Here is a 72,089-nt window from a genome sequence, read left to right on the forward strand (position 1 = left end):
AGAAGAAAAGTCAACATCAACCCAGTGTCAGACATATTGACTAACAATACCTGCAAGATACACTAATCAATGGTGCCACAAAATTCATGGGAATAACTAACTAAAATCTGATTTGACTGAAGACCTACTCAATGAAATGGAATCCCTAGCAGAAACTGCTGGATGACCAAAACTAGATAGTCCAGGAACCTAGGATAAAACAAAGCATACTGTTCTAAAAAACAAACAAACATAGTAATAAAAAAAACTCCCAGTGACATTATGCCATACTCTTAGATCAGTGCCTTGATCAGGCATCATCAGCAGAGCTTCCTCATATAGCAGACGGGAACAAAAACAGATGCCAACAGACATACTATGCAGGATCAGAGGCCTTGAAAGACATAGCCCTAAATGAGATGTCTCCATTAAATCCTCAAGGCTCAGAGAACCCATAAGATGCAGTAAAGGTGTAAGAGCCAGAGAGCATGAAGGATACCAAGAAACAAGGCTCTTTACATCAATGTGATGGAAGCACACAGGAACTCAGAGACTGAGGCAGCATGCATATGGCCTGCACAGGTCTGCCTCAGTTGATTTCTAACAATTGAAAGAAGCAGATATATGCCCCCATCTCTGCCTAGAAGCTATCTCCAGTTAACCATTTGGAAACGAAAATTTGGTATCCTGTAAGGGAACTTCACTGGGGAAACAATCTACTATTAAGGGCGAGCTGTGTGCCCAGCAGAAGATGGCCAACAGAAAATGAACTGCACATCTTTGGAGGTCTCTTGCCTCATAATGCTCTGTCAGGACTCTTTCTTTTTAAAATTATCATTTTTAATTTTTATATTGAATTTGTTTTATTTATATATTTTTATTTTCACTTTTTACTCTACAGGTCCTTTGTGCTTTTATAGGCTTCCTGAGTGTACAGAAGAGTGAATCTCTGTTTCTTGTGCCTTCTCTTGAACTCTTTTCCTCCTGTTTTTTTGTTTGTTTGTTTGCTTTGCTTTGTTTTTTCCAATCTAATGTGCTAGATTTGAGTTTGTATTATTTTATGTTATTAACCCATAGTAGAAGCCTGTTTGTTTTCTAATGAGAGACAGAAAGAGGGTGGAGCTGGATGGGAAAGGAGGTAGGGGGAAGCTGTCAGGAATAGAGGGAGGAGAATACTAAATCAAGATACATTTCTTGAGGAAAAAATCTATTTATCATAAAAAGTAGATATGTAATTAGATTATGTTTTATTATTTGGAGTATTTGTTCTTAATTGCTATTATGGCTCAAAGAGAGCCCAGGACCAGGTGGGCTTAATTACTGCTATAATATCTTTATTACCTGAACTTTTAGTTGTTTTAATTAGATCAGTTCATTTAATAGAGATATCTGTTAAGGTGTGTACTTGAACTTCTGGTTGACTTTTAAACCCAAAACCACAAGACACAATAACCACATCATAATTATTTTAAAACAGTGGTTAGAACTGGAAAGAGGGCTTAGTGGGCAAGAGTGTATTCTGTGCAAAAATGAAAACCGGAGTTTCAGTTCTCAGCATCTACATAATAGTTGGGTATGGCCATGCATTTCCTTCGGTTTGTTTTGTCCAGTTTTGCGTGGAGACAGGAAATCCCTGAAGCTTACTGGGTAGCTAGCCTAGATGAATCAGTTAGTTTCAGATTCAATGCCAGACCCTGTCTCTAGAGAATGAGGTGGATAAATATAGAGGAGGAAACCTTTGACCATTGTACCCACGAGAGTGGGCACATGCCAGATACACCCTCCCCTACCCATACAATCTTCTCAAATTAGGTGATAATGAAACTTATAAAAAGTCATATGGAGTTAGTAAACAAAATGATTGGTGTAAAGCAACTACTTCAACAATTGATGTAAATGATGGATAGAAGTTACCTTAATTAGTGCTTTCCTTGCATTGACTCTCATGCAGTTCTCCAGTAGACACTAGAAATGATGTTGTGAAAAACACAAAGATTTTGTGACTCATCCAAATGGAGAAAAATATCTGTTGATGTCTGCTGATATTTTAAGATATTTTCACAAATGCAATGCAATTTTATTTCCATATCTGAAGGCACGTTTATAAAATATCAGAACTCTGTGGGTGGTGATAGTGGTTGTTTCCTGATTATGCACACCCCATGACAAGGTCTCCTTTATCTGAGACTGCCTATGGATTTACTATGTAGCTGTTATGATGTGAAACTTAACATTACCCAGCCTCAAACTCACAAGACTGCAGGGTTATGCCATCATGCCCACTTTATATAGTGCTGTGATCACACCCAGGTTTCACACATGTCAAGTCAGTCTGTCAACAACTGAACAATAGTCCCAGCTCCTTGAGAATACAGAATTTGGCATACATCTACATAGATATATACAAATAGAAAGCATGAGTGCTTGCTAAGGTTTTTATGTGTAGAATTATCACAAAAGAATAATACAGTAATTATCAATGTAAAATCATTTTAACAATTGTGGCTATATTGTTTTGGTTTATAAAGTATGATTTAGTGTAGAATCACAGTTTGGAATTGTTAATCATGCTTTAATTCTAAGTTTTTCCCCAGACACATAGTTCATAGCTGAAGGATCTGGGGCTTAGAGGTGTTTAAATGTGTGTTCAAATTACTGTAATAAGTGAGAACAGACATTAGCCTACAGGAGGCCTCTCCTCTGAGGTAGAAATATGCTCTCAATAGACTCCTGTTGTCTCAGAGTTTCACGTGACTGCTCTCACTACTGGATAACATAGGCCACAGATCTAGGACTCTCTATACTGTCTTTGTTAGTACATTTTTAGAATTAATCTTCTCAGGGATTTCAGTAAAAGATCGTCTTTACACATAAACATAGCACTTTATATCATGAATGTGGCGTATTAGACTGTTAATTATTATGTACAATGTTAAACAAATATACATGGGCAATATAAATTTTATGGTTTCAATTTTGGAAAGTGTTGGTAAATATGTTGAAAGCTAATGGTATAAAGGTGATTAATAAAGGCTGTATTAGCTGCTTTTTGGTTATTGTCTAATTACATTGTGCATTTTCTGTTTCTTCCTCAAATAGGGATTTTCTGTCATTGCTCTGAAAACTCTTAAGTGAGCCAATAAAAATTGTAAAGCATTGTCATCACCCTGAAAATATGGATTTATATTATTGTTCATATAACTTTAACTCTATCATGGGTCACTTTGTAGGGAATGCTCAGAAATTGCAGATTTACTAATTGCATCTTCTTATAACATGGCTGTTACAATATGGGTAGTGAGTGTGCCTTGAACTGCTCACTTGTTGAAAATCTTTTCTTCAGATGTGGGAGCCAATCACTGGGAGTTGGTGGGGGGTGATCATGGTAGGTTGTGAGGGCTCTGACTAAACTAAGGGAATGATTCATGGATGGATTCCAAATTTGATGTGGTGTTTAGTGGTGGTGGAAGTGACATCAGGAGAAATCCAGTTTCTGATCTTTGCCTTGGAAGGATCCCTTGGCGCTGGTCTCTTTCCGTCTCACTCGGTCTCCTGATTGCTCTCAGGTAGGTAACTCTGCTCCTCCACGCAGCACATCTTTCCTTCACTATGTCCGCAGAGACAAAGGTGGTATAGTGCACCCAGCCAGTACAGATTGGAGCCTCACAAGCTCTGCACCTGGTACACCATCCTTTTTAAAGCCCTTTCTCTCATGTATTTGCCAGTGATAAAACAAAACAAAAAGCTCACTCACACAGTGTCGATTTTTTAAATGCAAGGCATACTTTCTAAAACATTGATGGAGAGCAATTGAATAATAATCCACGCATGTTCTGCCTTGCTTTGAGAGTGCAGGAGAACCTTGGCTTTGAGGAAGCTCGTTTTCCTATATGTTGAAAGGCATCTAACATATATTTGCCATAGTCAATGCAATCTTCACAGCAAGTTTATGATATAGTAGCTTAAACTGATGGGATAATGAGCTGTTGACAGACATGTTTTCTAAATTGACGCCTGAGGATGGCGCAGCCAAAGGACTTGGCATGAACCAGCGGGGAAATGTGGATAGAGCTCACAGCTCTGCACTGCAATGCAGCTAAAAATGCATAAAATTGAATTTTTTAATAGGAACTGTGAAGTCATATCTTACGAACTCTGAAAATGAAATGAATTTAACCATTAGAAAGACTATCTATTTTCCCTCCATTTGTATAAAGATGGGTCCTGCCTCTATTGGCAAGTCTCAAATAAACCAGTGTCATTTTAAATACTCATTGGTGTACCTTCTTGCATTGAGTCACTGAGTCCTCAGATATTAAAACAGATCAACCACAAAAGAAGAGAAAAATGTATAGTAAGTAACTAGGAATAGGAACATGTTTTAAATTTTTTTATTTAAATTAGAAACATGAATGCTTCACTTGTCAATCCCAGCTCCCTCTCCCACCCCTCCTCCCTAGTCCCTCCATAAGCCCCCCCCCAACCCCCCCACCCAATCCCCACATCATTCCCCAGGGAGGGGAGACCCTCTTTGGGGGGAATCTCCAAAGTCTTTTATTTCATCCAGGGCAGGACCTAGGCCATTCACCATGTGTCCAGGCTGAGAGAGCATCCCTCTATTTGGAAGGGGCTCCCAAAGATCATTCATAAACCATGATAAATACTGATCTACTACTCAAGGCCCCAGTGAGACTACATTCATAGAGTCTGGATCAGCCCCTTGTTGGCCTCTCTGGCATCAGTCTGGGATTCAAGAGCTCCCCCCTTATCCGGTCAGCTGTCTTTGTGGGTTTCACCACCACGGTCATGACCCCTTTGCTCATCACTCCTCCATCTCTGTCATTGGTTCCAGGAGTTCAGTTCAATGTTTAGCTGTGGGTATCTGTCCCTGCTTCCATCAGTCACTGGATGAAGGTTCTAGGATGGCATATAAGCTAGTCATTAACCTTACCATCAAGGAGGGGCAATTAATGTAGTCTCTCCACTATTGCTTAGTTTGCCAGTTGGTGTTACCCTCATAGGTCTCTGGAGATCTCACTAGTGTCAGCTCTCTCCTCAAACCTATAATGACTCAACCTCTTATCCTGCTCTCCTCTATTGTTACCTCGGATCAAATTTGAGTAGGAACATTTTTAACTTCATATTACATTTCAGGATTTATATGTTGAAATCATTTTCTATATTTGTTACATGATTTTTCTTTTGTACATACACAAGAATGTGAGCAAGTATAGACTCCTTCACTATACTTCTAAAGAGAAAATATTTCTTCAGAGAACCAAAATATTTTGGTATCTTTTTATCTTCATATTTATTTTCATTTTTAGCTTGAGGTTGAATAGTGATGAGATTTTTCTAGTTTATAGATAAAACACTCCTGCTTAAGTTTCATTATGTTTTCCAAAGAGAGTATTTTTAATCAAACTTTTGCCCACATGCACTCCATAAGTATGGAATTGATAAGGGAGTAAATTAAAAACAAATTAAGAAAAGTAATGGAAAGACTGAATTTTCTATATGTATTTGAAAAGTTACAGTGTTTCATTAACAAGAAGATAAGAAATAGAAAATACAAAGATTGAAAACATATCAGAGATATGTAAAACTCAAAATTTAAAAAAACTTATTGTTGAAATTTTAATATAAAGCAAGACAGACTTAAAATGAAACCTTTATATGATACAGTGAAGATAACAGGGACTGTTCAAATGGACACTATCTCACAGAGCTATACTAGCCAAAGATACATTGGCACTTACCAGTGTGACTTCAATTCATTCTGACTTAATTTGTCAGGAGTAGGCCCTGAGCAATCTTATTCTTTAAGAGTTAACCAAGTAACTTATTTTCCTATAGTTGTAAATCATCACACAATTTCTAGCCAATAAGAAAAACATAGAACATAAAAAGTAACACAGTGTAAATTGTCTAAAAATTAGCTTTACAGAGAATGGGCATGGCTTTTAAGCTCAGAGTGTGAAGTTCTCTTGAAAGAGCTTCTAAGGAAAGCCTGGGAAGCAACACAATATATTATTAAATGCAACAACTTGACATTATGCCGAGAGGCCAATTTCTGTGCAAACTAGTCTGTATCTTCAATGTGATTACAATGACACACTTAGCAATTTTGGAAGAAATTATCAAACTCATTCTATGATGTACACTGAAGAATACTGTCCCTTGTTTGATAAATCATTTCTACTCCCTAAAAGAAAAAAAAGGGAAGTGGCAGGGAAGAGGGTCTAAAAGGAAAGCAAGCTTTATCTACTAGACACACTGAAGAGTCTCAGCAATGAAAAGTGCATGTAACTACTGGAGGAACAAAGCAAAACAATATACTGACAGAAATACACATAGCACAGAAAAATATGAGCCAGTGAAAACACTAGAAAATATGAATGGATATGATCTTGTTCTACAAATAGTGCTCCAACATTGTTCTGATAACTGTCATCATTGACTAGTTGCGTCCTTTGATCAATTGTCATGGGCCATGTGGTAAATGGGCAAAGTTTATCCAGCCTGAAGGAAAGTTTGAAAATGGAATGTTGACAGGGCTCAGTGTCGGTTCAGCACTTCACAGTGTTCACTGTTCTTCCAGAAAACCTGTGTTCCCAGAACCCACAACTGGTGCTCACAACTCCCTGTGAGTCTAGCTTCTGAGGAACCGACACCTTTTCTGGTCTCCATGGATACCCTCCCATACACAGACACGTATACATAAATAAAAATAAATAAAAAAATTAACACTGATACTTTTAACCATTTATATGTTTTCCTTACTTGGTATATTCACTCTAACGTTCCACAGCTTTTTGATTGAAATTAATATTTTTTTATATTTGACAAGTTCAACATGTATACAACAAATTGCAATTATTTTTATTCCCTTTCTCTCTGTCAGATTCTTGCTTCTTCTACCCAGAGACCCTTCTTTCTAACAAGCCTCTTCCTACTGTGATGCCTTGTGTGTGCTAGACCTTGGTATAAAAGCCCATGTTTATAAAATCACTCATTTTCCAGAGGAAGGAGCCAGGTGTTTGCTTTGGTTTCCTTTCAAAGGAAACTTCAGACCTTCAACCTAACACGTAAGTCACCCTGGGTGTTCATGCTACAATGTGGCACATTGAGGTAAGCATTTACCTTTGACCTTGACTCTTCTTGGCTGATCTTTTCAGGCACCTAGAAAAAGGGGCACACATTTTGCTTAATGATTTTTCCTCCATTTTCATATAAATCAGCTGCCATTCTTTTTCCAGGTCTGCTGATTTCCATGTTAGCATTATCAAGATCTTTAGCTTGTGCTGTACATACATGTTTTCTACCAGTGACATCCTGAGCAACACTGTGGGAAATTAAAAAAAAAGAATCCTACTAGTCTGTTTCAGATTCCAGGATGTCTGGCAGCTTTTAATGAAAACGCTTCTGAAGTCCTCATTTGTCTCGGGGCAGCACATTAGAAGTGTGGTCTAAATTAAATCCGTAATTTTTCTAAGGTGATGGTATGATTCATGAACAGAGATTAAAAGTCTTATTTGCTAAATTAAAAACTAGTTTTCATTGGGAATGACTGTGTAAGTCACAATCTGTAATAAAGAACTATTCGAAGGTTGCCATAATTGGCAAGAAGTGAGAAGTAGACATGGGATGAAATTCATGAGACATCCTGGTAAATAAAACTTTTAATTGGTAAAAAAATTAAAATCCATTTTATAGTGAATGAAACTACATATTTTCAGCCACTTATAAAGCTCGGCTCTTTAACTTAGGAAACAGTCAAGTTGAATGGTCTTTTCTACTTACTTTATCTTGGTTGTGTGTGTGTGTGTGTGTGTGTGTGTGTGTGTGTCTGTGTCTGTGTCTGTGTGTTTGAGTATGTACCACATATGCATCCAGGCCTGTAGAGGTCAGAGGTGGCATTAAAGGCAATTGTGAACCATGGATATGGGTTCTAGGAACTGAAGTTGGGTCCTCCGGGAGAGCAGCAAGTAACCTTAACCACTGAGAGCTTTCTCTCCACCCCTATTTTTTCTTTTAACTAAAAGACTTAGCCAATTTTTGTGCAAATTGAGGTATGCTTTAAAACAATATTTCATCTCAAAACGTCTTCTGACTGTTTCCTAACCTCCTCTGGAGCCCAGGTGGCACTGTAAATTTAATATACTGAAACTCGAGCTTCTTCACAGAACAAAACAGTCCAGGATGTGTCAGCTGACCCAGCAAGCACATCGTTCTTAGAGGTAAAAAATTTGCTCTGTAACTATAATCATATTAAGACACCCTTCCTTTCAAGAGTTCCTGTGGGCCACATTATAGTGCGCACACCTTGGCTGAGACCAGGTCACTTCTTCTGGAATCTCTGCAGCCTGGATGTTAGTACGACTTGGTCCTGCTTCTCTTCATCTTTGATAGGTGTCTGGGAGGAAGCTGGGACTGTACTTTCTCTTCTAGTGAGTTAAATAGCTGAAGTGTCATTAGTGAAGTACTGTACTCTGATGGATATCCTTGCATAGATGAGGTATTTGGTCATGTTAGGGAAATATTGGCTTTGTCTGTCTGTAACATGGTAAGAAACTCTAATGTCATGCCTCTGAAGCATATCCACATCTCAAAAATTGCCCAAGAGGAAAGGAATCTCAAGACAGTGATAGGCTGCCACTAAACCCAGGCTTAGTCTCAGGGATGAAGGACTCATATGAAAAATGTGTGAAAATCTTCAAAGGTAGGAGACGCCTCAGCTGCCTGAGCTTTCAGCCTCCACTTCACTGAGTCTTTGCTGAAGACAATTTCAGTTTTTCTGGTAGCACCAGATTGGTCTTGGTGTAGCGAATGACAGACAGACACTGTATTCCAGGTCCATATTCATATTCGGAGAACTGTGTCATCGCTAAAATTGAGAAGTTGAGGTTAAGTTACAGTCCCTTTTATAGGAGCATCCAAGACTGTACCACAGGATCCCACACAAACACAAAAGAACCTGTTCAATGCAGAGACATGTCACACTGTATCTACCAATAATTTCAAGTGGAAACGTGAGACTTTCTGGCACAAAATTTTCTCAGCACATATGTGACATCACTGCTATATGGTTATAGGAGGCTTTGGTTTGACTTCTATGAGTAACCTATGATTCTTCCTTCAATTTTGCCTGATATCAGAACACGGAGCTTCACAGGGTTGTAAGATGTGCCATCCTAAGATCCTGACTGATTTCTTGTAAAATGGCTCTAAATTTCTATAAATACAGCATAAAAATATATTGCAAGCCTTGCATTCAATTTTAAAATAACCTACAACTTTCTTTTATTGACAGGAACCTTGAATCTAAAGAAGTTCAATGTTAATGATAATTATGTTTCCTTTGTCCAAGTCTATTGGTAGGCCATTACAGTAATTAAAACAATACTCACCACTATGCAGAAAAATAGAGTCTATTTTATGCTTCTTCAACTCTGGAAGAGTGTGAAGAAGAAGTTCTGAGCAGCCATAACACTTCCTATGGTGTATACCATGCACTGCCAGCTGTCATTCTCAGGTGACTAGTCTAATTTCATTAATCCATTTGTTTGTAGTACGTTGTGGTTATAGAAGAGAAATATGTTCATACTCTGCAAGCTGCTTTTTAAAATGTCCATGATTGTTAAATCTGAAGCAATTTAACATAGCCCAGCTGTTAGTACCACTGTTACATAAACATACCAAGATATCTTGTTACATTTTTCTAGCTACAGGAAGAAAAATCGCATTTTGTTTCTAGAGTCTGCAGCTATAAATTATAAGAAAATGTTTAATCTGAAGAACAAAATGATCTCCATGGATCTGAGTTATTTCTCTCTGAAAAGCTGCTTTCACAAGAACCATTAAGTGGATCTGAGGGTGTAGAAGCACCCCTTGGCAATCACAAAATGAGAATCAACCTCCAAGAACTTGTGTTTTTGCAAACAGAAGTATTGAGGGCTTTGTCAAGGCAGGAGTGTTTCCATCAAAGTGCTCAGGTCTGTAAAATAGGTGACTATGGCCACTGTTCTGTCAATAGAGCACTGCACCTCCATCAATCAATTGCCCCCCAGGTCTTTTGGAGTTTCTATGTATTATAAATAACCTACATGACTTTCTGACACCATTAACTTTTTCCTCATTTGCCATCTCTGAGAAGTCAGAATACACTAAAAATAATACGAGATAGAGATGATAAGTGAGAGGAAGCTTAAACTGTAAAGCAAATTTAGAGGAAGTATCCATCTAATAGCAACCACAGATACTTTAAAGCATGGTTATTCTGACGCAATTCGGTTTCAAGCCTATTTCCTGTCTAGCTTAGTGATCCAGACAAAGCTTTGGGATGGAAATTGATAAGTTGTATTTTGCTTCAGTAGTTGCTCACAATATATTAATATTTATCCATGATTTTAAGTATGAAGATGTTTGCCATAATATGATACTCTGATAAAATTGTACAATATAAGCTATCATGCCCATTTTACAAATATATGGACTAAGTTACAGTTTATACAGTGCTATAAACATCATCAAGTTTTTTAAAAAGATGATTCATTTATGTATGATATCACACACACACACACACATGTGAGCATTTCATCTGCATATATGCACACCAGAAGAAGGCATTAGATTCCATGGTACTACAGTTACAGATGGTTGTGTGGTATTGTGCAAGTGCTGGGAAATGAACTCAGAACCTCTGGAAGATCAGTCAGTGTTTTTAATAGCTGAATTATCTCTCTAGCATTATTACCAAGCTTTTAAACAGTTGATTTAGGATTTCTGATGCCATTCTTCTATGACAAACTCCTGACTGCCTTACACTTTACATTTTAACATTTCCTTGATCTTATAGTTATGTAACTTTCATTCATATGAGGCTAAGATTCCATAGGAAAACTTTTGCAAACTTTCTATTTTGCCCACTTTTAACACAATTGTCAAATAGGTTTAATTATAGTTTCTAAAACTTGGAGCACAAGAACATAAACTAAGTGGCCCTGGTGATGATACACTTCCCAGCTTGACAAACCATGGATGAGCAGAGGGTCCTGTTCTAGACTGAAACGAACCATGGCCAGGAAACAACGTTGGGACTAATAGCTTAAATGTGAGTAGGCGGCAGGTAGGGGATGGGGTTGAGGAGGGCATGATAATATTTTAAGGGTGATATGTGGAGTGTGAGACTTAAAGCTCAGGACATCCTGGAACTTCATGTGGTCTAAACACCAGTGAGGGATTATGGGACATCCTTTTTCTTTCTTCAGTCAAAGCTGGAAAAGAGTCTCATATCACATATATACATTTTCAAATAGTTTCTGAAGTTAAAGAAATGATGTCTTACAAAGGCAGAATCTGGCATTTCTTTTATTTAAGTCAAAGCCTTTCATTAAGCAGCACACAGTCATTATTCTCCATAATGAAGCACCTAAAATATCTAATTTACTGGGAACTTGCTTTTAACAGTGTAGTTGGTTCATGCTTCATGTCCATGTTGCATAGCACTGGGGATGGATATAAAAATGTGTCATTAAGAATACTAATGCAATATGAGTATTCATTATCTGATCTCTTCATTAGAGAATATTCATTGATAAGAGGACAAAGGTTCTTAAAATAGAAGAACTTTTTTGTCTTGTTGTTGTTTGCCTTATTGTTTAAAATGATGTCTCCTCATCAGGTAACGTATTCTTTGCAGACTAATTTTGAAGTACATTTAGTAACATATGTCTTTTTAAATCTAATATGACAGAATTTACTTTATGTATAGAATAAATTTCAGTATACATTTAAGTTTTTCTTATATGTTTTTCATAAGAAAGTAGAGCAAATGAGTTCCCAAAATGTACTAAGGATCCTTTTTAAGATGTCTGCAACTTCGGCTTGACAGAGGGCTTAGCAGTTAGGAGGACTTGCTGCTCTCACTGTAGACTGAAGTCTCATTCCCAGCTCCCACATTGTTACTCACCAATGTCTACAGCTGTAGTCCAGGGGATCTGATGCCCTCTTCTGGCCTCCTTGAAAGTTAGGTATACATGTGTTAGACAGACATACATGCAACCAAGACACTTATACACACATAAATAATGCCAGCAACTGCATTTAGGACTTCAGCTTATGATGCTGCTGCTTGCATTTAAGGCTTTTTGATGCAGACAAATCATATCATTTTTAGACACCTGTTAATATGTTTTGGGGGGAAGGAAGGGCCAGATGGTGGTAGCTGGTATGCTGCGATATGGAATGAACTTGCAAGAGAGGTTAAATAAACTATCTGTATGAACTCTTCTCTTTGCTATATTGCCACTCCCTGTCAGAAAACACTGAGTATCTCTGATTAATATTGTGTGATATCATTATCATGCTAAAAATATTGTGTGTATTGTATACTATGTAATATATTCTGCAATACATCACATGCAAAAATACACTATACATTTATGTAAACATATAATATATACATTTACATTGCAGTTATTCTAATCTTCCTCTCCTGAGAGATACATTAAATACATATATTGCTATCAACACAAACATGCACCACATATGTATGTGCATGAGTATCTAAATTGTAGGCAATTCTCACCTTAAACACTAATAGAGAACTACGGAAATGACTATGTAAAGTGAAACTGTGAAAAATAAGATTATAATCAAGGGGAAAATTAGAAGTATAATCTATGAAATGTTTACTCAGAAGGTCAAACACTCAATATGAGTATATGAGAAAAGAGGGAAAACACCTGAACAATCAGTAACTATGAAATTATTAAAACACTTTGTAAGCGTTTCAGGATGGGACAAGTATTCTGGCACTCGGGAGTCACAGAATACTGAGTGGTACACAGCTCAGATGGAAAGGTATCCTGGAGCTTGGGAGCCAAAGACTACCACAGGTTGTAGTAAGCTTAGCAGTTTACAGCCTTGCCTCAGAGAAAGGCTTCCTTCTGCTCTGGCAGGACAGGGTCTTCCAGCTGGGGATGTTTGCACAGTGTAGCAGTTTTGCTCGACAGGGGGTTTCCTCGGGTTTCTAGGGCAAAGTTGCTCTAGTTCAGTTCTGTTCCAGGAGAGTAGAGAGCAGAGCCGAAGAGTGGAGAGCAGAGTGTAACAACTTGGCTCTGCCAAGAGAAGATTTCCCCTGCTCTCTCTGCTCTCTCTGCTCTGCCCAGGATCGCCTCTTCTCCCTTGCCGCAACAAAAGAAGATCTTCACCCAAAGCTTACCAAAGGGGTTTATTGGAAGGAAGCAGCTGGACATGCCAAGCTGACAAACACAGGGTTTATATAGGGATTCTTGGGGGCAGGGGAAGTTTTTCCAGGGTAGGGATTGGTCCAATTTCAGTGCTGAGCTCAGATTGGCTAGAGCTCCTACCCAAGGATTGTTAGTTTTCTGCACAGGATTAGAATCAGATTTGGCTCTGGTTTCAGGGCCAAATTGTGTTTCTTTCTCTGGTCCTTTTTAGCCTTTTGGCTCCAATTTTAGTGACAGAGTGCATTTCTTTCACTGACTCAGAATCCAGGGACAAAGTGTGTTTCTTTGGCACTGGTTTCAGGGTCAGGGTATATTTCTTTGGTTCTGGTTGCAGGGCCAAAGTGTGACTCTTTGGTTCTTCTCAGGGTGTGTTTCTTGGACTGATCTCTTTTCCCTATATACTTGTTTTTAAAATTTATTTTGCTTTATGGTTACATATGTTTGCTAGTCTGTGTCTATGTTTGAAGGTGTCTAGAAAGGCCAGGGGATGATGATGTAAGATCTCCTGGAAATACAGTTATGATTAGTTGTGAGCTGCCAAGTATAAGTTGTAGGAACTGAACTCTAGTCCTCTAGAAGAGCTGTGGGTACTTTTAAGACCAACCCATGTCTCTAGTGCCAATTGTAACATTTCTAAGTATGGAAATGCTCCTAAAATTTTATTCTTTATATGCCCAGAATGATAAAAATCTGAGTTATCTTTAGATGTGAATTATTTATTTCAGTGACATTACTTCTTATGTGACAGTGATGCTCTTTGTGTGACAGCTACTCTCCTTGTTTATGCCAATAAATTGACAAATTCACCTTCATCAAATTTCTCTAGCTGCATATCTTATTTCATTCAGATGGAGGTCATATCATCATTCCTTGTTTGCTTCTTGAGACAGAGACTTGCGTAGTGGCCCAGATTGGCCTGGAACTTATTATGTAGCCTAGTCTGGTTTTGAACTCAGGCACTCTTCATGCCTCTGACTTCTGAGTGCTGGAATTACAGCCATACATATAGCACCACATCTGACTAATTCTATTTTTGTTTGTTCAAATTTTACTTGCAGCTTTATCACTTTTCACATGTTTGTTTTGCTTTGATCTTTCTTAATGTGCTGATTTTCTCTTTATTGTAAAATGTCACTTGAGTTTTCACCGAAAGGCAATAGGTAATGAAGCCGTTGTGCTATCTTTGAACAGTCCCAGCAACCACTCCATGGTGACCAACCATGAGCAGACAGTGAAAGTGTCACAAATGGGTCCATGACCATGATGTGCCACCACCTACTATTCACATAGTGATATGCAGATGAGAGTAAGCAGTGAAGTTGATTCCTTGTAAAAATTCTTATAGTATGACAGTTGTAACTGAAATTTGTTACCACAAGAAATTTGTGAAGAATGAAATTCTTATAAATTATTGGTTTATCATCATTATTGTGACAATAATGCCATGATGTCAAATACTTAAAATTAATAAAAATTGAAGTAAATTATCTTCGGCTGGATTGCTTATGAATTAATCTTGCTTGCTTCTTTGTGTCACTTGGAGAGTCCAGACTATTAAATGCAATACATATTTAACCAAGGCATGGCATTAAAAAACAGGCAGATTTACATGCTTAAAGATATCTAGACTACATAAAGTCTTGAGCTTAAATTTTTGGTTAGGAGGGAATAAAACATATTAGTTGAAATTGTTATGTATGAGAATAATGAATAAAAATAGATTGCAGGTATGATTTAGTTAGGGTTTCTGTTGTTTTGAAGAAAAACCATCACCACAAAAACTCTGACAAAGGAAAACATTTAAATGAGATTGGTTTACAGTTCAGAGGTTCAGTCCATTGTCATCTGACAGAGAATTGAACAAGGAACCTAGAGTTCTACATCTGGACTTGGAGGCAGCAGGAAGAAAGAGTAACACTGGTCCTCACTTGAGCTTCTGAGACCTCAAAGTCTGTGCCTAGTGACTCTCTCCCTCCAACAAGACCACACCTACTCCAACAAGGCCACTCCTCATAATAGTGCCAATCTGTTTGAGCCTATGGATGCCATCTTTTTTAAACCACCACCAGATGTTACAGGAAGATTTGTTTGGAAACTATATTGTTTGTTATTAGTAGTGTATTAAATTACTTTTCTGAAATAATCACTGAGACAATGATATTAATACTGGAAACAGCATTACAGATGCTCAGGAGCTAAGAACTGTCATCAAAGATAAAGGGAGAGAAAAGCAGTAATTTATAAACAACCATGGCCTCAGGTTTTGCTGACTCTTAGAAACCTGGAAAGCTGTTATCATGAGATGCCAGAGTGTTTCAATTCTTTGAACCAGATAAAAACAATTAGAAGTTTATGTAAAGAAGTTACACAGTTCATCGTCCTTGCCTATTCATCAATGCTGCTGACTTACAGACTAACATTAAGAAGAAAAATTAGCTGGAAACATCTACCCACCCCTTTCAGCTTATTCCTTTAATGTGCATAGCACTTTGTGAGCAATATGAGCATTCCTTTCACTAAAGATATGAAGGTAATGCTGGTTGAAAATATGTATTTGAAGAACTTGAATTGTAAAACACATATTTCTTTCTATTGTTGCTTTATTCTCTGATATTTTAAACATTTAGACTTGTACTCAAATTCACTTATTTTCACTTTGGATAGATGATCTCTCATAGTTAAATAAACAAATTGAGTATTTCCACCTTCCCACATTACAGCTTTGGAGAACAAAAAGCATGTTGTACATATTCCTATCTTATTTTAGTCTGTTTGTCATCAGCAGTCATGTGTTTCTAATATTCTGAGCCTTGTAAATGTCACTGTGCCTCTTATATTTGTCTCATAGAGTATTCTTGCCAACTTCAGTCTGTAGAGGGAAGCCCTCAAAATGCCCATTTGGGTGGGCACAGTTAAAACACAGAGAACTTCTAATTGTATAAAACAAACCAGGAAAGAAAGATTTAAAAGATAGAATGAATAGTTAGAAATACCAGAATGACATTTAAAATAAAAGATACTTTTGAGGCCTTGAGAGTCACAATACATTATTTTCTAGATCAAATATTAAATCACCATGCACTGTCACTGTTCCTAGCCTGAGTGATGATGCTTTAACAAGTAGAGTGTATTCAGATATACTCAGCTTGGCATGAATGTGTCTGCCATGTCACATGGCAGAAAGGTAAGATTCTTCTGCCAACGAAATAATGAAGCACCATGAGAACATGTCTGGGGACATATGGTGCAGCAGATTGAAGGAGAAGAGGCCCGAGGTTCTATTCTGACTCTGCCTTCCATTCACCTGAGTGACAGAGGGTGAATAAGAGCAACATAATAGGCTTCAGATCCTTAGTCCTTTAGATGATAAAATTTCCATCCAATAGTTTTGCCATGAAAATCAAAGACAGAACATTAAGTTAAACCATATAAATATCTGTAGTATTATACAAGCTATACTGAGGCTACAGCATCATTAAAACCCAGATTAAATTCATCACTTTTACATTGGAAAGCATAAAATATATCATAGTCAGTCTTTCAAACTGTCCCAAATACGGGTTTTTTCCCTGACAAAGTCAAAATGAAAGAGGTTTTTAATAGGCTGGGCATTGTAGTATATGTCTGCTGTCCTAACTACTTTGAAGGCTGAGGTGAGAAGTTCATTTGAAGCCAAGATTACAAAGGTCTGATTTTGGACACGTTTGAGAAATTGCAGAGGAACCTACTCATGGGCTTTTATGAATTTTTCTCCCAGAGTTCTATTATTTTCACAAGAAAATATTATTTAGCTAAGAAAATGGCGATTCTGTTTGTGTCAGGCAGATGGAAAAAGAATCCACCTAGAGATTAGCTATTCTTCTTTTGAATAGTCAGATCCATGGAGAAACATCTTAAGTAGAACTCAAACTACATTGGTTTTTATAGAGCATAATTGACCTCATGAAAGGGAAATATCTAAGTGTGACTTGATATTTTACTCAGAGGTATGATGTTATATGTACATGTGAGAGAAAATAGCCATCCCGTCTTGTTTTAGTAAAGGAAATATTGCAGTGAGCTTTTATTGTTCAAGTTCCAGGCACCAAGACTCACTAAGAGTATGACCCAACCATAGGACTAAGAACACCTCATTTCACCCACATAAAGACATCCACCTATCGATAAGAAGTGCAAGACATACAAAAAGACAAAGACAGATTGATGGCATAGAGTGGGCATTAAAGCTTCCTTCAGATGTGGTAATAATGGTGGAATTACAGTTTGTACATGTAAAATATGATTAATAAGATGAGCTCTAGTGGATAAAGTCGATGGCATGCAAGGAGAGATGGGAAATGTAAGGAAGGCTTCTAAGAACTGCAATGAAAAAATAATAAGGATCACACAGCAGGAATGAAAATTATTCTAAGGTGCTCCTAAGCAGACTGGAATATATTACAATAGAAAACACCAAGGAAGTAAAAAGACAAGCAATATTATAAATGAGAAATGTAGGTGACTAAAAAGTGGTGACATTTGCAAAAGGAGTTTAATGAAGAGAAAACTAGGAATAAGGCAGAGAAGATATCCTGAGTAATGATGCTATAGAATTTCTTCAAAATTAATGTCAGATACTAAACAACAGATCCACGAAGCTCAAAGAACACTAAGTAGGAAAAATGCCAAAATATGTCATCTGGGCATACTATATTCAAACTACAATACACCAAAAAAAGAGGAGGAAGTCCTGGTAAGGGCCAGAGGATGTAAAAATAACTTTCTATAGGTAAGCAAAGACAATGTTTATTTTCCATGTTGGATAAACTATGAGGCACAAAGAAACTAAAAAGCCTTGTCTAAAGAATTATGAAGAACAAAACACCAAGCTAAAATTCTTGATTCTTCAATAGTGAAGGTGAAATAAAGACTTCTGAGAAACAAAAATTGAGCAATGTATTGTCAACAGATCTGTATTGCAATATGTGTTAAAAGGAATCCTGTACAGCTAGGGAAGGTTGCATTGGTCAGAAATCCACATCTACATTAGCAAAGGAAGAGTATCACACTGAAAGAACTGGGGTTGTGTGGAAATTTTTATTTTAAGATTCTTAATTTAAAACAGCATTTGTCTAAAAATAGGAACACCATCAGTTTATTCAATAATGTTTGATGAGAAGAGGAAGTCAGGACTGTCTTATTATTGTTAAATGTTCTCACCCACCATGTGCAAAAATAATATGCAGACCTGGATTAGTAGTAACTGTACACACCAAAACCTAGGACAACTATTAGTTTTAAGAGGACAGAAGTATGATTGCTATACTAGAAAGGAGAAGTAGACATGTGTGAAACACTTATTTAAAAAGAGAAAGAACAAAAGACAGTGGAAGATAAAAATAAAAAGAACAGGAACAACAAATAGAAATCATGAAGCAGATATTAATTAATCTATGCTGTTTATCACCTTGAATGTCAAACATGTGGCTTGATATGGTACCACTTGCCTGTAATGATCCCAGCTGCTCAGAAGATAGAGTAGGCAGAGTATGAGTTTGAGGCTAGTTTGAACTATGTATTAAGGCTTTATGTAAATAAATAAATTTGTGACTGTCAGTGGTCTAAATACATCAGTTAGAAAGCAGAGCTTTTCAAAGCATATCAAATAATTCTTTATAACTTATAAGAAACTTCTTAAAGTATAAAAATAAATAGATAGGTAAGGGTTTACCATACTTAAATTAATAAAGCTAAAAATATAACATGGAGATTTTAATCATCATACTTCACAGCAAACATCATTGTCAGGTACAAAGGGGAGCATATTCATAAAGTCGCCAGTTCTCCAAAAAGATACAACAAAATTAGACATGCATACATCTAAAAACAAAGTATCCAATATTTGAGGCAAAAATTTCAGGGGATGATAGATATAGAGCTATGCTTGGTGTGATCACTGAGAGGAAAGTAAAGGGATACTATTAAAAAATAAACTCCATGCCCATAAATTAGATAACTTAAACCAATTGAAAAGAATTCATGAATGTGTAATCAGCCAAACTCACACATGAATGAAAGGACTAGCTGAGCAGGCCTGTGCCAGTTAGGTAAGCTGAATCAATCATTAATGATCTTAAAAAATGGAAAACACGGAGTTCAAGTAGATTTGCTGGTGAATTCCACCAAAAATCTAAGAAACACATCATGCCAATTTTCAATCATTTCTCTCAGAAGAAAGAAGGGAAATATTTTATAACTGATTCAATAAGAACAGCATTACACTAATACTAACCCCACAAAAGGTCTCAGAAAACAGTGTCACTCATGAACATAAATGCAAACATGTTAAACGGTCATTAGGTCAAATTTTTAATTTGTAAAAATAGTTATGCCATATGCCAAGTGGGTCTTTTCTAGATATGAAAGATTGCTTTGATATTTGAAAATTAATTAATAGGGTATAACATTAGGAAGCTCTAAGGTAAGTTAGAAAAATTATGATTATGTCAATGGATGCAGGAAAAGCACTTTCAAAATTCCAGTATCTATCTATGACAAAATTCCCTGTAAATTAGATGTGAAGTCATTGACTTCAGCTTGATAAGGAATATCTACAAAAAGCCTCATTGTGCTTAATAATGAGAAAGTAGTTGTCTCCTCAAAAAGAATCAGCATAGGCAGAGATAGTATTTCTTGACATGTCTCTTCCTATGAGAAGTCCTATATCATTCAAATAACACATGGGAATATAATACAGTCTGACTGCCACATCAAGCAACAATAACTCCTTGCAGGTTAGAAAGATAGTTCAATCAATAGAGTCCTTGCTACTCAAGCACAAGGACTTCTATGAAAGAGTCATGCATCATGGCTCATGCTAATAATACCAGAACTGGGAAGATGGAGACAGATGTATCCCTGGGTCTCATGGTCAGTCGTCTTTGCCTAGTTCATGATCTCCAGGCACAAGTGAGAGACTGCTAGGTCTTAAAAAACAAACGAAAAACAAAACCAAACAAACAGTAAACAGATTGGGTGGCTCCTGAAGAATGACGACCAAGTTTGAGCTATGCCCCCACACATTTATACACACACAATTACGTGTGTCTTTATTCTCAGATCATCTATGTTTAAAATCTAAAGTAAAATAAATACCAATAAATTGCTTATATAACACGACATCAATGATTAAGGTTAGAAGACAAGTCTGGTACTTTGTATTTACTAGAAATGAAGAAGTAGAATTTGAGGGTGAAGACACAACAAACACTGTCTCATATTAGTCTTCCAAAAGAAAATATTTACATATAAATCCAAAATTAGAAGATGTTAATAAAGAAAATCAAAGCACTAATTGAAAAATACCTTCCTCTCAACATTATCAAATCGATTCAGGGTAATCCTACTCAGAATTCCAGTAAGATATGCTGTGGAGACTGGGAAATTTGCTATAAAGTTTATAAAGAAAGATAAAAGAGCTGGTGGAGACATCATTATATTAAAGAGAGAAGTTGGAGCAGACACATTCTGACTGCGAGACTTATTAAGCTACAGTAATCAAAACACAACAGTGTTGGAGAAGGGACAGGTCAAGATTTGAGCAGAAAAGAGGTCCCAAAATAGATATCACTAGAGTCAAATGATACTTGCAAATGAAAAAAGGTAAGGTCTTATGATTAAAAAGACAGCTTTGCAGCAAATGGTGCTAGGACATAAAGAACATGCCATCTCTGTCTCTGTCTCTCTCTCACACACATACACTTGGATATTTTCTACATATTGCAGTCATACATTAAACATTCCTTTGGGTTCCCATACGTGTTGGGACTGTAATGAGAAGCATTAACGACTTCCAATAAAACACCTGAGTGATGATTGTGTGCCATCAGTTGAGGACTCTTTTCAGTTGAAAAAGGGGAGTTAAAATATAAGTCAAATATTGTACAGATAATACTGTTAATTTTATGAATTCTAAAGCACCTAATATAGGGGCTGGAGAGATGGCTTAATGACAAAGAGCTCATGCTGCAGCTGTGAGGATCCAACACCCTAGACAGACAGCTCACAACTACCTGTGACTCCAGCTCCAGGGAATCCTATGCCTCTTAGTTTCTGTGGGCACTGACACAAATGTGCATGTGTCCCCACGCAGATGCACACATATACATGTAATTAAAAATAATAAGAGAAGAATGTGCTGAGAGTCATGAGTGAGAGGTAAGTATACATTATTGTCGACTATGATAAAACAGCGTATGTATAATGTTTGGAAACTGGACAAAAACAACAGTTATAATTGAAACAGAGGAATGCAGTGCAGACTGGGAGGCAAGCACTGGCAGAAAATAATAAAAGCCAAGTTGGGTCAGCCTGGCATGCGTTTCCCATGGTGGGAAGATGGAAAAAGTCCAGTACTGCAGCCTATTTCAATAGGTCAAGTCTCAACATTTAACTTTCTGCATGGCAGCTAATACAGATAAGTAAAAGCTCCGGCATTCCAAAATTAGATTCCAGATTTCTGTAGCTCTTCATTGTCTCCAGATCTGTGCTTATTAAACATTATTTTGTGGATTAATTTCCATCAAAATTTAATATTTGTTCATTAATTAGTATTAACCATCTTGCCATCATTTGTGATTCTGAGTTTGGATGGTAACAGAGAAAAGATATTTATAGACAAGCATGGGGTTTGTAAATGATTTTGCACAGCAGCAGCTCCTCATGCCCATGAGTAGCAAGGATGACCTCTGTTGCCTAGCAACACACTTAATCACAGACAACCTGAGAGTCAACAGAATTGGAGGAGTCAGAAGTTGAAAATAGAAAGTTCAATCATTATTTCTCTAGATGGAGATTTATGCTGGTTTTCTACAAATTGTGAAAATACAGCCCTTGCAAGTGTATTTTTCATGTTTATTACCCAGTAGAAGTAGTGTATCACTAAACTTGGGTGCACCAATCACATCTGTTCACAGGCAGGGGCTCCTACGGCAACCTGATTCTGTGGTGCAGGCTCTGGCAAATGGTCATGAATAAATCTTCAGGTATTGTACCATGCAGTTCTATCATGTTTGAAGCATTCTGGTCACCTGTAGCTGAAAGCCTTTGTTCCTGCTGCCTTTTAATCCTATCAGTTAGATGGCTTAGCCATACAAAGTATCTGGTGCTTAAAATGCAGGGCAGAGGATAAGTAGCCATCCTCTTTACTACACATTTGATTTGTTTTTCCTTTGGCAGTTGACAAGCTTGGAAGCAAAGGACACAGATCTCAAGTCATGTAACTCATTGTCTTTCATAAAATTTCCAATAAAGTAGTTACTGTATTAACAATGGTCCTCCACATCATTGTCTTCTCTTCAGGTTCTGTTTGCTCTTGATTCTGTTTTAAATGTGTGTGTGTACAGAGCATATAATCTCTATATATGTGTTTATAGAGCATATAACCACATGTTTGCTATGTGGCATACATTCTGGATCTTCTATGTGGTGTGTCTATTTCATTATTATATAGTATAAAACGTGTTCTTATAAAAGACAGGTGAGATTTGACCTACAGTCCTGCAAATCAACAACTACACAGAGTTATTATACTTAGAAGAAAGCCTGTAACCCTGTTAAGGGTAGGGTTTCACTAAAAACCCATGGTTGTCTTGATATTGGTTTAAAATCTAGCCACAAATCCTCTTTCTCTCTTACTCACTCTCTTTATTCCTTCTTCAGCTCCCTCTCTCTCCTCTCGTGTGTGTGTGTGTGTGTGTGTGTGTGTGTGTATGTGTGTGTGTGTGTGTATGTGTATGTGTGTGCGTGTGTGTCCCAGAGGACAGGTGTCATCTTCAGGAAAGTCATCCATCTTTATTGAGATAGAGACTCTCATTGGCCAGGATCTCATCAATTAAAGCTAGGCTGGCTAGGGAGTGTGAGCCCAGGGATCCTAAGCATACTGCCATGCATTTTTATGTAAATTCTGGAGCTCCTTATTTATTCAAGGACTCACAGTCTCAAAAACGAGGTGCTAATTGCACCTCTTTTTTTTTAAAAATAGAAACCCAGTCTCAGTTATTTTGTGAAAGCAATGGAAAATAGACTAACATGATGTTTATTTTTCATGTATACACAGGGATTAATAACATCATATATATTTCATGTCTGACCAGGGAATGATACTGATAAACTATAATAAATTTAAAATGATTATTTTAAAGATATCGCAAAATCAAGATAGTTGCACAAGTCAAATTCCAATATTTTCCCGGAGTCAGATTATACTGTAATAATGTCTTATATTTTGGTCAAAAATGATCTAGTTGTCTTACTTATTGTTTCAAGACTGTAAAGATTATTTGTGTTGGTGATGACTTTGTGAAGCCTTGGGATTATGAAATCTCTGGGTCTCACCATCAAAACTCAAATCTATCTCACCTATGTCTCAGACTTTTTCATTTCTCATACTTTTCCATAATTCATAGAAGACAGGGAACTTATGTTTACCACAAATCTATAAAACTTTACACAGAATGCAAAGGTTTGACTTTTACCACTTCACGGTTACAGACAGGAAATTCTTTGAGTATAATTAGAATTATTTTAACCTACAGTGCACATCTTATGCTCATATGTTCATTGTATCTTAACTGATAAATGTCTTTTAGTCCTGTGAAATAGTCCTAAAGTTATCCGAGTACATAGAAAATTATTAAACAATTATTCTTTGTGTGTGTTGTTCATGAATGTGTGTGCACACATGTGATTGTGGGTGCATGTTCACACACATGTGTGTGTGTGTGTGTGTGTGTGTGTGTGTGTGTGTGTGTGTGTAGGTTAATGTCAGGTGCCTTCTATTGCTTGTCACCTTATTTTGTCATATTGGCTTTCTCATCAATTTAGCAAGACTGTCTGAGCAGCATCCCTGGAATTTTAGGTAGGTGCGGGATCTAAAGTTTGGTCTTCAGATTTGGGCAACAAACACTTCATTGACTGAGCTACCTTCCCACTTCCAACATTTATTCTTTTCTTGATTTGTTATTTTGATTTTTAAGAAAGATTTTCTCTATATAAAGCTCTGACCTGGACTCATTTTGTAGATCAGGTTGACCCTGAACTCACAGAGATCCAACTGTTTCAGCCTCCCGAGTACTGGGATTAAAGGCAAGAGCCACCTCTGTCTGGCTTCCAGCATTTATTCTTATATGACTATTCCTTGCATAGTAACCTCTGGTGAGCAGGAACTAATAATTATTCTTGTTAATCTTCTAGCCCACGGCATATTTATAGGTAATGCTACAGATAGGGTCTATTTAACTAACATTGCTTTCTGTGTTCTTAAGCATTAATATGATTTGTCACATAAGGATATGATTTTTTATCCTTGAGAACAAATACCTCATACCTGAAGAAAGACTGAAATGGACACTGAATATCACCAAGACAATACTCCCCTCTGCTGCTCTGTCATTGATAATTGACCAAATAGGAAAGCTGTTTTCCAGGAAGGAGCTCTCCATACTAGACTATTGCAAGTTAACAGAAAAGCATCTCAAACATTACAGTGAGCGACTGGGATTTCTCAGCTGACACTGAAGTCTAAATAGAGAGAGCTGCAAGAGTTAGCAAACAGTAAACCACAAGAGGAAGGTCTTTCTGTATATAAAGAGTTCTCAAGATATGGGGCAGAGGTTGAAACAGCTTCCCACACAGGAAAAGAAGCCCTAAGTGGAACAAGGTGCTTCCTTCCCTGAAATGCTGCCATTGACTTACAGGCAGCAGAAGTAAGGAAATAGATTTCTAGTGTTTAGTGTTTCTTTAAGCACTAGAGGATAGAAAGCTCTGTCTTCTTGCTATTATCCTGGCCTTTGTGTTGTAAGTATTGTTCATGAATAACACAAATGACATTGAATTGCTATTTATCTCCTCTAGGAGCTTCCAATAGCATGTAGGAAATTCACATCACAAAAGAATGTGTTCACAAAATATGCTTAAACTGAACAAAAGCAAAGTATGATTTCTAACTGATTCCTTCTTCATTGAGAAACACATCTATTACCAATCTTATGTTTGGTCTAGGTTGACTTAAACAGGTCACTGATTTCTAGAAACTTGTGAACTGATACTTGGAGACCAACACATACAAACAGCAGAGCAACAAACAGGGCAAGTTCTGTGATAAAGATTAACCCAAATTATTTTTGTGCATCTCTGCACCTACGTTGATTTCATCATGAGTTTTCTATACACACAAAAGTAGAAAGCCTTCCAGTTTCACGAGGACACTTTTGGACACACTTAACAATTGGCATGCATCAAGGACAAAGGAAGGCTAACAAGGGACTTCTATGGCAATCTGAAACAATTAACCATTAGGCCTAAAATAAAAATAATCCTGGTCACAGAGGTAAAAGGACATTAAACTGAAAACAAAACCATATGTGTAATTAATACAAAATGCTATAATTTTATTTATCAGAGATTACTATGGGTTAAATTGTTCTACTTGCTCCTCAAAATGCTACCACTATCTCAGGGTAGGAATATTTATAAGTGGGGGATTTTAGGTGGTAAGGTGGTAACTGAGATCATTTGGTGGACTCTGATCCCATGTGATTAATGTCTATATGAGAACAAATTATGAGTCAGCCACAAAAACAGGTGAAAACATGGGCAAAAGTGGATATCAGGAAGTTGGGGACAATCTGCTTGAGTTCTTACCCTGCCTTCCCTCAGTGAAGGACTGTTTTCTGGATTAGGAGGAGTGGTCTTGTTGGTGTAGGTGTGACCTTGTTGGAGATGTGTTACTGGGGTGGGGCTTTGAGGTTTCAAATTCCATGGCAGATCCAGAATCTCCATCTTGTCTAGCTGCCTGTGAATTTAGACATACAGCTCTCAGCTGCTTCACCCAGCAGCATGCCTGTCTGAGCTCCACTGTTCTCCCTATGAGATAATAATGAACTAACCCTCTGAAACTGCAAGCAAGCCCTAATTAAACACTTTCATTCATAAGAGTGGCTTTGGTCATGGTGTCACCGCAGTAACTAAGACAAAACCCAAGTTGCTTTTTGTCATAATGTTTTATCAAAGTATTGGAAACAATAGCTGACTGTATATATGAATATGTATGTATATGTGTAACAAACAAATAGAAGCTGTAAATATTAGAGTAAATGGGAGGCATGGTACATGGAAGGATCAGAGGGAGGAAAGGGAAAGGGGAAATGATGCAATTTATTTTATTTCAAAAACAAAGAAATTTAAAAACAAACACAAATGTAATTTATTTGCCTTATGAGTTAAAGGATTTTCTTCATAATTGCCAGCTTTAAGCAGTATTTACTCAGCAAACAGCATGAATTAAAAGAAATGCATACTTTTACAGACAAAATACACTTGACTTCTACATTTCCTCCTTCTGCTCCAGGATAAAACTAGTGTGTTCTAATTGTTTCCTCCAAATGGAACTGTGACACCCCTCACGCCGACACTGACTGCAATAGTGAGACAACCATGCCTGACCTGCAGGCTCTAGAGAAAGTACTCAAGGAATACATACAACGTGTTGAAGTAAAGACAAACATGGAATGGGTAAGTCATCCATTGCTCCACTCTGCTCTGGAATAGATGGGATGGTTCTGCATTCCTGAGAAAGTTCTATTTGAGTTTGTCAGAGTCTCTTCTCATAACAGGAGGAGAAACATGGAATCACAACCTCAAATGGCATCAGGCCTCAGAGGAATAGCCGCCCACCTGAGATCCTGCCCATAGTAAAGTATTTTTTCTCATGGTTTTTCTGGTTTTGCATAATATTCCCACTGTTAACATGGTCAGTTTATTCAAACCTTTGGTCAGAGAGTTAATATAGTTTAGACAGGTGTCTGGTGGCATGAAGATATCAAATAAGATCAAGACGGTCAACTAGACCACTTGGAACTTCAAAGACTGAATTATTTGTCTCTGAGACAATTTTCCACTCAGTCACTAGCATCTTACTTAGTTCCCTAGATTCATAATGTCTTCATGTCATGGTTTAGTTCTTTACTTTCTGCCTCAAGGTTTGTCTGTCGATGCTGAGATGAGAGAAAAAGTGAGATCACACAGACCCACCACATTATCCATATGGATATGGGGGATGACATGCATGAGGAGAAGAAATACAAAACAAGTGTTGCTGCATAAGCCCCCTGGCTCTCCTGAGATATAATTGTTTCCGTTCCATCTCAAATAAATTCTAAAGATACTAATATAGTCACTGTACTTGGTACCAGTTAGTAGTCATCTAGATAATGGTTGTGTCTCTCCCCGTTTCTCTGCCCTCTTATCTCTATTCCAGTTATAATTTGAATAAAAAAGGCCCCCGTAGGCCCCTGGGTTTGAACACTGGATCCTCAAGTGGTCATATTGTTTGGTGAGTGTGTGGTGCCATTAAGAAGTGACATTCACAAAGGAAAACAAATCAACTTTCTCTGACAGAATCTGTGTAACAGGACAGGTCCCATGCCCAGTAGTAATAGATAACACAAAACAAATTCAGTGGTATTCTTGGGATGGGGGACTGTCTCATAGTGCTCTGTCTGGACTTTTTTTTAACCTTTTAAATCTTTTGCATATATATTATGGTTTGCAGCTTTGTTTTTTATTGATTTGCTGTGTATGCCTATGTATGTGTTTACAGGAAACCAGCCCTAGTCCGTTTTAAGACCAGGGGCCATTTTGAGACTCTAGCTCAATAAGTTTCTGTTTCTCAAAATTGGCCCTTAATTCCAAGTTGCTTTTCATCAGAGTTTGAGGAAAATATCTGTAACAGCTTTGCAACGGCCTGGTCTTGCTTCTGTAACCAGGCCTGTTTGCAAAATCCCCCCTTTATGTTTTGCCCTACAAAAGGTTATGAGAAATTGTCTCTGCATTATACTCCTGAACCCTGCTTTAGGTGGAGACAGCTGCTGCCCAGCTCCTTTGCTCATGAAAATAGCTTGTTTTGATTTGAACATAATCTGGGTGAGTGGTGTTTCTCCTTGTGTCTGTGGGATTGGTAGTTCTTGTACTTTTTCTTTGACCTGATCCCATTTGTTTGTTTTGTCCTTTCTCTTTTGTTTTCATTTTATCTTATTTTATTTTCTTTTTACTTGACTGTTTGTTTTCTAATGAGAAAGAGAAAGAAAGGATGTGGATTTGAGTGGGTGTGAAGGTGGGGAAGATCTTGGAGGAGTTAGGGGAGAGGAAGCCACGATCAGAATATATTGCATGAAAAAAATTATAGTTTAAAAAGAAACAAAAAAACAATAATTCCAGAAAAAAAGGCCATGAATTCGAGAGGGAATGGTGGGAAAATGGAAGAGCCGAAGAGGAAGCATATAAGTAGGAAATGATATAAATACAGTATATTTATAGTAATTACAGTATATCTAGAAAATAGTAAATCTAGAAAATCCCCCACCAACTGGGCTGTGGGCAGCTTGTTGGAGGCAATCTCTCAGTAAACTGTCCCTCCTCTCACATAATTCTAGCTTGTGCCACATTGATAAAACCTAACCATTGTAACTCAAAGGATACTAGACACTGATAGTACTGTTAGCAGTTCAATCAGTAGGTAATTGCCAAAGCACAATGCTGTAAATGTCTTTTGCATTTATTCCTTATCTAGTGAATTTCAAAAGACTTAAGAGATTGTTAATTTACAATGTTGTTACAGATATGTTTATGTGACAATCATCAACCTTAAGTGATGATAAGAATAAGAAAGTTTAGATTCTTCACAGATTAAACAAATCCTCAGGAAAAAGCAATTGTAAGGATGTTCAAGTTTTGTGTGCTGGTGTGTGTGTGTATGTGTGTGTGTGTTTGTGTGTGTGTAGGTGGAGATAGAAGCTTGACTGACATTAGATGTCTTCTGCAACCTCTTTCTTCCTTATCTATTGAGAAAGGATCTCTCACAATCTGGAGCTCACCAATTTGGCTAGACTGTCTGACTAGTGAGTATCAGATATCTACATATGTCTAAATCTCCAGCATTTGGGATTACAAACATATATGGAGGGTTACATGAAGCTTTTACATTGATGCTGGGGATCCAAGCTCAATCCTCATTCTTGTGTGTCAAGCATTTTATTAAAAATGCCTTTTTGCCCAATACCCAACCTTTCTACATTGTGAAAGGACCATATTCATATGGATGATAAATTGCATCCTGAGCATACCTGGACAGTCTAGGAAGCATAGTCTTAATTAGGAAAGATTAATTGATGTGAGTGTGCAGCAAAAGGATTATGTAATGAATGGAATTAAAATGTAGACAGAAACCAAATAGTTCCCATGGAAGAAGGAATGGAGAATCTACCAAGAAAAAGAAAAGAACGGAAACTTATTTAAGGCCTTTAGGTAATAAAAATTTGAAGCAGACATTAAGAAACTGGGGTGGAGCTAATCATGCCTAGAAAATAGTTCTTAGCAAATATCTATCTTGTCCTCTATATTTCCTGAGCATTCCTGCACCAATCAGGGTTTATCTGAGCCCTGTGTGATGTGTGTTTGGGAGGAGAAAGAAGTTCACAGTAGCATCTCTCTGGATGCTCTTATTCCTAACTGAAAATGTTCAAGACCATATGTTTCAATGGTAGAGTGATATCCAGCAGAGCAGTACCGTGTTTCTAGATTGCATTTGAAAGAGAAAAATGTTTTGTTAAACTGCGGAGATTTGGAATGTGTTTGCTATGGTGGCACAGGAGAGCTATTAGTATTAATGTGCTAGCAATCATTGAAGGTTGCTTCCTGGTTTATAGGTCAAGGCATGCAGGACTAATATGTGTGACTGTGGGTGACTGAGTAGTTTTAGCTGACTATCCGCAGAAGCTGGAAAATGCAGAGTTGGGTTTTATTACTGGAAAGAGGTCATCTTGGCCAGAAAAGTAATAGCAGGAGTTTGGAGGGAAGATAGAATAAATCTTAAGAATGAAAGATGTAGTCAAATAAGGAAAGGTTTGTTATATTATTTGCATAATTGATTATTTCCTGGTGAAGTTTATATTCATGGACTTTTTTTTGTATTACTTACATGAATCACCTGTAAGTCATACTAAGCCCTAAATATATTTATAAAGGCCATTATAAAACATTAGCTTAACTACTTCTCCTTAGCATACTACTTTTATTAAGAAAAATTAAAATGTCCTGTAGACATTTTGATGAAGCACTACCTCAGGGAAGGTAGAAGTGATCACTTCTTGGAAATTTGTCCAGATTTGATATGATGTATTAAATAAAAAATATGTAAGCATGTAAATTGTAGCTTTATAATCTACTAATTCTAATAATAATGGGAAGTATGATATATTTAAAGTGCACATTAGATTTATATCATACTTTCAAGAAAGATTAGATTTGGGTAACTGAGTTAGACTCAGGACAATGTTGAGCTAAACAAAGATTACCATTTGGAGAGAAATGCAACATCCTGAACTACAAATGGCACTTTACCAATGCTCTTATATGAACATCCCAGTACTGTGCAGTACTTTGCATCTATCCTGGCTTCCAGAAGTAACTCTCATCAGGGGTCTGAGCCTGTGATCTTCCCTTCGTCCATCTCTATGCTTCAAGACTGTGGGGAGAATTCACTGGGTATTCAATGTTTCCTCTTTTACTCCACTAGCTGCAAAGAAGCTTATCCAAAGAGAAGGTGGGAAACCCATCATAAGGCTCCTTCTCATTGATTTATTGCCAAAATGTGTTAGTAAAACACAGTCTACAATGCGTTGGGCATCTAGAATGGTTGTGGCAATCTCTGTCACATCTCTGAAGGCAACTTCTGGAATGGCAAAGGCCTGGAAAGACTTGAACATGGAGGGTCATGGGAACTAGATCTTTTCACCCAGCTAGCCTAGATTATGAGGCCCATCTGTGAAGAGCATGCTGTTCCAGATCACTGAGTTAAAAACATTAACTTAAAAAAAAAGAGAAAAAGAGGTTAAATCCGTACTGCTTCAGGCAAGCACAAGTTGGAAGAATCCAGAGTCCTTGACTAAATGTCTGATTCCTTAATCAGCTCTAAACAAATATCCATCTCTGTGGCTAATGTAATCTTCACGTGTTTATTTATTTGTCAATTTGCAAAAAGTGCTTGAAGTTATTTAACCTTTCAGAAACCCAGTGATATGAAATCCAAAGAGAAAAGGGAAAACATTTTAGAAATAAACAGAAAGAAATTGGACTTTCATGCATGTAGAATAAATAAAAAGGACTCCACCTGTGTTTTACTTAATCATTTCCATGATTTTTTATTTAATCAGGGGTGAGAGAAGGGAGTGTATCTGATTTTCAAAGATTCTAGAATCTGAAATCTTTTCATAACTGCCATGATAAGTAGAGGTTGGTTAGAGTTATTTCCTGTCTTTTGTAGTTGTAGTCAAACTTTTAATATTGCAATATAGCATTGTACCACAAAGTTTATATTAGATAACCACACAATTCAGAAACAAAAGAAAAACCAGAAAAAAGCCTCTCATGCTTTAAGTTTATGTTTTTGTTTTTAATTTTGTGTTGGGCCACATTCATAATTGTTCTCTACTTCATGTGGGCATTGGACCAAAGTTTGAACATGCCTGAGGGAAATAAAATTCACTCATGGTGGAAACAGGCATGTTCTGACTCTAAGCTAGAATAAAAGGCATGAGAATTCATTAACATCCAACTGAAGAAGTTCTTTTCCTTTCACACTTCCACTTACAAATAGTGATGTTTTAGTTTTCTTCTTACTTGTGAGCATAGATATGGCATTTGCATTTGATAACAGCTTTGCATTTCATGGAATACATCAAAAGGACACTGATGGGTTACCAATGTCTCACCAAAGATGAAAAATAAATATAGAAATGAAAAAAGGTTCATTATCTAAACAAAAGAAGAAAAAATCGTGTGCATATAAATAAGAGATATAGTGGTTCTCCATCTGGAGACAGAGGTCCTTTGTTAGAGAACTTGCTGCTCTAGAAAAGGTCCCAGGTTCAGTTCCCAGCAGCCACATGAAAGCTCACAACTGACTGTAACTTCAATTCCAGGAGATTTGACACCTTATTCAGACCTTCTCAGGCACCAGGCACATGTATGGTATACATACATGTATGCAGGCAAACCATTAATAAAATAAAAATGAAAAAAGGCTTAAAAGAAAGAAAAAGGAGGTGCAGTGATTCTCTGTAAAGTAAAATCTGATTGGACATTTGTCGAAACTAATACGTTAGAGTGAGGAGCACAGAAAATAAAGTTGAATCAGAGGGAAGCATGTTAAGAATTAAGCATGAGCTATTAAGGGTTGATAAAATGTCAACTGTCAAATAAAAAACAGGTACCCCATTTCTGTGAAACCTTGGGGTTTCCTGGGGATGATTAGTTGGGTAGTTATTGAAGATTACCAGACACTATCGTGGGAAACTGAGGTACAAAGTGGTTCTGCTTTTGCAGGTATGAGCAATTGATAATGGTTTTCTTAATTCTTTAATGTTGCAAACAAAGTAACATTCATCTTTATCATGGCTCACATTATGATAAAAGAGTTTTGAATGAGTCCAAAATTATGAACATAACTTCTCAAAAACTTTTTAAAAATTAATTTAAGGGAAGGAAAATAACAAGAGATTTTACAAGTGTAGAGTATGACATCTCCAGAAGTTCTGTAATACTCTATCTATATATCTGACACTTAGCCACTTAGTAATCTAAAATAAGAGTATGTATTTTATTTGGCCTCATCCATAGTGACAATTTAATTCATATTTTGCAGTCTTCTCTGGTAGGGATTCTGGTTCCCTTTCTGAGCTCAGCATCAAAAAGGAAAACTGGCACTTTTATCAGAACTTTTAGCCCTAGCATCTGAAAATTGACTGAGACTAGAAACCTAATTAGGCAAGTCCCCTGTGGCCTGAACTGCTGCCAGCCCTGGAGCCTCTTCCTGGTGAGGTGCTGCATAAAAGGGGTCAGAGATCTCAGCACAGCTGGACTTCCAGCATGCCCAGGCCCCTGACCAAGAGAGAACTGATGGAAGCATGTCATGGAGATTTTCCAGGATGTCAGGGTCATGTAAGTGAGACAGATCACATAGCACCTGTGACAGCATTGGTATTTCATATTAAAATAAGCAACTCCTAATGTCTTCCTTTCCAGTATTGGGAGAAAAATAATGAAGCAATTGTTCCTTCTCTTCTAAATATCACATGTCAATATCATTGTAAATTACATGCCTGTGTTTTATACTGATACAGTGCATATATGCCAAGGAAACTAGAAGTCAGAGTGGTTTTATTCTCTAGATTTCAATATGGTCTAGGAAGGGGAAATTGGGAACAATTGCCCTAGAGTTTCAAAGAACTGTAAATAACCAGAAAATATCATTTTTAAAATGCATTCTTTTTCTGAAACTTCTATTTCCTCTAAGTATTTATGGGAAACATGCACATGAATCTTTTACAAAGCTAAACTGAGGCATGGCAGTTCTGTTTTATAAAATTAAGGTTAGGAAGTGATGACTTCTGTAATAGGCAGCTCTACAAAGAAGAGATTTGGAAAGGACCCCAGGAACGCAGAAGAGGCATGACAGAACAGCACAAAAACACAAGAACGGCAATGTTTTGCTGGTAAAACAGTTGTTTCATTTGCTCTGTCCTAACTCATCCAGCATTTCCTACTTTCTAAGCTTGTTGGTGGTCTGCTTGTGGTTCATTGAATTTAAGATCTGAGTCTAAGATCTGGAAAAAAACAAGTCATTTACAAAGCATAGTTTCCAAACCAGACTGTACCAAAACTGGATACATTTGCTCTAGCTTTATAAATCATTTCTGTATCCAAGTTAGCATGAAATACAGGCCCAGGGGATAGTAACCCTCTTAGGAACAAAGTATAATTTATTTTTATAGTACTTCTGGATAAAATTCAATGAACAATACAGTATGAATCTTACTTTGCTTCAACTGAGACAGCTGAGAAAAGTATTAGTATAGCAAGTTCAAGTGAACACAGCTAAAGGATCAGTCAGAAATTCAACTGAAGATTTTTCTAATGTCATTAAGCAGCCCAAACACCAAAATAATGAAATTTTTTAAAGGGAACAGCTATCAATACCTATATTCATGCACGAATAATCTATTAACAGGTTCAAGGGGAAAAAACAATAAATATATGGTAACAGAAATAAAATCCTTGATGGCCTGCTATGCAACCCAGAACTAACACTGATGCCTATGCTGACATTTATTTGGTTGAAAAAGGAAACATTATTTAGGTATCTTAATTGCTGGCAAGATCATGGAACATCCATTGAGAGGGGCTGCCTCTCGCAAAACTAACAAATACACAGGGGATTAAACTTAAAATCCTTTTCTCCTTTTATGTCTCTACAGGCTTTGAAAGAGAAGATAAAGGTGTATTGTAGAATATGTTAAATTTTCAAATCGCTGAAGTTCTACAGAGAATACCAAGCTTCTCCTGGTAAAACGTACAAGCAAAAGAAAAGCAAACAGGGAAACATGAACCAGCTATGTGCCCCTGCCATTTTATCTTGAGCTAAAATAGTTTCTTATGACACAATAAACTTGCAAGTTCTGCAGAACATGAATGAATTGCTTTCAAAAGATGCAATGGTGATACTGAAGCTCTTAGAAAGAAATGATAGGAAATAAGAAGTGCCCTGAGGATGACTAGCAGTTTCAAGCAGCCACCATCTATTCCGTTAGTAGTATCCCCAAACTGTCTATCTGAAAAGAGTTTAGTGCCTCATAGGTATTCAATCTTTCCTATTTACTTTTCCAAAACCCTGCAATAAATTCCAGTCTGCACCAGGGCTGAGTAGGTGATTTTATGGAAGAGAATTATGAGACAGAGACTCCTAATCTTCCCAGAAAATTAGGACATGAAATTTCAAGTATGCATTTTTGTCAAAAATTCTACTGTAACTCCCAACTAAACACATTTTTCTGTTCTCTCCTATCTTTATTTTTATAACTGTTCCTTGATCCTGCACAGAGCACAGAGGTTAAGAAGATTATAGGCTTCATGTGCTAGGAGAGATGAAAAGTAGAAGACCCAAAAACAAATCCCACTTGTAGTCACATTTCCAAGAATGTGTATGCTTGTTGAGCTCAGCAAAGTGCATGTTTAACTGCAATCTTAGCATGATTATCCTACTTTGAATGTCCAAAGACTGGAAATAAGTTGAAATGTCTGTCAATAATAAAGTAAAATTGCATAGTTATTATATAGTTATGTTCCCCAGAGCAACATAAAAATTTAAGATGGATAGGAATCCGATGTAAGAGTTTGTACCATATGATCTCATTGGGAGTACAGTTCCAATGTGAAGGAAAAACACATCAATAATAATGCATCACTGTGGTAATAAACACCTGAGTGTGTAGGCAATAACTAGAACAAGAAGCAAGAAAACCATTGTTTAATTTTTTATCTTGATGATGGCAACATTAATATACATGTGAATGAAAATACATTGAGTGTAATTGAAAATATATTGAGTGAATTGAAATGCCTTTGAGTTTGTTTTGTGTTGGTCACCTACTGTTGGGCATGGGACCTGGCCCTAAGAGTAGTTTGTATATTTAGTGAGATTCTGTTGGAGAAAACTAAATTTTCATTTGTGAGCAGCTATCAATTGGAAATAACTTCAGAGTTAGGGATGAGGGTTTGTGTCCATTTCTGTTCTCAGTGCTTGGACCACATCTGGCTTAGACACGTGTGTATGCCATGTGCATGCTGCAACAGTCTCTGAGTGTGTGTGTGTGTGTGTGTGTGTGCATTGGTCCTGCTGTGTTTCCTTGGTGTCTTTCATCTCCTCTGGGCTGTACAATCTTAATACCTCCTCTTCCTTGTAGTTCCCTGAGGCTTGAAGAAAAAGATTTGATGGGAACTCTCCATTTAAGACTGAGTGTTCTAAGGTCTCTCATTCTCTGTGCACTGTCCAGCTGTGAGTTTCTTATTCATTTCCATCTACTGGAGGACCCTTTGTCTTGTCATGGCATTCAAGGATCACCAAGTAGTCTTTGTCTGAACAGTTATTGGAAGAGCTCTCTTCTATTGAGTCAAAATAACCTTTCCCGTTTTGCATCCAAATTACTGATCCATTCTCTTTCCACAAAGCATTTGTTTTTAAATTCCTATTCCAGTGTGGGTTGCTTGGGTCTTATTGTCTTCACTGTTTTCTAGCACTCTTTCTGAGGTATGTGCATACTTCTTGCTTTCCTTCCCATGGAAACCTGATCTAGAAAGCATGACTCCATGTCTTTTTCTTTCCTGACCCTACTCTCCCTCTCTCTAGATGAGCTTATCCACACCTGTGGCCTTCATAGGTCTAAATATTGATGAAAATTATTTAATGTATTACCCATCCACTGGGATCCTGAATTGTTCATACAACTGTTTACCTGAGATCTTTAGCTGAATATAGTATTAGTGTCATCACTCTCAAAATGGTCACATGACTGCCATTTGCCTGATCCCCCAAACACCTCCTTTTATCAGTGTTCTCAGTTATAGACAGTGAGGCCAAGATACTATGTATTATCCCTATTTTTTCTGTTTTAAGATTTTTCTTTTGTTTTGTTTAACATTTGTTTTAATTTTTATTTCTCTGTGTTTGTTCACTTGAGCATGCATCTGATTCGATGGGGAAAGTCCTTCTGTATATATGTTTCTGTTTTTGGTTGATGAATGAAACACTGATTGTCCAATAGCCAGGGAGGAAGTATATGCAGGGCTATGAGAGGAAGGACAAGGAGAGAGAGGGACACCTCTAGAGATATGCCATGTAGAGACCAGGAATATAGGATGCAACAACCGTTCTCTGGTAAAATAATACCATGCAGAAATGCATAGATTAGTAGTTATGGGATAATAATTAAGAGAGAGTTAACCAATGAGAAGCCTAAGCTGTCAGCCAACAGTTTAATAATTAATATGTCCCTGTGTGTTTATTTGGGGCTAATTGGCTGCGGGACCAATCAGGAAAGAAACTCTAGGTACATGATTATATGTAGTTGGAGCTATAGGCAGTTGTGAGCCACTAGGGGTGGTTGCTTAGGAACAAACTCAGGTCCTCTTTCAGAATAGCAAGTGACCTTAACTGTACAGACATTTCTCCCATCCTTGACTCATCTTTTTCTTTTGCACTGAAACAAGCCACTGACAAGGGGAGTGTCATCTTTACCAAATCAGGGATAACCAATAAAGTCTTAGATTATCACCTCCCACACTCCCATGCTGTAATCTTTGAGATCCTAAAGCCTTCCTCCCTTATGTTGCTCTCAACTTTTCTTGTCTTGCCCTGATTTATCATTTTGGAGTGTGAGGAGGTTTTCTTCCATATTTTCTTAAAACTCACTGGTGAATTTTGAGCACACTTAAACTGAGTCCAAACATTTATAAGAAAAACCCTGTCATTATTGAAAAAGCCTTAATCTGAACTGACCATCCATTTCTCCAGGTTTAACTTCACTATTCTCCCTACTATTCATGAATGTATAACCACACTGGCCTTCAGCCTGTCCCCTGTTGTGTTTAATCATCATTGTGACCAGCCTTACCTTGTTTTAACTCGTAATGCTTACAACTTAGTGTTTGAATTTGTTTCCTTTAAAGACACTTTTTATCATAGCATAGTCTCACTATCATTTCCTATCCCTTTAGACCTTTAAAGTCTTTGTGGTAATTGCTACCTTAGGTTGATGTTCTATTTTTATATTTTTTACATTTCATTTATTGTCTGGGTCACCATAATTACCATATAGCTCCTGAGAAAAACAATTCTCAAAGCTTTTGTTCCCTGTGTTATTTACTATATTCATAATTTCTCAGGAACTTAAAATATGTCTGTTTGAAACAATGCTCAAAAGTGGTAGTTAATTTATTTAAAAACTATATATTAGGGTGAGAAAGCAATATATTAAATATGCAAACTATTAAATATGAACTGTATGTCCATTCATAACCATTTAAGGTATGAGAGAATCTTTAAGGTGTTGGCAAAATAATTAGAATACCCATAGATAATATGTACTAACTGTAAGACTGTAATCAATGACTGAAGGATTAAAGATATTTGAGAAGCCCTCCAAATAGAGACTCATCTAAGATGTTTTATGGTATTTTCTTTTATAATTTATAATTACCTAAGTACATTTCATCTAACATTGATTTAAATATCAAATTATCTTCATATTTTTGTTTTCAATACTTTGATTTTAGTTTTCATGAAAATACCTGTGAGTGAAATTTCTTGTCTCACCTACCAATTCCCTAATAACCACTCTAAGGTTTTACATTAATTATAATTGTTTGGTCAATGGCTCAGGCATATTACTGGAGAGCACTACACAAAAATAACCTACTTTTACTAATCCGTGTATCACCACATGGCTTACCAGTAATGTTCTTGCATGTTACTCCATCAGCAGCTATATGGCATCTCCCTAACTTACTTTCTTTCTCTCCACATCTTTGTTTGGATTTCCCACCTGGCTCTATTCTGCCTGGCCATTGGTCAAAACAGTTTTATTCATTAACCAATAAATTCAATACATATTTGCAGCATACAGAAAGACATCCCATATCAAATACCTTCAGCATGGTGTTCATGGATCATTGACGTAATGCACTATAAACTAAGATACATAATGTAACAATGTGTGATGTCATCATTAACATATCTGAGTAGGATTCAAATTCATCTTGTGACTCATTGAGACAGGAAGAAATTAATAAGCCAATGTGTCTTCAGCTACGCAACCTGTAAGCCACCTGCTTAAGAACAGTCCAGGTTTTCTTCTGTTCTTTTTTTTAACCAAAAATCTTGATAAATTAAAGTGTATTAATTTAGGATGTTATAATCTTATATATTCTTATATTTATTAACAAACAAAAATATAGATGTTAGTTGTTCACACTCAGAAGTCCCTTAAGTGTGTTGATGTTAATAGATGGAAAGGCATTTTTTCTTTTTAGTTTATTCTCTCATAGAATACATCCTGACCAGAGACTGAACTAGCAAATAAGCAACCTTAGCTAACGGTCAACAGCTTGTAAACAAATATGGCATCTGCGTGTTTCTTTGGGACAGAGATGGACGGTGGGACCTAGCAGGGCCAGAGAAACCTCATATTACAAAGGCATCTTCTACAGCTTGTATATTTTATACTAATATTGTTTGCTGACACATAAACATATGAAACAATAATTTCTACAAATCTCTCTCTATAGATATGTGTGTGTGTATGTATAGATGGCTAGATAGACAGATGATCGATAGACATGGATAAAGATACCTTAGATATATATCATTAAGAATTTTAAGAACAACTTTTGATAGATCATTGGAAATTAAAATATTTTTCATTTTATAACATACAGACATATTACACAGCAGATTCCTTGCTTGAGTAATTGAGCAGAGTGAGTTCCAGGACAGACAGGACTATTTCACAGAGGACCCCTATCTTGAAACACCCTCCAAAAATTGTTATAGAAGTTCCAAAAAACCTTAGAAGTTTCATATGATCCAGAAATTAAAATACAGAGCATCCATCTGAAGGAAACAGGGAAAGGGAGTGAGATAACTATGGTCATTACAACTATTCAAAGTGTTGTTTCTAATTACTATTAATCAGCACTACAAAATATTCTAAATAGCTAAGAAGTCGAAACACTGGAAATAGTTATCAACTGACAAATAGATAAAGCAAAATATTGTATAAATACTCAGCAGAATACTATTCAGCTATGGAAAAGATGAAATGTCATCACAAAAATATTGTACAGAGTAACTTTTTTTTTTTTGGTTTTTCAAGACAGGGTTTCTCAATATTGTTTTGGAGGCTGTCCGGGAACTTGCTTCGTAGACCAGGCTGGCCTCGAACTCACAGAGATCCGCCTGCTTCTGCCTTCCGAGTGTTGGGATTAAAGGCATGAACCACCAATGTCTGGCTGCAGAGTAACTATTTAGTGGAGTAAATTAGTCATAGAAAGACAAGTGCCACATGATCTCATGCATGTGGATAATGTGCACAAGCAGATCATAATAAAGTTGAAAGTACAATGATTAGCTATCAGCAGTCAAAGACAGTCAGAAGAGTGGGTTGACAAGGAAAGGTTTTTCAGTGGAGCTGTGTCACAGTTAGGCCCAAAATAACATGTGCTGCCTCATAGTATAGTGACTCTACATTGTATCAAGGCATGGAAAATTTAAGAAACCTGGGGGAAAAGATACATAATCTGACTGACACATATGTGTACATATATCAAACATAAAATTGTACTCCAGCAACATGCACAACTTTTATGACTTTTTAAAATTTTAACTTAAATGTTTTAAAAAATCAGGTTTTCATACATGAGTACTGTATTTCCATTTTTTCTACCCTTGCTTTCTCCCTCTTCAGATCATCCTGTGCCTCTTATTCCAACTCAGTTTCATGACCTCTTCTGCTATAATTATTATTGATATAACTATTTCACATATATACAAACCTCCTGAGTCCATTTAGTGTTGTTCATAGGTATACGTGTTCAGGGCTGACAACTTGGGATTGTACAGATTATTGGGGTCAAATCTTGGGAGAAATCTGATTCTTCCTCCTTAAACAGCAATTGATAGTAGCTCTTAATCCAGAGGTGAAACTGTGAAATTTTTCCCATCTGTGCTAGCATGTCAACTGGTGTGGTCATTATCAAGGTCTTACTTAGGTAAGCACATTGTTAATTATTCATGAACGCAGTATTATTGTCATATCTAGATGAAGCTGTCTAGAGGCAGGCATCCTGATCCCTGTCCCTTACAAAATGCCCTCCTCTTCCTGATGTTTCCCTGAGCCTTAGGAGACAAGGTAAATGTATCTCTTGGAGCAGGGAATCCCATGGTCATTTATTCTCCAGAATGACCAGTTGTGAATTTCTCTTGTCATCTCCATCTGTTTCTAAAAGAAGATTCTTTGATAAGGTGTAATGGCTACATTTGTCTATGGTTATAAGAATATGTATCTAAAATATAGTTAGGGTTTATATTGGTTTAGGGAAATGGCAATAGTTGATTCTGCTCTGTGGTATATGACTTCTCCAGCCACAAGTATTTGGCTAAGCTAAGTCTACAATATTAGGCTAGAATTCTATTTTCCCGAATTGTCCTTTAACCCAATTAGACAGCTTTGGTTACCACAAAGATAAAGGTGCTAGTATTTCACCCTTGAGAATATCTGGCCTGAGCAATCATTGTTGTGGTTCATTGGCTTATTACTGGGCATAACTATTGGTGGCATTTTTCTCCCCCCCCCTTTTTTTGGTTTTACAAGATAGGGTTTCTCTGTATTGTTTTGGAGGCTGTCGGTCCAGCCTGGCCTCGAACTCACAGAGATCCGCCTGCCTCTGCCTCCCGAGTTCTGGGATTAAAGGTGTGCGCCACCACCGCCCAGCAGGCATTTTCTCCCTTGACAGCTTGCATAACCCCATCCAGTACTTAGAGCTAGTCTTCACGGACAAGCTTTCCAGGTCAGATTCAGTTTAATTCCTCTAAGTTCTACATTCAAAGTGTGCTATATCTTTAGCAACAGGTTTTTGTCCTAAAGTTCTGGAAGCCAACAAAAGGCAATAGCAAAGGCCTGTATTGGTTTGGGAGTGCTTGGATTCCCTGAACAACAGTTCAAAAGATTTCCTATGCCTGCCACTGGGGTGTTGCCAAACAGTGTTTGACTTTTGGAGTGAGCCTTATCATCCCAATTGATATAACAACATCTAGATATACATTTATATCTATCTATGATAATAATGTAATTTAAGTAAGTTATAAAATGACTTGTTTCCTATGGCCTTTTCAAACATCCTTAATATTATTTATCTCTCCTTCCTCTTTATTGCCTTCTTGTCCTTCCCCAGTTAAAGGAAATTTGCCCAACTTTCTCCATCATGAGACACATGTGTAAAATATGACTTAACATCATATGTACTTCATATGTACTTACATCAAAAATAATATTGTGCCCAAGAAATAAGCACAGCTTTTATGCTTTTGTGGTCAGCTAAAAATGAACAAGAAGAGCAAAGGAGATTGTTCATGATGAAAATGCTTATCATACAGCTTGATGAACTGAGTATGTCTTCTGGAACCTACATAAAACCTTGATGAGGTGGAACACACACTGTGTGTGTGCGTGCGTGCGTGCGTGCATGCGTGCGTGCGTGTGTGTGTGTGTGTGTGTGTGTGTGTGTGTGTGTGTGTGTGTAATACCAGAACTTCTCTAGTGATATGAGGATTGGACACAGGCACAAAACCATCATGAATCAAATAGCCTGAACTGTGGCAGAAAGAAGACAGACCCTTTCTCAACAAGATGAATGGCAAGAACTGACTCCTCAAATTTGACCTCTGGCCTCCATAAATACAACATGGCATGCATGCATTTTATGTGCACATTTTCATATATAAACCCAAAGTAGCATATATTTTAAATGAACAACAAAATGAAAGACTATAGAGATGGCTCAGATGTAAAGAGAACTTGTTGTTCTTTCAAAAGTTCATAGTTCAGTTCCTAGACCTCACATCAGAAGGTTCGCCTATAACTTGAGTTTCAAGAGAACCCATGCCATCTCTGGATTTTATTGTTACCTGAACATACATGACACACATAAACACAGAATCATACAAGAATATACCTCTTAGAAATTAAATTCAGAAATCATTAAACAACTATTGTAGATATGATTTTAATCTTCTTATGTCTCAAAGAATGTATCAACTTGGGGAACACTAGGAAGTAGAGAGAAGAGAGTGAAGCAGTCATAAAGCACATTCACTTGTCACTTTAGCTTGCTGTCTTCTGTTACAGTTCACAGTATCCTGAAATAACTATAGTAGTAATATTTTTAAAAATCATTAATTGTAGATCATCATCAAAAAATTAATGGAAAAAGTCTGATGTATTTACCAGATATGAATGAGACTCAGAGTTATAAAAATGACACAAATGATAATGTTTTAGGCATGGATGCCACAGATTTTGAATTTCAATAATAGCCCTATAGTATTCAATAAACATAAAAAGTAAATTTGATTTAATAAAGTATATCTATAACTGATTTTGTTTAATTTTTTCAGCTAGGAACTTACACAGAGAACACTAATCTAAAGTCAGTTAATAATGATGTATCATAGTTTGTGGCAAAAAAGTGATATTTGCTGTGATGAAAACTTAGCATATATCCTTAGAGCAGTGGTTCTCACTCTCCCTAATACTATGATCCTTTACCATAGTTCTGCAACATGATAAATAAATGACCAGTGACTGCTATTCAGGGTCAAGCTTCAAACTGAAGATGAAAGAAGCAAAGCAACCAAGCCAGTAGATCTTAACTCTATTCAGATAAAATGGCAATCCTGTCTCCACAAATCCTCAGAGGCAAAAGACTCTGAACTCCTGTCTCCTTCTCCTTATATTCCTTTTTTCTACCAATCATGCCCTACTGTCTCCACTTTTCTAGCATGGGGATAAAAGGCGTGTGGTCCCAAATGCTAGGATCAAAGGCATCAACTATGTAACTCTTCTCCTTGTGTAGCTCGGCGTGGCCTTGAACTCAGAAAGATCCATCTGCCTGTTTCCAGAGTCCTGGTATTAAGGTATGTGCTACCACTGTGTAGTTTCTATAACTAAATACTGTGGCTGGCTTTGCAAACTGATCTCCAGGGGCTTTATTAGGTTGTAATGTATCACCACATAGTTCCTTGTGTTGTAGTGACCCCAATAATAAAATTACATTCATTGCTACTTCATCACTATAATTTTACTGCTGTTATGAATTTTAATGTAAATAACTGTGTTTTCCAATGGTCTTAGGCGACTTCTGTGAAAAGGCCACTTGACCCCCAAAGAGGTCAGAATTTACCTGTTGAGAACCATTGACTTCAATAATCAAAATTCCCTGTAGATGTAGCAAATCTGTTGGTCATGGTTAAACTTCTTGAAATAATATGTTTGCACATTTTAAATTGTATTTAGATAAAAATTTTCTCATGTGCTTATTGCTGATAAGCCAAACATAATATCTCACACACTCTTCAAAGGATGAATGTCACCAAATAAAATCAGGTTCACTAGGTAGGCATCCCAACATTTTGTCACAGTAAGAGTATATTAACACAGTAGAAAGAAAAATTATTTCCTTTGCCTTCATAATGTGAGTTTATCTTAAAATGGGAATTTAAACCATTAATTACAGGCAGTCTGTCTTCATGCAGTACTTATTTCTCTTTCTACAGTATTAACAATACATGAAAAATTAAATAGTAGAAATAAATATTTTTAAATCACAACACCCACAGATAGCCACCCTCAATCTATTCTGTGCATGTTAACTTATGAATTCTTCCCAATCAGTTTCAAATGTATCTCATTTGGAATCAGAAATATTAAATTAATTCTTGGGCTGGTCACATGGTTCAGCAGGTAAAGCTGCTTACAGCCAAAAGTGGCAATGACCTGAATACACCCCCAGGACCCACATGGTAGAAGGAGAGGACTGAACCCTGCCAGTTTGTGCACAGTGGTATATTTCCCCTTCTCCTCCAAAATGCACGCATATGTGTAATAACCATTTTAATCTATTAAATATAAAAATGAGTAAATTCATACTTGAGAGATCAAGTAATGTACATTCCATTACAAACATCTTGTATTTCTCCATAATAAGATTCTATAGGTTTCCTTCTCTATTTATGCGTTAGATTGTGAGACTACAAATACAGTGTAGACATCTGTCAATAAAATATATATTTCTCAATGTTCTAGAGGCTGGAAGTCCAAGATCAGGGTGGCACACAATGAAATTCATGGTAAAGGCTCTTTTCCCAGATTGTAGACAGTCATCAAATCCTCAGGAGGCTGAGGAAAGAAGGGATACATGCTTTTTCCTGACCCTCCTTGCAGATAACTAATCCAATCATGAGCTCCACCCTCACTTCTAACTAACTCCTTAAAGCCCCAGTTTTAAATAGAATCACCTGAAGGTTAGAGTTTCAACATTGACTTTGGAGATTCACAGATACTAACTCTGTAAAATTATGTAGTCACCACAAGAAATCTAGTGCTTATAATTTCTAAGAATATTCTTATTTCATTTTTAACTACAAATTTATTATGCATAAAGTATTTAGTAATGCCATAATAATACTATTATATGCAGTATAATAATACTATTATATATAATAATAATATTTTAAGTTGCTTTTTAATGGGTTTTTAAGTTCAAGCCCTATTTCTATTTAATGGTAATGTATATAGGACCTCTCATTTACTCAGGATAATTAGATATTTCTGATACTTTTAATCTTGCATGTTTAAAAAATCAGGCAATTGTTTAAGTGACTGTAATGTACATGCCAAAAAGTGAATTGCTAGACCATTAGAAAGGTAAAAGGCCACAAATTCCTCATATGAAATTAAAATTAGTTGTTAGTCTTTGCCCCTACTTTCAGTTCCCATTCTCCACTCTTGGGTGCTGTTTTGATTTTGTTGTGGAACAACATAATCAAATTCATTCATATATAGTTCCCATTTCTGTTAGTCCTTTGGTATGAATCTTCCTAACCAGTTTCTGGAGGTCTTTTCTCCAATATTTGCTTGTGTATAACTTGAATAACTAATTTAAATCTGAAAAGTAGGAGTAAATGAAAAGATTCCAGTTAACGTTATGCAAATAACAAAGACATAAATGTGCCCCAGTTTAAAAACAAAGGAGGTACAGTATTATGTAATACAGTATATTCAGTAGTGGTGGCACATACCTTTAATCCCAGCACTCATGAGGCAGAGGCTGGTGAATTTCTTAGTTCAAGACTAGCCTGGTCTACCGAGTGAATTCCAGGATAACTAAGGCTGCACAGAGAAACACTGTCTCAAAAAAGCAAAAAGGAGAAAAAACAGAAAAGAACTGATGAAAATCTTGTTGTATGATTTAGCATGTGTGATTACTGAGGATAAGATCCTAAATGAAATAAATCAGGCATGTAAAAACAAAGTCAGCCTGGTTTCACACATGAGGTGTGGAAAATAATCACACTTATAGAAGCTGCAGAAAGGTGTCTCCTAAGAGCTGGGCAGGTAGCAGGGGTTAACCCATGCGTGGTCTCAGATGAACAAGAAGACAGAGTGCTGGAGATTTCTCTCACAGCAATATGGGTATGCTTAATGCTATCAAAGTCGATACTTAAAGAGTCGCTAGTACTGTCTGTTCTAGCTTTAGAAGCGCAATAAAACAAGTAAATAAAATCTGGGGGTGATTTGCCTTCTGTAGCTTTTTAAAAAGTGGTCTTCCTGTTTCTTTTGAGCTGGGAGATGACTACCATTCCCCACACATGCGCTGGGGGTTTGGAGAAGGCCTTGGGCAGCACTGGCGACAGGAGTTCCACTGTGATGGATTTCTGAACGCTGAGGGAAGCCAAGCGAGTTTGAAAAGATCTGGACTCAGCCTGACCTCTACTCACTGGAGTTCAGATTCCAGGGCTCAAAGGGCAGCCCGTTTCCTATTTACCAGGCATCAATTGAAGCATGAGATTTTACTTAACTTGAAGGCCACTCCCTCTGCACATTCTCAGAGGAAATGGCTCTCTGTGAACCAAGATAGTTTCTTTCCATGAGACAATTGCGTATGTACTTGAAACCTGGGACAGTTGATTAGCTTGAAACTTATCTTTGAACTTGAGTTACTTTAGTCCACGATACTCCTGCAAATATGAAAACAAACAAATGGAGGCTGAGCTTTGTTTATTTTAAAGCAGTAATAATACAAATAGCTTTGTCTGCAATGTGTAGCTCATGTTAAAGCTTTATTGCAATGTAAGTAGGCTGCCTTGACAAGTAATTGAGGCCTTTCTGACTTTCATTATGAAGGTCATGATCCAGTTTCCTCTTTAAACTTCTAATTAAGGCTCTGAGATGTTTTGTGAATAATGAAGAGAAAAGGCCATTAAAAACTCTCAGTAGATTTGAGTACCTGTACTCCATTGCTAGAATTATTTCACCCAGAACCTCTTCAGTATTTCTTTTCCTTGTTTTCTTTGTAAATCCGAATATGCACTTTTAAAATTTCTTTTAAAGTCCACTGAACAGAACAAGATATTGAGTCCATCTGCTAATGTTTTTTTAAGTTAGTCTACAGAATAATGTATTTTTGTGTGATATTTTCATACATATATCCTTATGCCCAGATCCTACTCCCATTCTTCCAATCTACCCTTCACCACACTGATGTGGGATGCCCTTCTATACATTGTGGATATGTTTTATTACCATTGGTTAATAAAGAAGCTGATTTGGCCAATAGTCAGGCAGAATAGAGCCAGGCAGGAAATCCAAGCAAAATACAAGGAAAAAGAAGGCAGAGTCTAAGAGATGCCAGCAGCCATCAGAGAAGCAAAATGTAAGGTAATAAGTTACAGGCTTCCTGGTGATACACAGATGAATAGAAATGGTTACTTTAAAAACTTGTACATAAAAGCCTGAGTCAGTGGCCAAATACTTATATAAACAATGTAAGCTTCTGAATGGTTATTCTGAAACTGCTAGTGCAGAGAGCAACTTTCAGCAACACCACCCCTCTCTGGTCCTCATTGCTAATCATCTTTGTGGAGTCATATTACATATATGTGCACATATACTTACACAACATTGTACATATATGATGTATACATGAATACGATAAAAGCTGAAATATTTGGGCTTAAAGTAGTGTTGCCAGTGCAGTCATCTCATAAACAGTTCTCATAAACAGTTTCAGGAGTCTGATATAAAATTGAGATTTTTCCAGACTATGTGGCATTCTGCAGAATTTTTAAAATTAGATTTTTTTTTGTTTTTCAGAAACTACAATACCAAAGTGATGAAAAGTAATTCCTCCTACAATCATGGAACCTTCAGTTTCCACTGACAACTTGCTCTTTACAATGATTCTCAATTGCTCTTCTAAGGAGGATTCATTAAGGTTGTATAATACGTGTGAAACCCAAAGAAACTGCTGACCTGAACAAGGAGGAGTTCTTGGATCCTTGACAGATGGCTGGGAGACCAGCATGGAACTGATCCAGACCCTCTGAATGTGGTTGTCAGCAAGAAGACCTGGCCAATATATGGGGCCTTGGGCTGTAGATCAGTATTTATCCCTGGCATACAAATGGAATTTAGGTGCCCATCTCACAATGAGGGATGCTCTCACACCCTGGACTCTTTGGGAAGGGCCTAGGCCCTGCCCTGAATAAAATGAAATGACTCTAGATATCCCCATGGAGGGCTCCCCATGGGTTGGGGGAGCAGGTGGGAGCCCAGGGGAGGAGGGAAGGTAGAGGGATCTGGGATTGACAGAAGAGGCAAGATTGTTGCTAATTTAAATAAAAAATAAAAATAAAAGAAATTGAGACAGCAGAATATTTGTATTTGCTGTAAAAAATAATGCCTTCATGGCATAGCATTTCCTAACAGTTTGAGGCTTTAGAAAAGTAAACACAATCTAAACATTTCAAACTCAACAATCCTTATAATAATAATCTATTCTTTTAAAATGCAAGTTTTCAATGGCCACCTCTGTGTTCTGGGTGTAGCATACTGCAATTGGTAGAGTAAATGTAGCTATAGAAAGGAGATAAATTTCATGGGATGTCTTCTCCCTCCATAGATTTGCTAATAGGTCTATATTTCCAGTTAATTTTATATCATACTAAATAAGGTTAGTAATTATATAGTACTTTAGTAGAAAATTATGCTCAGGGTGCTTCCAATTTTTTCTAGTATAGAGCACAAAGTGGTAGCAACCTAAAGTAGCTAAAAAATGAATGCATGTTCTGAATGCAGAGGCCTGAGTAGATTGGTTAGGCTATTTTCTCCAAATATGAATGTCTGTTTAACTTGGGCAAATAATAGGAGGTTTTCTTTCTTATAAGACATATTTAAACTATTACATAGTTGTTAGGGCATCATGTTATCGAGGTTACTATTCAAATCAAATTAGTTTGTGAAGAAAGCAATTTAAAATAAGAAAATGCAAACCACTACTTTCTACAGCTTTATTATACTTAGAACACAATGATTTAGGGTCATTGGCTTTTAGAATAAGAATGGAATAGAGAACTTTCTAACTTCAAATTTCCATACCATGCTTAAATATCAGAATTCACTAGGAACTTTTTAAAAATTTTCTAGATATTCCATCAAGATAATTTAACACAAGTAGTTACAACAGAATATTGCATATTCATTCATGCTTTTGTTATGTTTTATGTATGAAAATAAGATTACTTTCATCCGTTTATTTTATAAAGCAGACAAGGAGACACAGAGAATGGAAGAGACTGTTGAAGTAAAACAACGTATGCAGCAGAGGCAAATCTCAAGTGCATTCCTCACTTAGATGTGTGTTTCTCTCAATGACAGCTGTGTGTCCCACATTTCCCTGGCCATTAAAAAGGGCAATCTCAGGAGCAAACACAATCTGGGACCTTCTAACACAAAATATCGAGAAAATATGGTCAAACCTAACAATAATAGGTATAGAAGAAGGGTATAGAAAAACATATTCAACAAAGTCATAAAAGAAAACTTCTCCAACCTAAAGAAGGATATGACTATGAAAGTACAAGAACCTTACAGAACATGAAAAGAAGTCCCCTGGCCACATAATAATCAAAATGCCAAACATACAGAATCAAGAAAAATTATTAAGAGCAGCAAAGGAAATAGGTCAAGTAACATATAAAAGGAGTCCTATTAGAATTACACCCAACTTCTCAATGGAAACTTGAAAGTAAGAAGGTCCTGGATAGATGCTCTACAAACGCTAAAGGAACACGGATGCCAGTCCAGATTATTATACACAGCAAAGCTTTCAATTACTGTAGATGGAGAAAACAAGATATTCCATGACAAGACCAATTTTAAACAACACATATCCAAAAATCCAGCCCTACAGAAAGTCCTGGAAGGAAAACTCCAACCCAAGGAAGATAATTGCATGCACAAAAACATAGGTAATAGGTAATCCCACTTTACCAAACACCAAAAGAAAAATGGGGGAGGTGGAAAACCACACACAATACCATCACCACCAACAAACCCAAAACAAATAAGAATTAACAATCAATGGTCATTAATATCCCTCAATGTCAATGGCCTTAAGTTGCCTTAAAAAGACACAGGCTCACAGAATGGAGATGAAGACAGAATTCATCCTTCTGCTGCATACAAGAGACACATCTCATTCTAAAAGGGTTGGGAAAAGATTTTCCAATCAAATGGACCGAAGAAACAAGCTGGTGTAGCAATCCTAGTATCTACCAAATTAGATTTCAAACCAAAGTCAATCAAAAGAAATGAAGAAAGTCATTTTATATTCATCACAGGAGAAGTCCATCAAGATGAAGTCTCAATCCTGAATATCTATGCCCCAAATATGAAGGCACCCACATTCATAAAAGAAACATTACTAAAGCTCAAATCACACATAAAGCCTCATACACTTAGAATGGGAGATTTCAGCACCCCACTCTCACCACTAGACAGGACCACCAGACAGAAACTTAACAAAGAAACAAAGGAACTAACAGAAGTCATGACACAATTGGGATTAACAGACATCTATAGAGCATTCCATCAAGCACAAAAGAATATACCTTCTTCTCAGCACCACATTGAACCTTCTCTAAAATCAACCACATACTAGGAAACATAGAAAACCTCAATAGGTACAAAAAAATTGAAATAACCCCCTGTATCCCATCGGATGGCCATGGTTTAAAGTTAGAATTCAACAGCAGCACAAATTGCTGAAACTGTACAAACTCAAGGAAATTGAAAATACGTAATGGCACCATTCGTGGGTCAAGGAAATAATAAAAAAGAAATTAAGAAGAACGGCAAAGACAAAGATGAAGAAGAAAGAAGCCACAAACATGTATTCTTCAAGAATCTAATCACCTTATCATATACCCATCCCCTCTCTCTCTTTCACACTCACAGTTTTTAATTCTCTAATTGTTGTTATTGCATACATATATGGATATACATACACATTCCCAAATGCAACCTGTTCAATCCATATACTACTGTTTGGATATATGTTTTCAAGGCTGAATCTTTGGCACTGGAAAAACCCATTAGTGTGCTCTTTCCTTAGTTACTTACACAGTTCTCATGGACTTTTCTCCATCCAATTAGGCATGACCTTTGGGGTTGTCCTTATTCAGTTCACATTTAGACAGTCAAGTTGAAGACTCATTATTAATGTAGCTTCTGATGTTCCCAGGAGACACAGTGTCACAGAAAACCCTCACATCTTTTGGTTACTACAGTCTTTCCATTTCCTCTTTGGCAATATGTCCAGAGCCTTAGAATGGGAGTGTTTTGTAGATGTATCCACCAGAACTAGATACCACTGCTTTGATTTCTGAGAGGGTGATGGTTTCTGCCATTGCAGGTCTCATATGTTGCAAAAAAAAGTTTCTTTCTGCCGGGCTTTGGTGGCTCACGCCTTTAATCCCAGCACTTGGGAAGCAGAGGCAGGCAGATCACTGTGAGTTCGAGACCAGCCTGGTCTACCGAGCGAGTTCCAGGACAGTCTCCAAAGCCACAGGGAAACCCTGTTTCGAAATACCAAAAAAAAAAAAAAGAAAAAAGAAAAAAGAAAAGTTTCCTTCATGCTGATTTTTTTCAACTATATAGAAAAATTTAAATGGGAATTTTTGAGATAAATGATGGAAATAGAAAAAATACACTAAGTGGGGTAACAAGTTGGCAAGATGAGAGTTAAAGACTAGGTCTATAACCAAAAAGACTAAGAAAGGTAACACAAGCATGAAAAGGCAAACACTGTTGTTCTCGCTCATATGTAGATAGTAGTTTATAATCATTAGATTTGTGTGTTAAATTTGGAGCATCAGGAACTGTAGAATCAACTATGTAGAATCAGGAACCTTCAAAGTGACTCCTAAGGTAGAAGACGCCTTAAGGGATAGGTGATAGTAGAACACTGGTAGAATGAAATTGGACAGGGAATACACTGGGAATAAAAAGATCCCATCAGAGGTGGTGGAGTGGGATAGATGAGGGTAACTGGGGAAGCATTAACTGAAATGAAGCAGATCTGAAAAACAATGTGGAAATCTCCTAATCTGTAAACCAGTTTGGAAAAAAAAGATAGAGGGGAGATATCATACAGGCTGTATATTAATGCTCATTAAAGCCATAGGTTACTAAACAAAACCCCAATGACAAGTAAAAGATATTTCTTTATGAGTGAAAGAAGCCCAAGAGCCCCCCTAAAACAATACAGTATCATCAGCATGGTGGCCTAAACTAGACCTGAACAAGGACAGTACAGATAGACATGCAAACATGAAAGCAGAAAATCTCTGAGGGCCTCAAACATAGACAAAAGAGTGTATACAACTAAGAAATGCTGAGAGTGAAAGAAATAGTCTTCCCCATGGAAGAGGACTCCAATTGGTTATCCAATACCAAGTGGTCATCCCTGAATACATAAACATACAAGTAACAGTATACACACTGAGCAGACTTTATCTATGTATTTAGGAATATAATTGTTAAAAAAATTAAAGAGAGGCCATCATAGGACATGACTTTTAGAGTGAGTGAGGGAGCAGGGAAGGTAAGTTAACAGGAGAGGTGTTGCAAGGAGGAAAGGGAAAAGGAAAATGATGTAATTATATGTTAATTTCCAAATTAATGAGCATATAAAATTTTGTCAATCCACAAAACTGAATCTCATACATTGTTTGTGGGAACATAAAACAGAAAATCAATTAAAAATAGTAACTTTCTTGGTCGATTGAATATACTCAGATCAAATGACTCTATTTACATTTATGAACATATCTCCCAGAATAATGAGGATTTATACTCAAGCAAAATCCCCTGTGAAACTGTTCATAGAAGCTTTTCAGGAAAGGAAATATTGGGAAGAATTAAAATAGTTAAATGAGTTGTTGCATCAGTATCATGGAATTCTATCCAACAATAAAATTAATAAAAATTGATATTTACAAGTTGGACAGATATCCAAGATATTAGCCACATCAAGAAAAGAAAATATCAAATCAACCACTCTCTGGACTTAAGGCCCAGTTTACAATATGGAACCCATGCCTGCCACTGATAAAGTGACCAAGAACCTGAGACAAGAACCATGCACCTAGCAAAAATCAAACACTATCATTGTGCTGAATGGCTCCTAAAAACATTCTGCTACACCCAAAGGTAAGTGTTATCACTCAACCATCATCAGAGAAGTTCCCTTGTGCAATAGATGGGAACTAATATGGAAACTCAAAACTGAACAATGTGCAGAAAGTGAGACAATTTACAATGCTCAGTTCTAAAAGAGATGTCTTCATCAAACTCCTTCCCTCAGAGCTCAGGGAGCTCTGTAGAAAAAGAAGCAGATCTGAGGAGTGCCAGCCTACAATCCCATGACCAGAGAGTCTGGGAAACAGAACCTTCATTCAGTGGCTGATGGAAGCAGAGGCAGACTCCCATGGCTAAGCACTGAGCTGAACTCAAGAAAGCCAGTAACACAGGGGGAGGACTGATGACCAAAGGGATTAAGACTGGGCTGGTTTAACCCCCAGAAACAGCTGACCTGACAAGGGTTAACTCTTGAATCCCAGGCTGATGCCTGGGAATCCAGCATGGGACTGATCAAGACCCCCTGAATGTGGGTGTCAGTGAGGAGGCCTAGGTAATCTATTGAGCCTTGGGCAGTAGATCAGTATTTATTCTGGGTATACAAATGGACTTCGGACTCCCATCCAACAATGAGAGATGCACTCTCACCCTGAACTCTTGGGGGAGGGTCTAGGCCCTGCCCTGGATGAAATGACAGACCTTACCCTCCCTGGGGAAATGAGGGGATATTGGGGGAGGTTAAGAGGGCTGCACGGGAGGAGGGGAGGGAAACAGAGAGGGACCTGGAGCTGAGTTGTGAAGCAACCTTGTTTCTAATCTAAATTTAAATTAAAAAAGAAATAAGAAAAAAAGAAATAAAAAGAATCAAAGAGGGAGACAAATGACTCCACCTAAACAGTGTCTCTCAGACCCAACAGGGCTGACACACCTATGAACTCCCAGAGAATGTGGCAGCATGCAGATGAACTGAACAGGGTCTAGCCAGATGGGGGTCCCAGCTCTGAGAGGGGGAAGAGCACATGACGTCACTCCCTTAACATGATGCCATCTACAATTGACATCTGCTTGCAAAGGGAAAATTGGCTTTCTTCAACGCAGTCTTACTAAATACATAACCTGTATTTAAGGTAGATCTCATGTCCAGAGGTAGATAATAGCCACAAAAAGAACTAAGTGGTACTTTTGTAAGTTTTTTTTCTAGTATTGCTTCATTTGGTTTTGTTGTTGTTAATCTTACTTGTCTTTTGTTTATATATTATGGTTTAGAATTTGGTGTTTTCATGGATTTTTGTTTTGGTGTGTATGTGTTCCTCGTGGGTCTTTTGTTTCATTTATTTTTTATTGTTTGTTTTCTGTTTGTCTTATCTGTCTGTTTCTGAGAATGGGGCATTGAGCTGGTTGAGTGGGAAGGTACAGTGTATCTGAGACTAGATGGAGGAGGGTAGAACTCTGATCAGCATACGTTGCATAAAATTTTATTTTCACCTTGAAAAGAGCTGCCTACTCTCTTATTTCTTTTGTGTTACATCATTCATAATATAAAGCCAAGACATGGGAAGCGGGATAGCTGCTGCCAGGAGCTGAGGAGGAAGGGTGACTGAGGATAGCTATGAAGCAAAAAAGAAGAGGGGAATACTTGTGCTGATAGCGGGACAGACACAGGTGGCAGCGTGTTCAGTTGCAGAGGTTGTCATATTAGTCATCACAGGTGACAAAATGTCACATAGCAACACACACACACACACATATACACACACGCATATACACACACGCATGTTCGTGCCAATGTCAATGTTCTTGTTTTTATATAGTGTTGTATTGTTTATGAAAACAACCTTTACGGAAATCTGCTGAAGTATATATCAAACATCCATGTTCTAGTTCTGGAATTTTTTGTTAATCTGAAGACATTTCTATAAGTAACAATAAGCAAAGAAGATGCTTCGAAGGTGAGGAGACATGTAACTGTCACCTTTGAGTTAGTATTATCCAGAGAGATTTGGTAGATCTTCTAAAGTAAGAGTAGTTTCCATTTATCATGAACAGGCATTGAATTCTGTCAAATGTTTTTTCTACATCAATAGCATCTATAGTGTATCTTTCAAAATATCAGTAGCATTTGTCCATAGAAATTGTCAAGGTAATCTCAAAATTTACGGAAATGCAGAAGACCTAAAATATTCAAATAAAGTTTTTTTAATTAATTTATTTTTATTGAAAATAAAATACTTACTCTCATAGGATATGTTCCAACCAGAATTTCTCTTCCGTCTACTCTTCCCAGCTAACCCCTCTCCATCCAGCCACTTTCCTAGATTTACTCTCCATCCAGTTCTTCAGAAAAGAGCAGGCCTTCAAAAGATGACAGCCTAACAGGACAAAACAAGATACAGTAAAGACAAAGCCAAGTCCTCACTTTTTCTACTGAGGGTAGAAAAAGCAACCCACTAGGAGAAAAGGAGTTCCAAGAGCAGGCAAATGAGCCAGAGATACACTTTTCCCACTGTTATGGCTCCCACAAGAATACCAAGCTATAAGCCATAACACGTACACAGAGGACCTGATGCAGACCCGTGTAGTTCGTGTGCTTGCTGCTCCAGTCTCTGTGAGCCCATGTGAACCCTGTTTAGTAGATTCTGTGGGCCTTATTCTCCTTTTGCCCTCCATGTCCTCCTACAATCATTCCTACCCTTGTGGGGAGTGGGTGTTCCTCTATCTCTGAGAGGAGGGGCCCGATGAATACCTCCGGTTTAGATTTTTTCTCTCTTTCTCTCTCTCTCTCTCTTTCAGCATAATGTCTGTCTGTGAAGAGTATTTTTATTTTTATTTATTTTTATTTTTTATTACTTTAATTTTAAATAGCTTACTTCACATGTCAATCCCAGTTCCCTCTCCCTCCCCTCCTCCCACAACCCCCACCATCTCCCCCAGCCTACCACCCTATCCCCACTTCCTTCCACATAGGGGATATCTAGAATCTGTCGTTTCTCTCAGGGCAGAGTCCAGGCACTCTCCTAAGAGTCCAGGCTGAGAGAGCATCCCTCTTTGTGTTATGGACACACGAAGTCCGTTTGTATGCCAGCGATAAACACTGATCCACTGCCCAGGGCCCCATAGGTTTCCCAGGCCTCCTCCCTGACTGTCACAGTCAGGGGGTCTGGATCGGTCCCATGCTGGCCTCCCAGCTGTCGGTCTGGGGTCCAAGACCTCTCCCCTGTTTAGATCAGCTGTCTCTGCTGGTTTTGCCAGCCCATTCTTTGCCAATTTGCTCATCGCTCCTCCCCTCTCTCTCTGTCACTGGGTTCCATGGGTTCAGTTCAGTGTTTAACTGTGGATGTTTGCCTCTGCTTCCATCAGTCACTGGATGAAGGTTCTAGAATGGCTATAGACATCAAGTTCATTACCAGGAATGGGCATTTAAGGTGGTCTCTCCACTGTTGCTTAGCTTGCCAATCTGTGTCATCCCTTTAGATCACTAGAGTTCTCACTGGTGCCAGATCTGTCTTCTAACCTATGACTCCCTCTTCCCCCTATTCTACCCCCACTCAACCTTCCTGTTCCCCCATGACCTACTCTCTCTCTTCCTCTTCTCTCCCTCTCTTTTAGCCAGCTCCCACCCCCCCACCCCTCACCGTGTTCCCAATCTGAGTATTTTAAAGTATAACAAATACAAAAGAATCATATTACCAGATTTCAGAAAAAATTATGAAGCCATAGAAATTGTGAGAATACAAAAGTTGCATAAGGATAAACAAATCAGTGGAGTAGAATGCTGAGGGTACCTGATTTATTGCTTTCCAAGAAACAAGATGAGATAACTGAATAAGCATCCAATTAAAAACAACAGAAGAAATCTTTGAGTTCAATCTTATGCTATATGTGAAAGGTAATTTGAAATGTATTACAGTCTTTTATAAAACACCATAAACTTTGTGTAGGAGCTTTTTTGGAGATGTTCAACAGTATCAGCACTCAGGGAAATACTAATTAAAATCTTAATGAGATACCATTTCACACTCACAATAAAGGCTAAAGTAAGTAATTGGCAATACCAGCATAGGACAATTGTAGAGCAAATTAAATTTGCGTACATTGCTGGTGTGAATGAGCAATGGTATTGCAAGTTTGGGGGAAACTTTATAATTTATTATACAGACAAAAGTATGTACCCCTTAATCCATCAATGCCACTCCTATAAGAGAGTGAAGAAGCTATCCACAAAGATTTATACATGAATGCCCAGAGAAATTGTATTAACATTAACATAAATCCAAACAGGGTATACTTCAAATTCTTCAAAAATCAAAAATCAAATAAAAATGAGAGGTTGTGAGGACAGTGGATAGCTTTGTAATTGGGGAAGCACTGATGGAAAGTGGGTGGGGAAATCTCTGTGGCATAGAAAATAAACCATAATTAGCCAGGCATTGGTGCCACACACCTTTAATCCCAGCACTTGGGAGGCAGATCTCTGTGAGGTTGAAGCCAGCCTGGTCTACAGAGCAAGTACCAGGATAGGCTCTAAAGCTACACAGAGAAACCCTGTCTCTCAAAAAAACCAAACAAAACAAAAAATAAAAAAATAAAAAAGAAAGAAAAGAAGCCATAATAAAAACTACATCAATTTATGTAAATATATCTGCTTACCACAAGACATGTAAGTGTAAAAGGGCACTCTTGAAAAATATAACACTTGATTATATTTCAATTAAACTTCACTACTTATAAATAAATTAATTTAGCATATTAGTATTTTTCAAGTTTTCAATCATAAACAATGTTCAATTTATGCCTTCTAAATAATCTTATAATTACAACCATGTTTAGTAATACTTGAGGAAACACTGAAGTCCCATGCTACAGTAACCCAGACTTAAATACAGAATGGTCCTTCAATTGAGCAATTAACTTCCTGAATATATCTCTTTTATTGGAGGTGATGCTGTTACAGTTTGGTAGTGGTGGTGGTAGTAGTGGTGGTAGAGGTGTTCTTGTGATGGTTTTAAGTGGTGTGAGTTAATCAAATTCAGGACATTGTAAATGCTATATAATGATTTTACCAGAAAGAATCAGGCCAAATGATCAAGTATAAAAGTCTATATTTGGCAAATATATTACTTCCTTTGTCTAACAGACTGCAAAGACAAGTGTTGATTGAGCAAGCCTAGCTCATATGGAAAAAAACAGAGAATTTGAACCCAGAATACCCTGCTGGCTCAGCATTTGATTCTATTGGAAGACACTCCAGCTGACCATCACTGCTAAGTTTCCCTCGCTCTGGAAGTATGCTCTGAATTCAGACAACCATGCGTCTACAAATCAAGGTCCTCACAGCCCAGAGTCATAGTGGTTTTCAACTTCAGGATAGTAAACTGGAATATTGTGTTCCATAAATAAAACATAATTATTCCAGAACCTCACTCCCCCTATCAATACACCAAATCTACATACATTTGAATATCAGAGTCACTTTTCTCTCTCATTTATAAAGCTACTGTGAATGCAGTCACATGCTTCATTGCCTCCCCCTAAGCAGCTAACACAGAATCAAAGGTGGCATGGCAAATGAATAGAGTCCTTTCCTTTCAGTTCATCTCCATTACATAGAACTATCTGGCTCTTCCCACTGACAATTTAATTTGAATTATCCACGTTACTGCTTATATTGATAACTGTGTATGTTTACAAATTTAAGCTTCTTTTGTCTATAGTTTATTAATGTATGCTTATTTTTTCATTTGTGGTGAGTGTATTGTGTACATGTGTGGTGATATATTATTTATGATTTATTAAAGCTCGCCTGAGGTTTCAGAATGCAAAGCCAGCCACAAGTTATAGAGGTCAGGCAGTGGTGATACACAATTTTAACCCCAGCAGCCATAGTAACTAGCTATAGAGACAGGTGGTGGTTACACACATCTTTAATTCTGGGAATCAGAAGACAGAAAGACAAATCTCTTTTACTTCAAGACCCCACTGAGATACACAAAATTGATCCAGTCTACAGAGAAATAACTCACACAACGGTGATCTCAGCACTTGGGATCACATGCCTTTAATCCCAGCACTACAGAGGTATATAGGGAAGTAGCAAAGGGTCTTATGTGAAGATTTAGTCTCCAGAGAGGGAGAGCTGTTGTCTCTGAGGATTCATGGGGCTAGCTGGATCACCTTTTAAGTCTGAGTAGAGGTCATATATTGGCATTCCAGTTACATCCATGCTTGCGGAAGTGCATGTTGAGGCCAGAGGTCTACATTATGTGTCTTCTCACACTCTATGTCTTCTTTGTTTGAAACAGGATCTGTTCCTTGAATGTGGAGCTCACTAAGTCATGAAGACTACCTGGCCAGCAAGTCACAGGATCTCCCCATCTTTGCATCCCTGATTCTACAACAACAGGTGCTTTGTACATGGTCCAGGTGATCTACGTTCATGTCCTTATGCACTCAAATATACAACAAGGAACATTCATTCATTCAGTCAGTCAGTCAGTCATGTATTTTCATGTAGTTGATGTACATGCAATTCAGTGCCTCCTACAAATTGTGTGTGCGTGGCTTCAAGCCTACTTCTGCCCTCCATGCTGGGACTTTGTCTAGCTTGAGCCTGTGAGGGTTTGCGCATGCTTTCACAATTGCTGTGAGTTCATATGTGCACCTTCCCTGCTGTGTCAGGAAGATATACTTTCCTTGTAGAGTCATCCACGATCTATGGGTCTTACAACCTGTCTGATCCCTCTTCCTCAGTGATCCCTGGGTCATTTAGAGCTGAGTACCTTGCAGTTTTATTCTTTGTGTGCTGAACAGTTATGCGTCCCTATGTTAATTACCATGTACTGAACAAGTATGTGCAGTAGCAAAATACAAGCTGGTCTGATAAAGTTTAAAAACTTCATTAATCTATGGGTATAGACCTGTGGTTCGCAACCTTCCTAATCCTGCAATCCTTTAACTCAGTTCCTCATACTGTGGTGAATCCCAACCATGAAATTATTTTATTGCTACTGCATAACTGTAATTTTGCAACCATTCTTAATCATAATGTAAATATCTGATATGTAGAGTATCTGATATGTGACTTCTATGAAGTCAACTCGATCATTGTGGGTAAACTTTTTGATGCTCTGTTGAGTTCTATTGAAAGTATTTTATTGGGACTTTTAGTTCTATGCTCATCAGAGAGATTGGCCCACAATTTTCTCTCGATGTTGGATTTTTGTCTGTTTGGGGTATCATGATAATCCTAGCTACATGAAACAAGTTTGTAAATATTTCTTCCTTATCTGTTTTATGAAATAATTTTAAGAGTATTGGTAGGTTAGTTCTTCTTTGAAAGATGTCTGGTAGAAATATTCACATGGGCATGGCCTGTTTTTATTTGGGAAGTTTTATTAATCACTGCTACTATCTCATTGGTTGTTATGGGTCTATTATTTACTTCCTGTATGTTTAATTTTGTAGATTTTATATGCCTAGAAATCCATCATTTTTTATTTTCCAGTTTATAGAAATATAGATTTTTAAAAACTATGTCCTTATAATACTCTGAATTTCCTCAATGTATGTTGTTATGGGTTCCTATTTTGTCACTGATTATGTTATTTGAATCCCCCTAACACTCTTTCTATCAAATTGGCTAAAGGTTAGTCATTCTTGTTAATCTTTTAAAAGAACAAACTCGTTTTAAAAATCTTTGTACTTTTTATTCCTATTTCAATAATTTCAGCATGAATTTTGGTGATTTCTTCCAAACTACTATTTTTGCATGGTGTTCTTGTGTTTTTCCAAAGTCTTTGGGTGTATCATTAAGTTATCAATATGAAATTTCTCCAGTTTTTTTGATGTATGTATATTTCCCTTTTAGGACTGCTTTTATTGTGTCCCATAGATTTTGATATATTTTGCTTTTATAGTTTACAATCTCATTCTTGATGTTTTTCCTTTGGTCCTATTTTTATTCTTTAGTGCATTGTTAACTTTCCTAAAGTTTATGCACTTTCTGAAGTTTCCATCGCTGTTTTATATCCAGATTTATTCCTTTGTGGTCAGAGGGATGGGGCGGTAAGTGGGGTGCCTGGCAAACAGGTCGCAGACTGGCTCTGGGAGTTTCTATTTTGGGTTCTGGGTCGCAAAAATCAAAGAACCTCTCTCAGTGATGTGGCGGGTGGAATGGCTTGTGAACAAGAAGATAGACTATAGAATCTTTAGAAATAACCAGAACATTTCCCATTGTTTTAAATGTAGATTTTTGTCCATTCCGGTTTTCAGTAAATTGTTGTAAAGCTACACTGAGGACCATTTCCGCTAAAGAGAGGCCAGGAATTTGGGGAATCTTTTTAATAAAATCTATACTGCAGAAAATGCTTTCTGGATTATGCACACATAAGAAATCCATACAGAGTAAAATTGAAAACAAAACAAAACCAATTGACACAAACTATTTTGAGTACATAAGAGATGAATTACATAGAGAGTAATATTTCCTAACATAGAAATAAATTCTTCTATGATGATTTGATGGCTGAATGAAGTTTCATTAAATACATGTGGTAAGCATTACTTTTCATCTAGTTTGAACCGAATGTCAGAATGTTAAAATGTTCTTGTTTTAGAAACTTTATTTTTCATAAGTGTCCATGTATGCAGGTATGTACATGTTGTATGCCTGAGGATGGAAGCCAGAGGGCAGCCTCAGGTGTCCTTCCTCAGGACCTATTTACATTATTTTGATACAAGGTCTCTCACTGGGACCGGGGAGATTAGGCCCAGTCAGCAATTTCCATGGTTTCTTATTTTTGCCTTTTCAACAGATCTAGGATAAAAAGCAAGTATCACTATGCCTAGCTTTAAAAGACAAAACAAAACCAAAGTAAAAAGCACAGATGCTTGTCTCAAACCCCAATTCTCAAGTTTGTGTGACAAGCACTTCACTAACCAAACCATTCCCTGAGCCCTTAAGATAGTGTCTTGATGTCAAAAAGCTACTGCTTTCCCAAAGGCCTAACCATTGTCTGCAAACAAAATGAAAACAGATTTTACAGAAGCATTACTAGTTCAAGAGAGGGCTCAAAATTCTATTTCTTACCTATTAACACTAAGCCCCATTTTAATATTTTTCCAAACACTTTCATGTCAATATGTAGGCACTATTATTAGGTGAAAACACACCTTCTGGCACCAACCGCTTTCTGTAAGGCTTGCTTGTAGCAGAATCAACTGCTGGTGTCAAAGAAGTTAGCAAATTAGTCAAGAAACATCAGATCCATCCCATTCTGTGCCCCAATACATTCTACCTACATACAGTTTAGTATTTATTTTCAGTCTCACAGTATATCTGATATAAAATACACTCTGTAATGTCTTGAATGTTAACTCAATACAGAAAAGTTCTTTGGTTTCCTCCAAAAGCAATTTAAGCGAGGAGAAATCTGTCACTAAATCATAAAATACTGCTGAGTTCTTTCATTTCTGATGTGGAAATCCATTTCAGTTTCAAAGCATGAATGATCTTAAGTAGATTTATTATTGTCTGTAAACATTTTATAGCTACTTGCTCAAACAAAGAAGAAAAAGAAAAAAAGAAGCAAAAAGAGAATAAAAGAAGAAAGCTGAAGGAGAGGAAAGAAAGGAAAAGGAAAGAAAGAAAAGAAGAAAACCAGACTAAAAGGACTGGCAAGGTTTCTTTCACATTTGACTGCTCAGTTCATGAGTCACATACTACATAAAACTCGGAGATGAACTGCTCAAGGAGGTCTATAATGGCCCTTCTGGTCTCCCTTTGCACAAGCACTACATGGGGTTCTGCTCGCTGGGCACCATTCAATCCTCCAGTGTTTGCTACTTGCAATGCTTCTCACCAACAGACCTCACTCCAAGTGAAGTGTCCTCCCTCATAGAAGTCAAATAGCTACACCACTTGTTGCTTCAGCCAAATATACTTTTATTCACAAAACCAATCATGATTACATAGTGTTGGGTACTTGATTGTCTAAAAATTAAAAACATTACAAATTAAATAGTGTTATTTTTTATATTTCTTATGGAAACAATGATTACTCTTTCTTTGTGTACAGATAAATGTCATGCCTTTATGTGTCTTCTTAAGTAAGAAAGAATGAGAAGGAGGGATAATCAATATCTTTTCATCACTACAGAAAAAAAGTTTGAAAAGAAGTGATGCAGAGATCTTACAAGATATGAAAAGGCGTTAACAAATAATTGTATCCAAATTATTAATAATAAATGAAAAATCTACTTTGAAGTTTTATGTTACATTGCAGGTGGAGTAGGAAAGCTAATGCTTTAGAACTATGATGCTAACCTGCTGTTAACACTGATCCTTAAGAAAAAATAAGAAGTACAGAGTGGTTGACAAGGCACCTTTCCTGCTTACTAATATGGAAATAACCACCTTTCTTGAATGTTAACTATGATTTCTGATTAAATAACAATACAAATCTAGGTTATGTGGTACTAAATAGCATGCTAATTTAGAAACTTTAAAGTGGTGTCTAACTCTAACTTGCAAGTATTTATTACACAAGTCATAACAATCTGCTTTTTTGAATTTCATATTTAAGTACCATGAATTTTGGTCCTTTCTTCTCTCTCACATCTCCAAAGGCTCCTGTGTGCCATCCCACATCCCTATCTCGATTTCATGACCTTTTCTCTTGTTATTGTTATGACATATAAAGGTAATAGTACAGTCACTTTGTATCCTTTACATTATGATTATACTATTTGGTGAAAGGTTCTTTGGTTATTCTATCTATTGGGGTTTGAAATGCTTTGAGGTGTCGAAGATACTGTCTAGCAGCAAGTATCCTGGACCTCTGGCTGTTAAAATCTTTCCATCCTGAGACTTAGATGTAGGGGTGGTGTTATAGATAAATGGCTGTCAGGTTGGAAACTCTACAGTCACTTATTCTCTTCATTTTCATCAAACATGACAGTTAAGATGAGCCCATGAAATCCCAACAGTATGGTTGCTAGAACACCAGTATAATGCAACATCATCCTCTGAATGGATGGGGAACAGGGCGAGGGGGGGGGGTAGTGGGACCTGGGAAGAGTAGAGGGGGTAAAGAGGAAGGGAGTTGGTCATGGGGGAACAGGAAGTTGAGGGGGTGGGGGTAAAATAGGGGGAAGAGGGAATCATAGGATCGAAGACAGATCAGGCACCAGAGTGACCTCGAGTGATCTAAAGGTATAACATCAATTGGCAAGCTAAGCAATAGTGGAAGGACCACCTCGAATGCCCATTCCTGATAATGAACTTGATGTCTATAACTATCCGGGAGCCTTCATCCTGGGACTGATGGAAGCAGAGGCAAACACACAACTAAGCACTGAACTGAACCCAAGGAACCCAGTGACAGAGAGAGAGGAGTGATGAGCAAATTGGCAAGGAATGGGCTGGCAAAACCAGCAGAGACAGCTGATCTGAACAGGGGAGTGCTCTTGGACCCCAGACCGACAGTGGGGAGGCCAGAAAGGGACTGATCTGGACCCCCCAAATGTGAGTGTCAGTGAGAAGGCCTGGGCAACCTATGGGGCTCTGAGCTGTGGATCAGTGTCTATCCCTGGTATACAATCTGTCTTCATGTGCCTATGGCACAAAGAGAGATGCTCTCTCAGCCTGGACTCTTAGGGGAGTGCCTTGACCCTACCAAGAGTGAAATGATAGACTTTAGACATCCCCTATGTGGAGGGATTTGGCAATAGGGTGGGAGGGAGGGTGGAAGGGGAGTGCGGGAGGAGGGGAGGGAGAGGGAACTGGGATTGACATGTGAAACAAGCTATTTAAAATTAAAATAAAAAATGATTTAAAAAAAAAAAAAAAAAAAAAGAAAAACCTGTGCGGACAGATGAACTTCCACATGGTTCTACCCCTACATGAGGAACTACAGGTGATCAATTACCCCTTAAAGAGAAAGAATCAGTTTCTTCCAGGGAGAACATAACATAAGTTGTCCAATCTAAAGTGACCAACTCTGATGAAAACATGAGAATATATATGAGCAATGGTAAATGGACCCAGTGGGGTGTGTGAATGTGTGTGTGTGTGTGTGTGTGTGCGTGTGTGTGTGTGTGCATCATAAAAATAATAGCTAAAGAAGAGATCATGAATTTTGGAGGGAGAGGTAGGACACCCGGGGGAGTTGGAGAGTAGAGGGGGGGTAAGCATGACACAGTGCTCATAAATGAAGTTCACAAAAAATTTAAAAGGAGATGCTTCTTATGGCTAAATGTCAGTTACTTTCTCTACATTTGTGAAATGTTCCTGAAGTATTTTCATTGAGTAGGTTCTCTATTCCTTTAGTTTTTGACCCATGCTTTTGACACCTGTGAATTCTTGGATTTGTTTTCTTGATAGTAGCCCAGAGGTTTTGGACACTGTAGTGAAGTCAGTTAACTTCAGCATCTTTCAATGATATTTGGAGATAGTCTTTATCCCCTCTGTATCTTGTCCTCTACCCCTGGCATTCTTTCTTTTACTTAGCTGTGCTTACTGCTAATATTCTATCCTTGTGGTTTTCCATTATTTTCTTGATTTTTTTCTCATTTCTGGTATTTCCATGTGATTATTTTTCAAAGTTTCAATTTTGTTGATGAATTTCTATCCTATTTGCTTATTTGGACATCAATTTTTCTAACTTTGTCCTCTATATTGATGGCTTTCCTTCCTAAGCCCTGTGCTTATTTATTTTTGTCTGTTTAATTCATCCAATTGTTTATAGATTCTTTAAGGTCCCTTATCATTTTCATCATCTGACATTTTATCATTCTGTGTCTTTGATTTCATGCTGGAGGAATTATGACAAACCTTCAATAGTCACATTACCCTTAATTTTAATGCTTCTTGTGTTTTTGTGTTCTAATTTGTGCTCTTGTTGGTTTGCATATGACGACTTCTTTTATTTGGGGGATAATCTTTGTGTACAGTTTACTTTTCATGGCTTGATTCCCACACAGTGAAGAGAAAACTTATTATAAAAGCAACAGCATCAAACCATACAAGATTTAGAAATACAGTTTCAATGTGCAAAGCCTACAAATTCATCACCAGTGGTCATAAGGAGAAAATCACAAAGACAAAAGTGTTTTGAATAGAAGTTTAAATACTTAATGGAAAGGGTTAATGAGCAAAATGAGGAAAGGGAGCAGGGAAAGAGAAAAAGATAAGAAATGATGTAGAATAAAAGAAACAGGGAAGCTTCTCAGTTTCAGGAGGTCCCATGTATTAATTGTTGACCTCAGTGTCTGTGATACTGGTGTTATGTTCAGGAAGCGGTATCCTGTACCAATTCGTTCAAGGGTACCTCCTAAATTCTCCTCTAAGAGGTTCAGTGCAGCTGGATTTATGTTGAGGTCCTTGATCCATTTGGACTTAAGTTTTGTGCATGGGAATAGACATGGATCTATATGCATTCTTCTACATGCCCACATCCAGTTCTGCCAGCACCACTTGTTGAAGATGCTTTTTTCCATTATATAATTTTAGCTTCTTTGTCGAAGATCAGGTGTTCATATGTGTATGGGTTAATATCGGGGTGTTCAATTCAATTCCATTGGTCTACCTGTCTAGTTTTGTGCCAATACCAAGTTGTTTTCAGGATTATAGCTCTATAATGTAACTTTAAGTCAGAGATGGTGGTGCCTCCGGAGGTTGCTTTGTTGAATAGGGTTGTTTTGCTATCCTGGGTCTTTTGCTTTTCCATATAAAGTTGATTATTGTTCTTTCAAAGACTGTGAAGAATTGTGCTGGGATTTCAATGGATTTCATTGAATCTGTAGATTGCTTTTGGAAAGATTGCAATTTTTACTACGTTGATCCTACCTATCCAAGAGCATGGGAGATCTTTCCATTTTCTTGTGTCTTCTTCAATTTCTTTCTTCAAAGTTCATGTGATGCAGGTCTTTCACTTGTTTGGTTAGCATTGCCCTATGGTATTTTATGTTGCTTGTGGCAATTGTAAAGGGTGATGTCTCTCTGATTTCTTTCTCAGCCCTTTTATCATCTGTATATATTAGGGCTACTGATTTTCTTGAGTTGATCTTGTATTCTACCATTTTGCTGAAGTCAGCAAGACAGAAAGGCAGCCCACAGAATGGGAAAAGATATTCACCAACCCCACATCTGACAGAAGGCTGATCTTCAAAATTTACAAAGAACTCAAGAAGCAAGTCTCCAGAACATCAAAGGATCCAATTAAAAAGTGGGCTACAGAACTAGATAGAGAATTCTCAATAAAGGAGCCTAAAATGCCTGAGAGGCACTTAAGAAAGTGCTTAATAGCCCTAGCTATTATGGAAATGCAAAGCAAAACAACTTTGAGATACCATCTTCCTCCTGTCAGAATGGCTAAAATCAAAAACACCAATCACAGTTTATGCTGGAGAGGATGTGGAGAAAGGGGAACACTCCTCCACTGCTGGTGGGAATGCCAACTCATACAGCCAGTTTGGAAATCAGTATGGAGATTCCTCAGGAAAATGGGACTCAGTCTACCACAAGACCCAGGAATTCCACTCTTAGGCATATACCCAAAAGGCGCACATTCATACAACAAGGACAACTGTTTCACTGTATTCATAGCAGCACTATTTGTAATAGCCAGAACCTGGAAGCAACCTAGATGCCCCTCAACTGAAGAGTGGATAGACAAATTGGGGTACATTTACACAACAAAGTACTATTTAGTGGAAAAGAAACAATGGATTCTTGAAGTTTTCAGGCAAATGGACGGCACTAGAAGAAACCATCCTGTGTGAGGTAACCAAGTCACAAAAAGACAAATATGGTATCTACTCATTCATATATGGATTTTAGACATGGATTAGGGGAGTGCCAGCCTACAATCCTATTGATCCTATTGTCAGAGAGTCTGGGAAACAGAACCTTCAACTAATGATTGATGGAAGCAGGAGCAGACACCCACAGCTAAACACTGAGCGGAACTCAAGGAACCCAGTGACAGAGAGGGAGGACTGATTTGCAAAGGGGTCAAATCTGGGCTGGTTTAACCCACAGAAACAAGTGGAAGCTCTTGAACCCCAGACTGAGAGGCCAGCATGGGACTGATCCTGACCCCATAAATGTGGGTGTCAGTGGGGAGGCCTAGGCAATATATGGGGCCTTGCATAGTAGATCAGTATTTATCCCTGGCATACAAATGGACTTTGGATACCCATCCCACAATGAGGGATTTTTTTTCAGCCTGGACTCTTGGGGGAGGGCCTAGGCCATGCCCTGAATGAAATGACAGCCTCTGGAGCTCCCCCATGGAGGGCCTCACCTTCTCTGTGGATTGGAGTGGATATTGTGGTTGGTCTTGGGGGATTGGTGGGAGTGCATGGGAGGAGGGGGGGGGAGAGGGAGCTGGGATTGACACGTGTAGCAACCTTGTTTCTAATTTAAATTTAAAAATACAAAAATATTATTATGTCCTCAAAAAAAGAATATTCTGTAATATAAAGAAAATTTTAGCTTAAGAAAAAAGAAAGAAAAAGTAAATGGGAAAGAAGATGAGAGAATGATAAAGATGAAGGGAAATACAAAATTTCATATAAATAAATAGATACATAAATAAGAATCACTAATAATAAAAAATTACAATCACAATTTGATCAATAAAGAAGGGGAATAGAATATAAACAGGAGGGTTTTTACAACAATATAAAATCACAGCATAGTGAGTAATTCAATGGGAAGTAAAAGCAGCAATAGGAAACACAGGATCAAAACTAAGAAAAACATAAGAAAGTTGCAATGGGGAAAAGGTTTAGGCAGAATTACTGAAGGTGATGAAGTTGCTCTATTAAATAACTACAGGCCATGCTTGGAGGTACAGACTGCAACTTTGACATTTGAGTGCCAGAAATAAAGGAATCACTGAAATTTCTAGGTCAGCTAGGTCATACTGTAGGTCTGTTTCTCAAAAAAGTAAATTACATATTATATCAAAACTAAAAGGTGAAAAAGTTTATTTGGAAGGCAAGACTGTTCTGGGACTGTGAAAATGGAGTCTGACAAATGGTGTTTAGGAGATTTCAGACAACTCAGTAGTATGTGCTTTGGTTAGCTTTCAGATTCCCTGTTGGCGAGTAGTGTCTTCTGAGTGTGAGGGAGTGGAGGAAATCAGCCACAGCACTGAGATGTGTGCTGTGGACAAACCTAACCCACTAAGCATTCATCACTCTGCTGTTTCTGGGATGTGGCTTTGGAGAGTAAGACTGCTGTTATGAAATTAGACCCTACAGTGGCCACATTCAGAGAGGAGAGAAAGCTCTGTGCTCTGACCTAGGCTGGGTTAACAAACTCCAGGTAGTTAGGTCTGATTCAAGACACCAGAGCATGGCTACTCTCCCCTATCCACCTCTAAGCCTGAACACCTCTCTTGCCATTAACGGACACCTTTGGGCTTGTCAGTGTAAATGCCTTCTGTTCACCACACTCATTCCCCAGGGCTGCCTGATACCCTGTGGTTGTTGCAGGTAAATGCAGGCTCTCTGACTTGAGATTGTTCTCTGTTCCCATGTCCTCAGAGCAGCTCCATTTTAAACACTCTTTCCTGTCTAGATGGAACCGGCCTAAACACTCTGAGTTGATTAAACTTTCTCCACCGCTAACCTGTCTAGAAGGAGAAGTCAGAGTCTCAGTATGACACTTAGACTTGAAGACTGATGGAGCTGTAGAATGCCCCCTTAGGAGTATACCCAGTCTCTCTTCAGGACAACAGCATTCCCTTCCTACAAGCCGGGACAGTGTTGGCTTGGGTTTCTTCCTGTCTCTGGACCATCTTCCTGTTGCCTTCCAGGATATTTCATGTTCTCCTCTCACGCCCTGTGTCTCTGAAGCTTTCCCTTTCATTCCTTCTATGAAACAGATTCTATTTTTTTTCTTATCCTGAGATTTTTTTTCTCCTTCAGTATATCACATAAAGTCAACTACTGTTCCCAAATTGTACCAATAATTCCTTGTAAGACTTTTGATAAAAGTATTTTCTCTGCTTTATCACCCTCAACTATCATAACAGAACACAGACACTAAGTGACTCTATACACCAGTTAAAGACCAAATGCTAACAAAGATCTCTATTTTTGTCAAAATGTTGCAGCATATCTCTCTTCTGCAAGAGCAGAGTTATGAGATCAGCATCTGTCCTTTCTCCTATGTGCAGGCGGGCTGATGTTATTGGAAACTGTACTAGTCAGGGTTCACTAGAGGAACAGGACCAATAGGATAAATGTGTATTAAAAAGGTAATGTACTTTTATTGGGGGATTACACCATGGGCTGGGAAGTCCAACAGTGTTGGTCTGTCTACTGGAGAGGCTGAGAAATCAGTACCCGACCAGATTCCTCAGCAGTCCCAATCTGCTGAAGACCCGAAGGATTCCTCGAGAGCCAGTCATCTTCAGTCCTTGTCAAAAGACTGAAGAACCTGAGTTCTGATGCCAGGAAATGATGACAGCATCAGTGATATCATTAGAGTAAATGTGTCCACCAGCGATGTGTGAAAGCAGGCAGCAAGAGACATCCTTGCCTTCCCTCTGATATCTTCATATCTGTGCTGTTATTGAAGGATGTGCCTACTGATAGACTATCTTCGTACATCAGTTAATACTTCCAAGAAATGAATGCTTCACTGAGCTGTGCAGAAACATTTCTCTTAGTTGATCTCAGTTCTCCTTAAGTTGACAACCAGTAACAAAACATCACATAAGCATAACGGAGAGTCTCAAACTCCCATTAAATGAAAATGTTGTAATTAAAATAAGAAGTCTGAATATTTTTAAAATGAGATGAATAAGCTGTGCTTGGTGTCAAGTAGTTGGGAGGTAGAGGCTGGAGGATGAAAAGGTCAAGGTCGGTCCTTTGCCAGTTCGGGTTACATGAGATGAATGAATGAATGTGTTCAATAGCCAAATAGCAGCATCATAAGAAATTGTCAATGAATCTGAAGATTCTTTGGTCAAAATTCCCAATCTCAGTAAGTAGAAAAAATTATCATACAAGGAACTGAAAGGCCTGGCGTGGTTGGTGCACAACTTTAATCCCAGCACTCAGGAAGCAGAGGCATGCAGATCTCTGTGAGTTCGAGACTAGCGTGGTCTGCAAGAGCTAGTTTCAGGACAGCCTCCAAAGCCACAGAGAAACCCTGTCTTGGAAAAAAAGGAACAGAAAGTAGAACAAATGCGGAGAATTACATTATAAGAAGTAATATCCATATCATTGAAAATTCAGGGAAAATGGAAAAAAAGGAGATAGGAGTGAAACGCTATTTGAAGAAATGACTGCTGAAAAATTCTTCAAATTTAAAAAAGAAATCTGAAAATTCAAGATGTCAGAAAACCTTGAAGAGATTAAATTTAAAGAAGAGTTTCTTCAAGAAATCTAATCAACTTTTGAAAGCCAATGACAGAATTTAAGCTTTTAAAATCTCCCTAGAAGGAGAATGATAATCATAATGAGAACAGACTTCCTCTCAGGAAGCAGAAAGTAAAGGATGTACTGTTTTTAAATGTTAACAGATATCACAATCAGAAACTCTACATCCTGAAAAATTATTCTTAGGAATGATAGCAAGTATAGTTGAGTTTTCAGGTGAAGGAAACACCACCATCCTACCAAGCTTAAGACTGATAACAAAATTTCTTGAAACAAA

This window comes from Mesocricetus auratus, unplaced genomic scaffold (genome assembly GCF_017639785.1).
Source record: "Mesocricetus auratus isolate SY011 unplaced genomic scaffold, BCM_Maur_2.0 Super-Scaffold_100018, whole genome shotgun sequence".
NCBI lineage: Eukaryota > Metazoa > Chordata > Mammalia > Rodentia > Cricetidae > Mesocricetus > Mesocricetus auratus.